This window comes from Phragmites australis, chromosome 15, assembly GCF_958298935.1.
Source record: "Phragmites australis chromosome 15, lpPhrAust1.1, whole genome shotgun sequence".
Classification (NCBI taxonomy): Eukaryota; Viridiplantae; Streptophyta; class Magnoliopsida; order Poales; family Poaceae; genus Phragmites; species Phragmites australis.
Genome location: NC_084935.1, coordinates 7,076,615 through 7,148,703, shown reverse-complemented (window position 1 = coordinate 7,148,703; position 72,089 = coordinate 7,076,615). Strand labels below are relative to the sequence as shown.

At 46.3% G+C, this 72,089-nt stretch overlaps 3 protein-coding genes and 1 non-coding gene across 4 annotated transcripts; all 4 read right to left on the bottom strand.

Moving 5' to 3' along the window:
* Positions 1-4,971: 4,971 nt before the first annotated feature.
* Positions 4,972-6,802, bottom strand: LOC133892805 (uncharacterized). Its single transcript, XM_062333759.1, has 2 exons — positions 6,207-6,802; positions 4,972-5,521 (listed from the first exon to the last, which is right to left on the bottom strand). Exons 1-2 carry the CDS (start codon positions 6,633-6,635, stop codon positions 5,156-5,158), a joined length of 795 nt encoding a protein of 264 aa, XP_062189743.1. The 5' UTR covers positions 6,636-6,802; the 3' UTR covers positions 4,972-5,155.
* A 30,689-nt stretch (positions 6,803-37,491) lies between these two features.
* LOC133892574 (sugar transport protein MST6) lies at positions 37,492-40,007 on the bottom strand. Its single transcript, XM_062333429.1, has 2 exons — positions 39,670-40,007; positions 37,492-39,211 (listed from the first exon to the last, which is right to left on the bottom strand). Exons 1-2 carry the CDS (start codon positions 39,800-39,802, stop codon positions 37,761-37,763), a joined length of 1,584 nt encoding a protein of 527 aa, XP_062189413.1. The 5' UTR covers positions 39,803-40,007; the 3' UTR covers positions 37,492-37,760.
* A 12,574-nt stretch (positions 40,008-52,581) lies between these two features.
* On the bottom strand, positions 52,582-52,653 carry TRNAG-UCC (transfer RNA glycine (anticodon UCC)). The gene has a single exon. It is a non-coding gene; the product is annotated as a tRNA-Gly (tRNA).
* Positions 52,654-56,096: 3,443 nt separating this feature from the next.
* Positions 56,097-58,693, bottom strand: LOC133893502 (vacuolar protein 8-like). The gene is made up of 2 exons (XM_062334530.1): positions 56,533-58,693; positions 56,097-56,441 (listed from the first exon to the last, which is right to left on the bottom strand). Exons 1-2 carry the CDS (start codon positions 58,170-58,172, stop codon positions 56,333-56,335), a joined length of 1,749 nt encoding a protein of 582 aa, XP_062190514.1. The 5' UTR covers positions 58,173-58,693; the 3' UTR covers positions 56,097-56,332.
* Positions 58,694-72,089: the final 13,396 nt, after the last annotated feature.

Here is a 72,089-nt window from a genome sequence, read left to right as displayed (position 1 = left end):
ACCCGGTTTGCTGGGAAGATTGGGTTCAGTAATCAGTAGTTAGGATAGAGTTAGATGTTGTTTTCAGTTTCGTTAGTTAGTTGGTCAGCATCTGTTAGAAGCGACCGCAAGACCTAGGCTCTGTTTGTTTGTTCTTATATCGTGGATTCTGGATTGTGAATTCTGTAAACAAACAGTCAGATTCTATAAGTGTATTATACAAATATATGTTTGGATTATGACACAATTCATAATACACTCAAGGTGAACTTCTATAATTCACAATTCAGAATTCAGGGGGGAAACAAACAGGGCCCTAGGCGTGGGATAGCATGTTCGGGTGTGCAGCTAGATTGTCGTGCAGCTAGTCATGTAATTCATGTTCCATTTTGCCTATTTAATAAGTAGAGAAAACGATGCTAAAGATTGAATCAGCCAACACATAAACACCCGAGTTCTGAACTCCTGTCGGAATTTTGTAGCACACCTAGTAATTTGCTGTTTTTTCTTTAGAGCGCGATTGTGAGCGTTCTTGCATGGCGCCAGCAGATCGAGTTGATTCTTAGCTGCTATAACAATTGGCATCAGAGCCAGATACCACATTTGGTGTCGTGATAAGCCATGTCAAGTTCGTTTGAGACTCCGCATCAACGCTCGTTGTCACCACCTCGTCCCAGGACTCGATTAGGCAGCATCATCGCATGTAGCACTGCGGGACACAAGCTGGTGGTACATCGTGTGGTGAGAGAGGTCGGCGGATCAGCATCGACAACGCGCAGCTTCTGCTGGCTAAGGTGACTCGCGCACGAAACCGGTTGTACACGGTTGGACTGAACATCACCGAGCATGTGTGTCTTCTCACAAAGGCCGACGACACGGCGTGGAGATGGCATACACGTTTCAGCCACCTTCATTTCCGCATGCTCCATCTCACTGCAAAGGGGCTGGTCGAGGGCATGCTGGACATTGAGTGTGTGGAACAATCATGTAAAAGGTGTGTGATCGCCAAGCAGCATCAAGTGCCATTTCCCTGGGCATCAACGTATAGTGCGGAGCATGCACTAGAGCTGACACACAGGGATCTCCGTAGGACAATCACCCTTGCGATGTTGACCGGTAACAAATATTTCCTTCTGATCGTCGATGACCATAGCAGGTTATGTGGGTGGAGCTGCTTTGCACGAAGGACCAAGCTTTCAAGTTCTTTTGCAAGATCAAGGCCCTCGTGGAGAATGAGTCTGGACTGAGGTTAAAGGTATTCCGCACCGATCATGGAGGTGAATTCAACTCAGCCGAGGTCGTGGATTGATGCGATGAACATGGCGCCAAACAGTGTACCATGACACCGTACTCTTCTCGACAAAACGGGGTGGTCAAGCGTTGTAATTAGACCGATGTCGAAATGGCATGCAGGCTGCTCAAAACCATGATGGTGCCGACGAGGTTTTAGGCCGAGGCGATCAAGACAGTGGTACACATCCTAAACAAATCACCGACTAAGAGCCTGAAGAACAAGACTCCCTATGAAGCTTGGCACGGGCGACAACTGAATGGGTCTTATTTCAAGATGTTCAGCTGCATCGCATTCGTGAAGAAATTAGGGCTAGACATCACCTAGCTCTCTAATCGATTGACTCTGGGCGTGTTCATCGGCTACGAAGATGGTGCAAAGGCGTATCGAGTCTATGATCCCTTAACACACAAGCTTTATGTCACACGAGATGTCATGTTCCAGGAGGACAAGGTGTGGGAGTGGGGTGCACTGGCATCACAGCAAGGCTATGACAACCCATGAAGCTTCACCGTCGAATACACTGCCAACAAGGGAACTTCGGCGTTCTAGTGTACACTGGAGGTGTTGCTCCAGCTGAAGGCGGCGCAGGAGATCAGGAACATGATGAATCATGGCGTGCTAATAAAGGTGCAGCACCATAGATGGCGTTGGCGACGAACACCGAGATAATTGGCGCCTACCGTCTGAGGATGTGACTTGGGTCACTCCTCCGACGGATGTGTCACACGACACTGAAGGCGTGCCCGTGCAACATCGCACAATTCAAGATGTCCTTGCCACGATGAAGCCATATGATCTAGAGTTGAGTAATCAATATGTGCTTGCTCACGGCCGATGAACCTGCCGGTGTCGATTAGGCACTCAAAGAGCCAAGCTAGAGGCACGCGATGGAAGAAGAGATGAAAGCCATTGTTAGCAATGAGACATGGGAACCAGCTATTCTTTCGGCTAGGCACCACACCATTGGCTTGAAATGGGTTTTCAAGGTGAAGAGAGATGCTCAAGGGAATGTCGTCAAGCATAAGGCCCGGCTAGTGGCGAAAGGCTATGCACAAAGATAAGGTATTGATTTTTATGAGGTATTTGCACCTGTGGCGAGGATGGAGACTGTCCGGACATTGTTGGCTCTAGCTGCTCATATGACCTGGAGCGTTCACCATATTGATGTCAAATCCGCTTTTCTGAACGGGAACCTGATTGAGGAAGTATATGTCCAGCAGCCACCCGACTTCATCAACAATGATCAAGAGTCTCCGATGTTGAAGCTAAAGAAAGCCTTGTATAGTCTTCACCAAGCTCCTCAGGCATGGAATGTGAAGCTTGACGATACATTGTAGTCTCTCAGGTTTGAGAGACATCTCTTGCCGAGAAGAATGATGTTTGTTGGAGGGAGAAGAATGGGGAAATCTTGCTTGTGGGAGTATATGCGGACAACTTGGTCATCACAGGCTCTACCAGTGCTACAATCACTGAGTTCAAGCAACAAATGAAGAGTATGTTCAGTATGAGTGACCTTGGACTGCTGTCATACTACCTTGGAATTGAGATTTGCCAGGGAGTTGAAGGTATTTCTTTGTGCCAAAAGAGGTATGCACTGAAGATAGTTGAAATGGAGGCTTGATAGTTTGTAATCCTTGTGCTACACATATGGAGAGCAGGTTGAAGCTGTCGAGGATGGTAGTGAGAGTGTGGATCCTATAAAGTATCGGAGTATTGTCGGGAGCCTGCAATATTTGGTGAACATGCGACCTGACATAGCCTTTGTTGTGGGTGTAGTGAGCAGGTACATGGAGACTCCTACCAAATATCATATGGCTTCAGTAAAGCATATATTGAGGTATGTGGCTAGGACAGCCAGCTATGGATGACATGTACTAGAGGCAAGAGATGTCTGAATTTAGGGTAATGGGATACTCTAACAGTGATTTTGCAGGCGACACCGATGATAGAAGGAGCACCTTAGGCATGGTGTTTTACATTGGTGGAAATCTGGTGGCATGGAGCTAACAAAAGCAGAGAATTATCACTCTATCATCTTGTGAGGCTGAATATGTTGCAGCAGCATCTGCAGCTTGTCAGGCCATTTGGCTTAGCAATCTGACTGCAAGTTTGTTGGGAGAAGAGGAGAAGAAAGTGAAGTTGGCTGATGGACAACAAGTCTTCAATTGCTTTGGATAAGAATCCAGTGCACCATGATCAAACATATTGACACTTGGTTTCACTATATTCGAGAGCGTATGGACACTGATAGGATCGAGTAGAGTCATGTTCGATTGAAAATCAAGTTGCTGACATCCTGACAAAGGCACTCGGGCGTCTGAAATTTGCTGAGCTGCAGAGCAGGCTTGGCGTGGTGGAGATGAAAAATGGATGCCATGATTAGGGGCTAATTTGTTGGAATGAATAATCATGTCATTTTCTTTTCTGGAATAAATGTATTAGTTGCCCAGTTTGCTAAGAAAACTGGGTTCAGTAGTTAAGATAGAGTTAGACGCTGTTTTCAGTTTCGCCAGTTAGTTGATCAGCATCTGTTAGAAGTGGCCGCAAGACCTGGGCGTGGGATGGCACGTTCAATAGAGAAAACGATGCTGAAGATTGAATCAGCCAGCACAAAAACACCCTAGTTCTGAACTCTAGTCAGAATACTGTAGCACACCCAACAATTTGCTGTTTTTCTTCAAAGCGCGATTTCGAGCGTTCCTGCACGGGCGCCAGCATATCGAGCTGACTCCCAGCTACGATAACAACTTTAGGGAGAACCCCTAGAGATCCAGAAGATACAAACCTCTGTAGCATTTGAAAACCTGGATGATTCAAACCTCTAGGGTGTTAGAAGACCCTAGAAGGAAGTTAGCCGAAAAACATCAGGACACGCATGACATGGGCCCATGCAACAGGCGACAAAGTGAAATAAGCAGATGACTATGACATTGTATTTGTTGTACTAGACCGAAAGGACAATATCATCTTTTGTACATAGCCATGTCCACATGCTATATATCTCCATGTAATCCGTTCATGAAGGCAACTTAACTCATATTCAATTATAATACAACACATTCATAAGCACGAACCCCAGAGAGCTCTCCCATCAAGGAGACCCGGGGGCTCACTGACCGGATGTAGGGTGACTCTCGATTTTGAATCAGTGTAAATCTCATATATTACTTTTGACTCTGGACGTGGGGCCCGTAAAACAGCCAAACGTCTCGTGTTAATGTTTATGTGACTTCGTGACATGTCTCGTCATATTTGTTTACAACAACAAACTCCATACAGACCGTCCCGTGGTGCAGATTGTTGGGTAAAGAAGAGTGAACCAGAGAAGTTAGCTTGATATATGCCTCGAAACTGATGTTGCATCGATTGGAGCCTTCCTAGCTGGGAAACATTCTAATCTGTGGGAGTTAGCGAGTCTTGAATCAGGAAGGAACCTTCCAATCTCATGCACTGAACGATCGAGAGTACTCTCACTTAAAAAGCACAAGTAGCCCACGTCCATTCAGAACACCATACTCCCTAATCCCCGCATATCCATTGGGCTTCTGAAACGCAAAACCGATCCAAAGCTAACGAGCGAAATCACCGGCGCATCTCTTGCCAGCCACGGCCCACGCCAAGGCATGGCGCACGTAGACACACACTTGGTACGATTAAACCAGGCTCAGCGTAAAAGCAGAGTATCATACGCACCATCGTACAAAAAAACAGAGTACCCATACCATTGTGCAGAAAAGTGAAGGAGATGTTCAGTTTTCCGTGTACCCTAACCCCTCCAGCAATCTCCTACTGCAGTACACACGGCAATCAAACGCTACGTACAAAGAATATCACACGCACCACCACACCTCCGGGAGCGCAACGCGCAGCGCCCAGTGACGCTCACACGTTGTCGGGCAGGTCAAAGTGCTGGACGCCGAGCACCTGCAGCGCGGCGTTCTGGACGAAGAGCACGAGGCCGCACTTGGTGGCGCGGAACCCGTCCCAGAGCGGGAACTGCACGGTCCCTGAGACGGCCTTCCTCGCCGAGGCGCCCTCCCGCACGGCCGCCACCTTCTCCAGCCGCCGCACCACGTGGTCGTTCAGCAGTGGCTTGCCCTTGTTCTCGCCGCGTCCGCAGTCGGTCACCAGCCCGTTCTCGTACAGCGCCACCAGCACGCTCGCGCCGCCGGCTCCCTCCACGCGGCTGCGCAGCGCCCCCGTGAAGGACGCCTGCAGCGTCGTCGGGTTCGGCCGCTGGAACGTCACCTGCGGATCAGATCAGACATCGATCAATCATGAGCTGGTGACGTGGTAACTTTGCATGCACGATTGTTTCACGGGCACGTTACTCCGGCCGTGACACTGACACCCCATCTACAGAATCGAAATGAGTTAATAGGGTTTCTAGCTAGATAGTTAATTGCTATCTATTATTTTTTTCACGTCATATATAGACAGTGCATAAACTTATCTTTATAATGGTTAGTCTGTAACACAATTAAAGTTTTAATTAATCCAACCACCCATATTCTCTCTCAACCAATCACATATATCTTTTTGTCTTATATTTAATATCTTATGCATTGTAGTGTATCTACATATTAAAAGCTAGTTTTTCTTTTTTTTCACCTCTCTTCTCCACTAAACAAACAAAAATATGATATGGACAATCTTATAGCTAGCTAATATATACTATTGGAGACCCTCTAAGTTGTGACCCGCAGCGAGTTAGTTGATTGGTTAATTTTGTTTAGCTTCTGAACGGTGCGGCGAATTTCTACTCTGCTGAACACGATGTCACGTACTACCTGCCTAGTGGTAGATCTGAATCGATCTTTGATAAGTTTCCGAAGCACTTCGCTGAATATTTTACATCGATCGATCGATTGATCTATAATTGTGCGCATGGCAAGCTGGAAACAAGATCGAATCCAAGACGTGGTGTGCGCACCTTCATGGCGGGGGCGGGGTACCGCGGCGCGTCGCGGACGGCCTGCGCGAGCGCGTCCTGCTCGGTGCCGACGCAGTGAGCGCGGCCCTGCACGACGATCTGCGGCGTGAAGAGCGTGTCGAGGCTGAGCGCCTCCACGTAGGCTTTCTGGCGCACGGTCCAGGCGCTGGACGCGAAGGGGTCCTTCCACCCGCGGTAGTCCCAGTAGTCGACGTGGAACCCCAGCACCACCACCGAGCCCTCGCCGGAGTCCTGCGCCAGCCGCGCAGCCACCGCGTCCGCCTCGGGCGACGCCGCGCAGCCCTGCGACGAGAACAGCTCCACCAACACCGGGCCCGGGGCGACCTGCTGCTGGTCCTCTGCTTCATCGGGCGCCGAGGCCGTCGCGCCGCCCCTGCGGCCGAAGCACGCCAGCAGCCGCGGCGCCATTGCAAGGTAGCTAGATAGCTCCTACAGCCGAGGTGCACTCGTGCGGTGGCGCAGCTTGTTTGTTAGCAACGTGGTGGCGAAGGGAAGGGGTCATCAAGTGAGGCGCGCGCGGGTCGGCGTGTGGAGCGCAAGTTAAGTAGGTAGGGTGGCGCGGTAGGACCCGGATCCTTGCAGTATAGAAGGTAATGTATTTACTGTAGTAACTTGTTGGAATCGAGCTCCCCAACAAGGAAAGCCTTCGGCTCAAAGGAAAGTCGAAGTCTCCTGGGTGTGACACATGTTTAGAGGTGAATATTCTTAATTCATCTGTCGTCTCAGATCTAGTATGACCCTATTTATAGTCCGTATTTAACCACTCCACGCTAGGATTTACAATTTCACTCCTCAACTGCCACATTCTCGATATATTCGGGGGTATTATGGTACAATCAAGTACATTTGCATAATTACAATTGTACCCTGAGCGGCTATGTGGGCTTCGACGTCCATCGGGCGCCTTCGGCTAGTCTGATGACTGCGCCGCAGTTCTCTCTCCGGCCTCTAACCGAAGGTTCGCCATGACCTTCGCTCCTGCTCTCCGGCACCATGGGTCGACCTTCGGCCTCCGACCGAAGGCACGCCAGAGCTTTCGCCTGCATGGGTGGGCGAAGTCGCTGATCAACCTTTGGCCTTCGACCGAAAGTGCGCCATAGCCTTCGCCTACACGGGCGGGGGAAGTCACAGATCAACCTTCGGCCTTCGAACGAAGGTCGGCCATAGCCTTCGCCTGCATTTCCTGAAACACAACTGCAACATCCATCAGTGCTCAGCCACCGATAGACTTTGATTTGCCATTCGAAGGGGTACGGTAGATCATCCCCAACAATAGTCCCCTATAGGTATGGTTCATCTTCGAGGGGCCGAGCCTGTAAATCGGAAGATGTAGCTCAACGATGTCCCCTTCGGCCCGTCGAAGGCTTGCGGGGGCTAGGTTAACTTTTTTGCAGATTGCCCCCTCAACTGTTAATTTGTACTAAATTAATTTTTTTAATGCTGGTATGACCATCCTGCCCCTATACAACCATCGTATCAAGGACGTTAAATGTTTTTGTTGCTTACTAAAACATCTTTTAAGGCTGTGGTTCAACTTCCGACACGTCTCGTTATAACCGCCGCTGCCCCCTTTTCACCGATATAAATACGCGTCGCGCGGTAGTTCATTTTTTACCGCGTGAAATCGCTTAAGCCATAGCTCTCGTACGAAGTGTCTCACGTTCTCTTCGCTTCCGAAGTCTCTCGCCATCTCTTAGCTTCCTCAACTCAGTGCGATGGCGCCGAAGGTCAGGTCAAACCGTCCGAAGACTTACTGGATTGGACAGTCCAAGGTAGATGACGAGGTGTTAGTCGGGCTCATAAAGGAAGACTTGATCAACGATGTGTCAAAGGTTAGGCTCCCAGGGAGCCATGAGATGCCAGAGCTCGCAGATGACGAAGCTATCGTCTTCGTCGATTACTTCCGTGCGGGTCTCCGCTTTCCCTGCGACGAGATGGTCACTAAGGTTTTGAAACTGTTTGAAGTCTACATACATCAGCTCATGCCCAATGAAATTGTGCAGCTTGGTCTGTTCGCTTGGGCTGCCCGATCTGAAGGAGCGAAGGCGTTGGCCAGGGCCTTCGCCGCCGCCCACCGGCTCCACCACCAGCCGAAGCTAGTATTCGCCCGTAGTGTGCAGAGCGAAGCCCATTATGGATGTTTAAACTTTAAAAATAAGTGGCCGAAGGATTGGACACAATGGTGGTTTTACCACAAGGTGGACCAACAAGATTTTCTTGTTTACAAATGTGAAGAAGTGAAGGGGAACCGCGCCCTAGATGTGTAGTTGAAGGCCTCTCAATGGCCGGCACTTGAAGCCTTCTCCAGGTGTGCGAAGTACCTGCCCACTCGAGATCTTGTAGAATAATTCATTGCAGTGGGAGTGTGGCCCCTTAGCCAGGACTGGAGCATCCCGGAGTTGCTTACCATTCTTGATCTTTGCCAGACCTAACGGTGGCCGAAGTCGAGGCCAGGGCCATGATGCTGCTTGGGAAGTTCACGCAGGGTGAAGCCCAACTATGCACTGAGCAGGGTCTTGGGCGAAGGCTCAACCGAATTTTGGAGTTCAAGGGTCTTTCCTACAGAGACAGGCCAAAGGCAAACGCACCCTTGCTGGGTCAAGGTGGAGAGGGCTCCCCGGTCGCCAACATCGGCGGAGAACCCCCCGCTGGTGGCCAGAGGAAATGAAGACATCCGGACCCTTTGCCTCAAGGAGGCAGGAAGAAGAAAGCCCTCGCCCTCAGGAAGAGGCCTCACGAGGTGGCCTTCGACGACGTTTGTGAAGAAGTGACTCCCGATGGTTCAGTAGCCCTCCAGGCTATACCCCTCTAACAAGAGCCACCGGAGGGCACGCAGGGGCTTCTCTACTCGCCAAAATCATCCTTTTGCACGCACGTGGATCTTCCCACGCTAATCCTTAGCAACGACGAGGAGGAGCCGTCGGAGCCGCGTACAACCGCTGAGCCAGCGGCAGGGGACGCTGAGGTCGAAGGGGCCGAGAATATTGAGGCGATAGCCGACTCGTCATCCTCCTCTTCGTCCTCGAGCTTGTCCTCTGACAAGTCGTCCGGTGGCCACAAAGCCATGGAGACGGAGGAGGAGTCTACGCCACCCATGCCCAGCCATGGTGAGAAGGGACTCATGAGTCACGTGGTTTAATCGACGTGAAGGCTATCGAAGCCGAGGCGTTTAAGATATCATCATTTGAACCAAGCTCGGGGGAGGTTAGCGATGCCAAGAAAATTTTCAGCACCTTCGTCCTACCCGGGCTTGAGATATCCCTCGCGGGGAAGCCCGTCGCCGAACTCATCGATGCTTCGAACGTGGCCATTGTGAAGGTATCTGCATATGTTTTATTATGTTTATTTGTTACCTTGCTGCATTGTTTATTTTGTTACTCGTTCTCATACTCGTGCGCTGTCGCAGGCCATGCTTATTTCGCGCGCTCAGCGCAAATAGGGGGAAAATTTTGAAGCCCGCGCAAGGAATGCGGAGACGCAGAGGGACATGCTCCGGGCCCGGGCGGAAAAAGGTGAACCCAAAAACATGAATTCGCGCACCGAGCGAGGGAAGCTGTGGCGCGCTTGTAATAGCTTGAAAAGGAAATGATCTCCCTCCGCTCAGGCAAACAGAGCGCCGAGGAAGAGGTCAAGTACCTCCGGCAAAATCTACAGGCATCCGAAGCGCAACTTTCCGAGCTACAAGCACTCTGCACCGCTGAAATAACTAAAGCATAGTGGCTGCATGAAGAACTAGGAGAGGCGAAGGCGTTATCCGAAGATGCCCTTAATTTGCTTGGAGAGCTAGAGCTGAAGGCCGTCGCAGCCTGCGAAGCCATTAGCAATACATTTGAAGGGATTGGTGCTTCGGCTGTGCCTCCAACGCTTGATATTGTCGGGCTGGGTGGGCTTATAGGATGAATTAACGAAACCAGCGGAAGCCTTCTGCCCGCGGCTCAGTTATACAGCGACTTCTGTGCCATGGTCTTAGCCCGAAGTATAGTACAGTCAATTGAAATGACCGGCTATGACCATCATGTTGCACTTCAAAAAACACACCTTCCGCTATTCGACGGATATGTCTACTTCGGCCATGTCGAGGGCGTCGAAGGCCATCGCGCGGTCGTTTACCACTAATTACTGGTGTAGACATGGCCGCAAGCTCACCCTCCGGGAGGCGGAGATCAACCGCCAGCGAGTCCTTTTTTGTATAATTAATTTTCTCAGACGTCTGCACATTGATCGAACCTTTCTATTGCAGGCGAAGGCGAGGGATGACCCTTTGTCTAAAGCGACGACCGCAGCGACCGAAGAGACAGGGAAGGTGTGACGAAAAAGTGCGAAGCGTCGCATTTGGCCTTGAAATTTTGTTATTGACTGAGGCACTGTAATATATATATTATTTTTGTTTTTTGTTAAATGTTTTTGACTATCTTCGCTCCCTGCGCAGGTCCTCTCCTCGGACATTGCACAGGTAGTCGAAGACGCTGTTCCCATTACAATGATGCGGGACAATTTTTTCATGTCTTGGTCTTGTTGGGACTCCTTCCGCTGACGCCATCCAGATATCGATTTCGAGAGGTATTGGAGGGCGAAGTGTAGGGCCTATGATGCTATGAATGCCAGATCCAAAGCATTTTGGAAATCTTTTAGCCCTTCGGTTTTAGGTACCCATAGAGTTGAGCGCGATTCCCATTGGATTGCGCGTAGAGACTTCGAACCTCTGCATATTCTCATCGACCCGAAGCCCGAGCCAGAGGATGACAGCGGCGGGCTCCTGCCTCACCAGTTTCAATTTTGTTACCGCCGGGGACCCTCTTCGCAAATAGTGTGACATACCGAAGGTAGGAGCACTCCGCATGTATCTTCGTCCACTTCATCTTCTTACGTTGGATCCCCATTGGACAAAACATTGCCTTTTCATGCTAGTCAAGGCATAGCCTTTCAATTTGGCTTTAGCTGATGGTATAAGGATTTTGTTGATCCTGATATTGATGATTTTGCGGATAAAAGATGTTTGAGACAATTACTATGTTATTATACTTGTGCTTATCGAGTTGTGTCTTTGGCGGCACCGCGCACAAAGTGTGATCTCAACAACACCGTCTCGCCCTACTATAAAGCTTTAGGGACGCTTGACAACAACGCAAGCAAAGCATCGCTCGGGAAACGCCGTCCACCCCCCCCTCCCCCGACTTTAGGGCCGTAGGGACTTTCGGCAGCGACGCAAGCGAAGCATTATTTTGAGAACGCTGTCCCCCCCCCCCCCGACTTTTTAGCCGTAGGGACCTTCGGCAGCAGTGCAAGCGAAGCATTATTTTGAGAGCGCCATCCCCCCTCACTTTTTAGCCGTAGGGACCTTCGGCAGCAATGCAAGCGAAGCATTATTCTGAGAACGCCGTCCCCCCTAACTTTAGAGCCGTAGGGACCTTCGGCAGAGGGAACTTTACTCTTAACGGCCCGGTAGTACGTGACTTGATCTCGCGTTGTAATTTCTATTTTTTTTATTCCGAAGGTTTGTTTCTCCTTCGGTGAGAAGGCAGGTACTCTTAGCCCCCGACTTTGCCAAGAGGTGCGTCGCCTGATTTTAGGTCGAGCAGCACTTCGGTTTTTTTTTCCGAAGGTTTGTTTCTCCTTTGGTGCGGGGGTAGGCACTCTTAGCCCCCGACTTTGCCGAGAGGTGCGCCACCTGATTTTAGGTCGAGCAGCACTTCGGCTTTTTTTTTTCTCCGAAGGTTTGTTTCTCCTTCGGTGCGGGGGCGGGCACTCTTAGCCCTCGACTTTGCCGAGAGGTGTGCCGCTTGATTTTAGGTCGAGCAGCACTTCAGCTCTTTTTTTTAGGTCGAAGGGTAAGGTTTCTTTCTTTGACACTTTGCACCTCAAGTTTTACAGCGGGTTCTCGGCCCACTTCTCGTCGATTGGTGTGCCCCCTTGTTTTGAAGGGCTGTCACACTTCGACGACGAGTTATGCATACTCAAACCAAAGTACATGCTTTCTTGGGGGTATTTCCATATATATTAATGTTTACAAAGGTCGCTGCCTCATTAAAAACCTCACGCCCTAACGAAGGGTTCCCCCTGTGAGGAAAAGAGTACAGCTCCCGTACATTTTTTATTACATGAAAGGAAAACAAAATTACATAAGTGTTCACTGGTTTGAGTGCCTCGCCCAGTGATGCAAAGACTTCCTCTACTACTACACATAGAACTTGCAAAGGTTGTCCCCATTCCAAGTATGCGGGAGGTCATCACCCTCTAAAGTAGCCAAGTGATAAGAACCAGGCCTTAACGACCTCTTCACCAAAAAGGGGTCGTCCCACTTGCTTTGCAGTTTTCCCATGGATGAAGCATTGTTGAGTCTTTGTAGTACCAAATCCCCAGGGGCGAAGTCCTTTAAGGATACTTTCTTGTCTCTCCACCTTCTAGTCTCCTCCTGATATTTAGTCAAGTTTCGGCGACCTGTAGTCTCATTTCCTCAAGCGCATCTTTTGATGTCAATTCTTCGCTTGCGCCGATTCATTTGTGACCCTAAATGATCTATTTTTACACTCTTCTGGAGTCATCGCCTCTTTGCTGAAGAGCAGACGAAATGGTGTGAAACCGGTCGGTCTTGTTACTGTTGTTCTTACAGACCATAAGACCTTCGGTAACTCTTCCACCCATTTTCCTTTCGGCAGGCCTTGCAGACGCCTCGCGACACCAGCAAAAATGATGTCGTTTGCCCTTTCCACGACTCCATTCGACTGTGGGTGATACATAGATGTGAAGTGGACTTTGATTCCTAGGCCTTCGCAGAAATGCTTGAATCTTTCACTATCAAATTGCGTGCCATTATCCATGGTAACTTCGTGTGGGACTCCGAAGCTGCAGATGATGTTCTGCCACAAGAATTTTTGGATATTTCTTGACGTTATATTCACCAGCGGCATTGCCTCCACCCACTTGGAGAAGTACTCTACTGCAACAACATCGTAATGCAAGTTTCTTGGGGTGGCTGGCAGCTGGCCGACAATGTCCAATTCCCCACCGCGTTAATGGCCAGATTGGTGGAATGAGCTGTGTCTTCGTCGAAGGCCTGTTTGATCCCTTTGCCAAGTACTGGCACTGCGTACAACTTCGGACTATATAGTCCGCATCACTGACCGCCTTTGACCAAAAGAATCCTTGCTTGTATACTTTTCCAACTAGGGCTCGCGTGCCTACGTGCGAGCCACACAGTCCTCCACGTATTTCTCTCAGCAAATTTTGCCCTTCTGCCAGGGATATGCATTGCAGCATAGGTGCACAGACTCTAATCTTGTACAAGTCGTCTCCCACAATTTTGTAGTTCCAGTCTCTCTGAGCCATGCGCTTCGCTTCAACATTATCTTCGGGCTCATAGCAGCTACAAAGATAAGCCATTATGAGAGAGCGCCAATCTTTGTTTTCAATTATAGCAATTGAGCGTGCCTTCTGCGAAGAGTCCTCTACAGCTGGCACACTCAATTTCTGGTAGAATACATCTGGCGGTATTGGCAGATTTTGTGCTGCGGCCTTCGCGAGGTCATCTGCTTCGAAGTTATCATTTCATGATATACCCTTGACTGTGAATCCTAGGAAGTGCTTTTACATGCTTCGAACCACTGCCATGTATCTAACAAGCTCTGGTTCTTTTGTCTGAAATGTCTTGTCAATTTGGCTTGCTATTACTTTAGAGTCTGTCTTAATCAACACCCTTCGGGAACCCAAAGCTTTCGCCTTGCGAAGGCAAAGGAGGACGGCTTCATACTCTGTGACATTGTTTGTTGATCAAAATTCGAGTCTGGCAGCATATCTCGGCTTTACTCCCGAAGGCGAAGATAGTACCGCCGCCGCACCCGCTCCTGAAGCCACCCAGGCCCCGTCACAATATGCGATCCAGATTGGGTCTGACGGTTCTTCTGCTGAGGCTTCGGCCTACGGCGTCCACTCAGCTACGAAGTCCGCTAATGCCTGGGACTTCATTGCTTTTCTTGCAATGAAAACAATCATGAGTGGAGCGCTCTCTTCTGCCCATTTTGCCATCCTCCCTATAGCTTCTCGATTTTCAAACATGTCATGAAGGGGTAGGGAAGTGGGCACTGTAATCTTGTGAGCCGTAAAGTAATGGCGAAGCTTGCGCGATGCCATCACCAGTGCGTAGGCCACCTTTTCCATTTTGGTGTAGAACCTCTTCGGGCCCGCCAGGGCCTCTGACACGTAATATATTGGAAATTGTTGCAACTTTTATTTTCTTGCCTCTTCTGCACAAGTATGGCACTTACTGCCGAAGGGAATGCTGCTATGTATAGCAACAAATCAGCCTCGGGATCGGGGCTGGACAAGGCAGTGAGCTTCGTTAGATAATTCTTCAGTTCATCGAAGGCTTCTTGCTGCTCCGTGCCCTATTTGAATGGGTCGAAGCCTTTTAGCGTTTTGAAGAAATGTAGGCTTCGCTCTGCCGATTTTGCGATGAACCGATTTAGCGCTGCCAACCTACCTACCAGGCACTGTGCTTGTTTCCTTCTCTACGGAGGTCTCATGTCAATTATTGCCTGAATTTTTTGGGGTTCTGCTTCGATGCCCCTCTTCGAGACCAAGAAGCCCAACAGCCTTCGAGACTGTACCCCAATGGCGCATTTTTCGAGGTTTAGCTTTAGGCCTGCGCTTCGCAAGTTTTTGAAAGTTCCCCAGAGATCTTTGAGGTGCTGGTCCTTCCTGGCACTGTTGACCACTATGTCATCGACATATGCCAAAACATTTCGCCCTAGTTGTGAATTCAACACTGTTTGCACCAACCTGGTGAACGTAGCGCCAACATTTCGAAGGCCAAAGGGCATCCTTACAAAGCAGTATATGCCGAAGGAGGTTCTGAAACTTGTTTTTTCCTCATCCTCCTTCGCCATCCAAACCTGGTGGTACCCAGAGTACGCATCTAGGAAACTCAACATTTCACAGCCAGCAGCAGAGTCTACCAATTGATCAATTCTTGGTAGTGGGAAGTCATCCTTCGAACAGGCTTTGTTTAGGTCTGTGAAGTATACGCACATTCTCCACTTGCCATTACTTTTCTTAACTAGCACCGGGTTTGCTAGCTACTCCGAATGTAATACTTCGCATACCACGCCAGCATGAAGCAGCTTCTTTACTTCAACCATAGCTGCTTCTTCCCTCTCTTTCGAAGCCTTCCGAAGCTTTTGCTTCTTTGGCTTCGCATTTGGGTCTAAATTTAAAGTGTGTTGAATGATTTCCCTACTGACTCCTTGCAGATCCTTCGGAGACCAGGCAAAGATATCTTCGTTGCTGCGAAGGAACATTATCAATTTTCGCTGATCTCCTTCTGTGACCTCTGCCCCGATAATGATTTTTTGTCTGGCTTGTTAGGACACAATGACACTTTCTTGGTCTGCCCTTCCGGTACAGCCTTTGCCACCTTGTTTACCTTAGGTTGGTCTTCACATTCTCCAAGATCCATCGAAGCTCCCGCCACTACATGGACATTTCTCCTACCTGGAGTGATTCCCACTTCAATCCTACGGGCCACTTGTTGATCTCCGAGCACCGTTATGACGCCTCCGGGACTGGGCATCTTCATACACAGATATGCATGGTGCGGTATTGCTCCGAATGTATTCAGTACTCCTTGTCCGAATATTGCATTATATGGGTATCTGATATCGACCACATCGAAGGTAATGTCCTCCATCTAGAAGTTTGACCCTTCGCCAAATGACACCGGGATTGCTATCTTCCCCAAAGCAATGATTGCGTTTCCGCCAAAGCCTAGTAGTGGAGACCCAGCCTGGTTAAGGTCACTTCGCCGCAAACCCATTTGTCAAAGGCATCGGCAAAGATGATATCCGCCGAGCTTCCGCCATCTATCAGAATTCTATGCACTTCATTTCCTGCAATGTTTGCCGTAACCACAAAGGCGTCCGTGTGCAGGTAATCTAGAACCCTCATGTCCTCCCATGAGAATGTAATGGGCACATTGGACCATCTTGAGTGAACATAAGTTGGCCCTACACCAACGTGGTTAACCCTTCGCACATATTCTTTTCGCTGCCTCTTCGATTCTGTTTCCTGATTGGATCCTCCTGAGATTACCAACACTATGTTGTATCCACGATTCACTGTGCTCATCGACCTGCTGGTCTCTAGGGGGGGCTTCGATCGCTGGTCTTGGTGGAGACGGAGGTAGCTCTCTTTGGAAAGCCAACTGTCCAGCCGTCTGATCTGGCTAGGCCGAAGTTATGGGAATATATTGTTGTGCTGGCGCAACCATTGGTCGCCAATGGTTAGCGAACGTTGTGCCTGGGTTGTGGTTCTGATTGTTTTCCCATACTTTGCCATGCCTGAACTGTGTGGTGTGATGCACAATTATTGCATGATCGAAGGATTGCTTCGCTAAGCTTTCTTTCATGTCCATGACTGTGGGCACTGCTTAGTCCTATGACCAGCGCCTTCGCCATGTAACTCACAATAGAATGTGACCGGGTCCTGTGGAGCCCGTCCACCTCGGCCTCCTCGGCCTCGGCCTCTGCCACTCCGGCCTCATCAAGTAGCCCCACCTTGCCCTTTGCTTACCGCCTGGGTGACTTTGATTGGTCCGGAGTCTATCTCATTGACATCTTTTTGCTTCATTGTGTACTCGGATGCTTCAGCTTTTCTAACATGCTTCGATCGGTCTCTTGAGTGTCCAGTGCATGCTTCCCTGGCTGACGTATTTGTTTTTAGTGCTTTCGAGGCTACCATTTCATTCTTCCTCCGAAGGTGATCGAGCTTGGACCTTGCATACTCTTTCATCTTATTGAGGAGCTCTTGTACGCTCCCTGGCCTCTTTCGTGTAAGCTTTCCTACCAGAAGCCCTCCTCTGATGCCCTGTATGGCGGCATCGATGATTGTGTCTTCGCTCAGGCCTTTCGCCTGACAGCGAATGTGTACGAAGCGACGCATATAGCTCTGCAATGTCTCTGTTGGCTGCTGCTTCAATGCGAAGAGGTCACTTATAGTAATCTTGTCCGCCTGATTTCCTCGGAAATTGTTGTATAGGGCGTTGCGCAACTACTCCCATGAATAAATGGATCCTGGAGGCAACACGGAGTACCACGACCTTGCTATCCCTTTCACGGCCAATACAAAGGCCTTCGCCAGAGTCGCGTCGTCTCCTCCAGCGGATTCGACTGCCGCCTCGAAACTCATTACAAATTCTCTCAGATCTGACTCTCCGTCAAACATTACCACTCTAGGCATCTTGAAGCCCAAAGGGCACGGCTGGTTCTGCAAGCCAATGGAGAGCGAAGACTCTGGATCGCCTGCGCACGACTGTCGCCGAAGGTCTTGCCGCCAAGCAATCCAGCATGCACTTTTTCGGTGCAATCTGCCTCTCCAATTCTTCGGCTTTCAGCCTGGCTGTTCTTTCCTCTTGTGTCTCATCTTTGTCTTCATATTCTGCGAAGTCACCTAGGTCATCCCACTCTTCAACATGCGCCTTCCTTTGCTCTTCTGCCGAAGCCTCGAAGCGGGCGCGAGCATTGGCTTCTATGACCCGCACTGCTGCTGCGTTTTCCTGGACGGCTGCTTTGTGGCTGTCTCCGTTATCACCTGGGGGCACGACATCAACACCATCATGTTGTTTGCGCTCACCAAAGGCTCCTCCAGTCGAAGTGTTGCTTGGGCCTGGCACCACCGAAGGGGGCCTTTCAGCCGAAGCCCCGGCTACAGCCGAAGGCTCTGGTAATGTCTCCGATGTACCAAGTGGCTTCGTCTTCTTTTTGGGTGGCATAGCTTCAGTCTGTTCGATCCCCGTGGACGGCGCCAATTGTTGGAATCAAGATCCCAAACAAGGAAAGCTTTCAGCCCGAGAGAAAGCCGAAGGCTCCTGGGTGTGACACGTGTTTAGAGGTGAATAATCTTAATTCCTCTGTCGTCTCAGGTCCAGTATGGCCCTATTTATAGCCCGTACTCAACCACTCCACGCTAGGATTTATAGTTTCACCCCCTCAACTACCACATTCTCGGCATATTCGGGGGTATTATGGTACAATCAAGTACATTATTATAATTACAACTGTACCCTGAGCGGCTATGTGGGCTTCGACGTCCATTGGGCGCCTTCGGCCAGTCTCATGACTGCGCCGCGGATCTCTTTCCAGCCTCCAACCGAAGGTTCACCACGACCTTCGCTCCTGCTCTCTAGTGTCGTGGGTCGACCTTCGGCCTCCGACCGAAGGCACGCCAAAGCCTTCGCCTGCACGGGTGGGCGAAGTCGCTGATCAACCTTCGGCCTTCTACCGAAGGCCCACCATAGCCTTTGCCTACACGGGTGGGGGAAGTGGATCAACCTTCGGCCTCCGACCGAAGGTCCACCATAGCCTTCGCCTGCATTTCCTGAAATACAACTGCAACATGCATCGATGCTCAGCCACCAGTAGACTTCGACTAGCCATCCGAAAGGGTACGGGAGATCATCCCCAACAAAGCTGAAACAGTAAAATATAAGTAGGTGAACAATAATTTTACAGTGGCACTGCAGCAACAGTATTTTGTTATGCTGTAGCGACGACTCCTATTGTTCATCAGTTGTAGCATCTGATCTGATCCGTTGGTTTTTATCTGACGGTTGAGGATATCTATTAGTTTTTATTTGACGGTTGAAGATACATCTTAATATATTTTACTGTAGTCCTCTATAGTTACTTAGTTATAATTGCAGAGGTTCCCGATTGAACACGGTAGCGGTTGGGTGGGTGGAAGGGGTCGAAAGGAGGGGAGGCGATGTGTAACGGAACGTGGCGGTGGCGAAGGAAAGGCGACAGGACACCACATACGACGCCAGCCTGGGACAGCTTCGGTCTTCACCGGCCACGTTGCGATCTGTCCGCCTTCCCCTTCCTGCCCAAGTGCCCATGTTGTGCATGCTTTGCCTAACCTCCATTTACCTTACACTGATAACTTTACATTTCTTTATCAGGGTTCATTCGGTCAGTTCGATCTGTATGCCGCATGTAAACGCATCATTAATTTTGCGGTCATATTCTTTGGCGAAGGAAATGGAATGCTAAAGAGAAAGAGAAAGAGAAAGAGAAAGAGAAAGAAGGCACTTCTGGTCTTCTGCTTTCATGGTCGATGCTTTCCTTCGCTTGGTATGTTTCGTGAGTGGCTGGATCCGCGTGCGGGCGCAGGGGCCGGGCGCGCATTTGCTTGGGACACAACATGCAGGCCACGTTGCGTCGATCATTAGCTGCTAATCATGTCACCAGATTATACTAGTGCGCCACGCGGTGGTGTGTATACAGTAGTTCATCTCCACGATCAGATTCAGACACCATGGCTGAGCGAGAAATGCAAACAGCTGCGCGAGCTGGGAGACAGAGGTCGTTTGGTTGGCGTGCGGTGCAGCGGTGGTGAGTGCGGCCGTGCACCTGATGCTACATGGACGCCCTACCTGATCACTGTCGGTCTAGCCTTGATGAGGAGACTGTCGGTCTTCCTGACAAGCACTGTAGTAATACCACCGTAGCACCGTGACTTGTATGGGCTGGTGACAGTGTGCCACCGTCCATCCCGCCTTCAAATGGGCCTGGACCGATATGCGTAGGTGGACTGGGCAATGAGCATATTTAAACCCAGTCCAACAACGGCTTGGGTACGTCAGTACGTGGTAGGCCAATCTGGATCAGGCCTTTTTTAAAATGGAAGAAGAAGGGCTCATTGAGTACAGAATTGCTAAATCTAAATAAGGCCGATCAGGGCATGAGAAGAATAGAGTCCAAATGTAGGTTACGCCCATCTTAACTATGATACTCTTAATCTTTATCATCTTGATATGATATTAAGAGGCGGTAAATCTTCCTTTATCGAAAGTCCAAATGAATGGGCCCATAAGATGAGTCCAAATTATTTAAGTCCTACCGGTAGGAAGATAGACCCGGTTGGTTAGAGCATCGTTATCATCTCTCCCTAAAATTCATCCTCTATATTCCCATATAGGGGTCTTTTTTAAAAGATTCCTCTCATATATCTCTTCACTCTCCAATAGATTCTTTAAATCTCAGCTCATATATCTTATTTTCCTTTATTTATTGATATCTTGTAAAGGAATGGCTCACACAACAGTGGAGGTATGACTGGATAAGGGATGGAAGAAGTCCCTTATATTTGGTTGGAGGATGGGTAGGCTAGTTTTTGATACACTCAAAAATAAGAGATGGGTTAGGGGAGTTACTAGAGAGGATTTTTAGGGTCAAATTTTCTATATTTAACTATAGAGGATGAGTTAGGGAAGCTGCTGGTGATGCTCTGGTCTGCCATACTCGGTGAGGGCCATCAGGTCCAATCAAACGTGTTGGGCCCAAGCAACAGAACAAGATACGTTATCCGGACTGAATGGGTCCAATTGATTCCGACACGAGCCCAAAAGTTTACATTCCTAAACTGGAACGTGCAATCCTTTGTCGATGCTATAGCAGCCAACTGTGTTGGTGCTAGTTTTTTTTTTTTTACGAAAAGCAGTAGAACGATTTATACATTTATTAGAAGGAGAAAAAAAAGATAAGGCACAAGGACCTGGAAAAGAAAACGAAGAAACAAAGGAAAAAACTATACTGTACTGTGCAAATTGTACAGCAAACGGATCAATCTATCTCGCACCAACGAGCACCCAAACGTTAAACTCGTCCTTGATGAGAAAGCAGAGTGTGTTCAGCGAGTTATGCTTTTCCTCAAAGATTCGTTGTTTCTGCTTATTCCACGAATTCCAGACTGTGTGTAGCACTAGCTCATTAGCTTGTGACGTGCCGCTGGTGGCGCGGTTATAACGCACTTATGCCAACAGCAAGAGAGAGGGTGACCCGTTGATGAAAGGGCTGGCAAATTTGACAAAACTTGAGTCGCTTAAGGACATTCGCAGAATAAGTGGTCAATAATCTCTAGGTTGCGCATATACAGAGAGCAAAAATATAAATTCGGTCAGCCTCGACGTGGTAGATGATCTGCCGTGTAGATGCGGCACCGGATGAGGAGCCAGGCGAAAAAATTTATTCGCAGGGGTGCCCACAGTTCCCAAATGAGTGGGACAAAATCAACTGAGGTACCTCCATCGAACTGACAGAGATATGTTGATCTTGCAGAATAGCAACATGAGGTCATTGAAAGGATCGGTGACGTTTCAAGAGAGGGCTAAATTATGACACTTAAAATTAATAGGCTCTAAAAACTTTACAAGATAAACATATATCAATTTCAATCTAAATGTGTTATAGGTTCATCTAGTGTGTCTATTCTACTATTCAAAAGGTTTGCAACCTATAGCCAACTACTTTAGGAAGGTAAACAAGTAAGGATAAATTGCAAGTATGTAAATATGAAAACGTAAAGAAGGTAGAGAGAGCAAACTCGACACAAAAGATTTATATCCCATGGCATCGACGGCATAAACGTCACCCCTCATCCATGTTAGAATATCTACCTACGCTATAGCTCCCGGACGACACCCGGTCACGGACCTTGAGCCACCTTGGCCTCAAGAAGATTGAGCCACCAAGCCACCAATACAAGGCCTCACACAAATCTCTCTTCCAGTCAGTTATCATCGTCTTCACTTCGGAGCTTGAGCCACCAAGGTAAGGATCTCCATGTCCCTGTACAAGAGTCTTGCCGCCGCTCCACACCATATCGGAGGATTAACAAGCTTAAGCCACCAAGGTCCAAGGTGCTGACGAATCACCAAGACTCCAAGGTGGCAGCGTACCACTTGCTACAATGTAGGATCACTCGTTGATCCCCTCTCTAGACAGCAACACTTAGCAATAACTCTCTCTAGAACTATTAACACTAATCACACCTAATCTTATGTTTAATTATCTTAGATGATCACTTTTAGCACTTTGATGGCTTGTATATCTTCTCAAGTATTTATGGATTCCTTGGACTCTAGCACACTCAAATGGCCGAAAGAAGGAGTATTTATAACCTCAAACCTGTGCACTAGTCGTTGCTCGAATGGTCACAAAAGACACTGAACACCGGATAATCCGATATTAACACCAGTACAAACACCGAATCATCTGATGCATAGAGCAGTTGAAAACTAGTTGTTAGAAACCCACGCATAACCATTGTGAACACTAGATATTTTGGTGTAACCTTGAACTTCATTACTGGACTATCTAGTGTGTATACTTAAGCCGATCGAGCCACATATCACTGTGCATTAGTCTGGTGTGTACAACATTCTGATCACCAAACTTCCTCTCTTCACTGGAAAATACTCCGATGAAACCTCCGGTGTATACTCCTCTTCATCGTCAGACCATTTGCTATGTACAACTCCCCTGCTATACCTCGTGGAAAATGCTACAGTGTGTACATCACTTCAACACTGGACCATCTGGTGTGTTCTTTAATTTTTTCTTCTGCGTCAAAACACTCTGGTGCGTACACTTCTCCATAACACAGACCATCCGTTGTGTTGAACTGTAGAACCACTTCAGATACAAAATGCTCTGGTGTGTGAACTATGCTGAACACCGGACCATCCGGTGAGGTCCTATTTCCTGGGATTTCTCTAATTTAATCAATCTTTATCCCGACTACGATGGCTTCTTCATGTATTGCATACATAAGACCTATTAAAGCATATACTTGACAAATATGTTAGTCCTATTGACTATATTATCATTAATCACCAAAATCACATACATTCCCTAAAATGACCATGTTCACTACAATCTCCCCCTTTTTAGTGATCGATGACAACACAACCAAAGCAAGAGATAAATACTAAAATATACCAATTGAAAACAAAATGTAAATGGCACAAGGCCTTACCTAGTTGCTTGGATGCATTGTAAGAATAAAAAATGATAGCAATTGTAAGGGAAAGATCAAATTTTATCATACCTTATTCTTACCTTTATTTTGTCCCCCTTTTATTGTGGTCGTCATAGAGACAATTCTCCCCTATCACCACTATCTCTCTTGATCGATCCATGCAAGAGCTCCTTACTATGTGCTCTTGATACCACTTGTATTCTTTATAACACTTGTGGATGTCTTGAAATCCTTCCGCACTTCTTGCATCTTCTTATTCCCATTTGTCAACTTTGGCATCCCTAGATATTTTGCTTTCTTTTTTGTTCTTTCCCTAGGCATGTCATCTTGCTTTGGTCGCTAAAATGCTCTCCCTTTGTTAACAATCTCAAAAATGCTACAAACACATGTTGACTTCAAGAGAAAAAAATTAGAGAAAATGGGAGAGAGTTTCATAAATTATTATCCAATAAGATAATATCACTTGTAGGAATGGATATAAATCACAATTTATGAAATTCATATAATATGGTCTAAACTCCCCCAATGTATGTGCATATGATTAGACCCACTTATGATGAACCATATGTAGGTATGTGACAATACTTGCACACTAAACAATATATCAAAATAGGAAGATTAAAATATATTATGCATGGGGGTAGCTAAAATGTAAAAATGATTTGATAATAATATCAATTAAAGCCTTTAAGCATTACATACCTCCAGAGACTTGTAGATTATTTCATGAGACTATAAAAGATATGACTTATAACATATGTTAGTCTCAAAATTATAACCCATAAGATATACCCCTCCCCCCCCCCTTTAACTTTAGGAAGGGAGATTTGGGTATATGATAATCAAGGTTTTCATAAATGCGCACAATCTTGTATACTTGACTTTTTTGCTTGAACATTCACCTCATCTTGTGAGTCAAGTCTCCAAATCCCTTGAGCTGACCCGTGGATTTCAAGTCTTCTTTAGAACCTAAACTGATTGAGACCCTTTTATATTGGTGATGACTTCCTTGGGCACACAAATATGTTTGTTACATCTACAATCCTTTCTCCCAACCACATGTTCAACCACTTTGTTATTCTCCTTCTTCTTGTGCTTGTACTGGTTGCTCTTAGTCTTGATCTTGTAGTTAGGCTTGGTGTTGATGTTGGAGGTCTTGTTTGAGAGATTCATCACCTTTTTCTTCTACTTAGCCACCTTTTGATTTATTTGCATTGGAAGGATTTATGACCTTCTTGATGACACTTGAAGCATGTCACGGGACCCTTCCGCAAGCTTATTTACCATGTTATCATGTTTATCTTGAGGAGATTGGACATGATTCTTGCCCTTCAATCTTGCTACATCCTTTTTCAGTTTCTCCACTTCTTGCTTGAGCTCATCATTCTCTTATGCAATGAGATCATTATATGATTCTACAATAACATTCTCAACATATGTCTCATTGTAAAGTTGTAAGATAGATCAATAAAATCATCACAAAAAGTGAAATCGTCTATCTTAGGATTAAAATCAAAGAGAGAGATAGATTGTTCCAAAGCGATCTTAGGTTGAGATTCAATACCCTCAAGTTTTATTGTAAGCTCTTCATTCTCCTTGTTTAGCAATTCGAATTTGATCAATAATTATTTATAATTGGAAACAAAAGAAGCATGAAGGGCATTGCATTTCTTAAATTCTTTAGTTTGTTTCTTTAAGGTACTTTATTGCTCATTGATCAATTCAAGAAGTTCTTCTTGAGAGGGTGAATCATCATCGGATTCATGATCACTTATATCGCTTTTCATACATTTAGCTATAAGGCACTTCTGTGATGACGATTTTGAGGAAGAGCTACTCTTGAAGAAGTGGATGGTGAAGCTCTCATCACTTGAGCTTGAATCTTCATCTTCACTTACCCATCTTCATATACTTACAAATATTTTTCCTCTTCCCTTTGTCTCCCTCTTGTTATTGGTCTTCTTCTCCTTCTTGATATGATCAATTGTGTTGACCAAGTCTTTCATGGAGATTAGATGATTAACCTTGGCGTTGTTCTCTTGATGTCCTTCTCCAATCTTGGGATGGCTTTACAATCTTGGGATATATTTCTTTATCACTTGAGGTGCTTTGCTCGTCATCTTTATCACTCTCTTAATCTTCATCACCATCATCTTCGCTTAGCTTGACTCTTACTCTTTCCTTCTCATATTCTCTTTCATGTGTCGCCAAGGAGCTTTCTTACTTGTGAGGGCAAAGTTCTTGACATCAGATAAGGATGAGCCTTCAAACTTCATGTTCATGATCATCTCATGACCATGAGATGATCTTGCCCAGAACTTGATTTAGAGTCATCTTTGTAATATTGTTGTTGTCATAGATGATAGAGACTATCAACTTATACTTTGAAAAAAGATCTTGAAGTATTCTTCTTACCATTTAATCATCTCTAATTGGTGTCAACCCTAGCTCATTGATCTCATTGACAAGAATATTCAAATGTAAGTACATGTCATTACCACTTTCATAGGGAAGTTGTTTCTATTGAGTTGAAAGACTAGAATATAATATTTCTCATTGCGCAAATTCTTTGTGCCTTCATGTATTTCAATGAGGCTAGTCCAAATGTCATGAGCATTAGTGAGAGAATATACTCAATTAAATGTATAAATGCTTAGAGATGATAAAATGATACTCTTCGCTAAAGCGTCGACTTGTCTTCTTATTTGTGACATGTTGCTTCATCCCCTCTTTAATGACTCTCTAAACATCAAAATACTCGGCTTACAAATAACAAGTCATTAGAATTTTCCAATCGGAAAGTGAGCATCATCAAAATGTGGAGCGCTACTGGTATCCATCCCAACCCCGAACGTCTCAACTCACTAAGCGATCAAGCCTAACCGATCAACATGAGAATACGACTCAAATGTCACTTCAATTGGTGTATCCTTGTGAAAGGTGTGAGCCTCAGCTCTGATACCAATTGAAAAGATTGGTGACGTCATAAAAGATATGGGTGAATTAGGACACTTAAAACTAATCAGTTCTAAAAATTTGATAAGATAATTCTATATCAATTTCTATCCAAATATAATCTAGGTTCATCTAGTATGTCTACTCTACCATTTGAAAGGTTTGCAACATATAGCCAGCCCTAGCAAACTACTCTAGAAAGGTAAACAAGCAAGGTTAGATTGCAAGTATGTAAATATAGAAATGTAAAGAAGGTAGAGAGAGAAAACTCGGCATAAGGAATTTAAATCGCATGGTATCGATGACATAAATGTCACCCCTAGTCCATGTTGAAGCAGTCACATAGGCTATAGCTTCAGGATGGCACCCGATCATGGCCCTTGAGCCATCTAGACCTCAAGTAGGTTCAGCCATCAAGCCAATAAGACAAGGCCTCACCACAAATATCTCTTCCGGTCACTTGCCGTTATCTTCACTTCGGAGCTTGAGCCACCAAGATAACGGTCTCCGCATCCCTGTACAAGAGTCGTGCCACCGCTCTACACCATGTTGGAGGGTCAACAAGCTTAAGCCACCAAGACCCAAGGTACCGGCGAGTTACCAAGACTACAAGGTGACAACGTACCACTTATTACAATGTAGGATCACTCCTTGATTCTCTCTCTAGGCAACAACACCTAGCAACAAATCTCTAGACCTATTAGTACTAATCTTATGCTTAATTACCTTGGATGATTACTTTTAGCATTTTGGTGGCTTGGATGTCTTCTCAAGTGTCTATTGGCTTCCCTGGATTTCAGCACACTCAAATAGCCGAGTGGGGGTATTTATAACCTCAAACCTGCGTACTAGCCGTTGCGCTAATGGTCACAAAAGACAGTAAACACTGGATGATCCGATGTTAACACCAATACAAACACCGAGCCATCCGGTGTGTACAACAATAGAAAACTAGCCGTTGAAAACCCACTCATAACCATTGTGAACACCGGATATTCTGGTGTAACCTTGAACTCCATCACCAAACTATTCAGTGTGTATACTTGAGCCGATTGAGCCACATCTCCCTATGCATTAGTCCAGTGTGTACAACCTTCTGATTACCAAACCATCCGGTGTGAACAACTCCTATCTTCACTAAAAACCTTTTGAAAAATTCTCTGGTGAAACCTCCGGTGTACACTCCTCTTCATCGTTGGATCATCTAGTGTGTACAACTCCTTTAATATACCTCCTGAAAAATGCTCCGATGTGTACATCACTTAAACACCAGACCATTCGGTGTGTTCTTCAACGTTTTCTTCTATGTCAAAACACTTCGGTATGTACACTTCTCCTTAACACCGGACCATCCGGTGTGTTGAGTTGTAGAACCACTTTAGATACAAAATGCTCCAATGTGTGCACTATACTGAACACCGGACCATCCGATGAGGTCATATTTCTTAGAACTTCTCCAATTCAATCAATCTTTGTCTCGCCTGTGGTGGCTTCTTCATGTATTGCATCTATAAGATCTACTAAAGCATATACTTGATAAACATGTTAGTCCCATTGACTATGTTGTTATTAATTACTAAAACCACATACATACCCTAAAAGGGTCATGTTCGCTACAGCCGTCCGTCACCAAATGATGGAGTCTGGCTCCTCGGTCAGGGTGATTCGCCTCCAGAGCACAACATAGTCCGGCAACAAGGTTGTTGTGATGTCGTTCCATATGTCATCAATCCATTTATCGTTGCTCAGTGCTTCCCTCACCGTGTGTGGGCGAGGGCGAAGCTCCACATACAGGGACGGTGCAATTAACTGCGACGCAGTGCCGAACAACCAGTTGTTGTTCCATAAGTCTGTCGTATACATGTTCCCCATAGTGACTGTTGTGAGCGAATTGAAGAGGGCGCGGTTCATGTCATCACAAGGAAGCTCAAGGCCGACCCATGGCTTGTCCAGTGTAGTCCAGGAGAACCACAGCCCACGCAGTCGGAGCACAAGACCAAATTTTTCTAGGTTTAGGATTCCGAGACCACCAAGCACTACTACAAAACAGCCATTCACTGCCGGTTCCAAACTGGCTTTCGTTGCCGGTTTTGGAACCGGGGTACGCAACGAGTAGTGATAGTCTGATTACTGCCACTATCGGTTGTTATCCACCGGCAGTAGGGTTGAAAACGGTAACGGAAATTTCCGATTTACCGGGGGTCGTTTTCGAAAACTACCGACCGTATTTTTCGAAATCGGTAATTTTCGGAATCGGTATCGGTATAGGTAAAATGTCTCGGAAACGGCAACGGAATCGGTTTGAGACACTTCCGACCGTTTAGTCGGTTTTCTGATTTTTTTCGAAAAAAATCGAAAAGGCTTTCGGTATTTACCGAAATTTATCAGCCCACTACTGCACTGCACTTGGGCCTTCGTTTATTGGATCCGGCGTGTACTAATGGGCTCACGGCCGAACCCTAATGCGGTCACGCCACGCGCACGCACAGCCCACAGGTACTCCTCAGTCCTCAGGGCTCAGTCCGCACGGCACCGGCGCCGCAACTCCTCAGTCTCCGCACCGGCGCCGCACTCCGTTCGCAGCTCTGAGCCGCCGCCGTCACGCTCACGCAGAAAGCCAACGCGAGCCGCCGCTTTGCCGACTAGCTCCGCACCGCCCGGCTCCTGGCGCATCCGCACGCCCGGGACATCCGCTCGCCCGGAGCATCCGCTCGCCCGGCGCATCCGCACGCCCGGGGCATCGGCCAGCCCGGCGCATCTGGCTGCTCCGGCCGCCCGACGCATCAGGCTGCTCCGGCCGCCCGGCGCTTCTTCTCCATCCAGCCGATCCGCCCGCCCGGCGCATCTTCTGCCTCTCCATCTGGCTGCTCTGCTCGCCCAAGTCGGCTGCTCTGCCTGCCCGAGTCGGCCCGAGTCTCCCGACGCATTTCTCCATCCGGCTGCTCTGCGGCTCTGCCTGCCCGGCGCGGCGCATTCGGTTGCTGCCTCTTCTCCACTCGGTGTTTGCCCCGGGCCAGTGCATCTCCTCCACCCGTGGTGAGGTACTGAACTACTGACTACTGAGTACTTGTCACTGGTGTGGTCATGTTGCTCGGTTTGGCGGTGTGGGCGTGTGGCAGTCTCCAATGTCCATCACAGACGCATAGTGGATTCTTCATAGATGATTTTGCTATGATTTTGCTGTAAAGAGTATAGTTAGTTAGTTGCTGAGATATAAGATGCAGGAGGAACTGAGGAAGTATTGAATTTGATCGGAAATGGTGATTAGATCATAGGCTTAAATAGATCTTTTATTCTACTTTTTTTAGATCATAGGCTAATAGTAGCTGTGTTCATGGAAACATACTATGAGTGTTGATCTGATCCTATAGTTATTGTTTCTTCCCCATATTATAACTTGAATATTTGTATAGTCTGAAATGCGCTATGCATAATTTAGTGATCATGTTGTTCATGGAAACATACTCAGAACAAAGTGGTGTCAGCTACAAGTGCAAGTGCGAGTACAAGTGTAGTGGGTGCAAGTGCCGATAATATCATTGATGTGGACCATGAGGATGATGGACAACCTCCTTTAAAACAGCAAAAGAAGAGCACATCAGATGTATGGCAGTATTTCACCAAGTACACAGTGACAGTGGAGGAGAATGGCAAGCAGGTTGATCAGTTGTGGGCACAATGTAAGTTCAAAGGGTGTAATAACAAAACCAGCAAAGGTAGAGCTGAGAGTAATCGAGGAACCACAGGGTTTTGGAGTCATCTAAAGCATTATCACAGTATTGTTAAAGGCCAGCAACTACTCAAATCAGAAACTGATCATGAGAAAGGTATGACAGTTATTGAACCATACAAGTATGATCAAGAAGTTAGTTTGAGGAAGTTATATATTGCAATAATCATGCATGAGTATCCTTTTAACATAGTTGAACATGAATATTTTGTTGAGTTTATAAAATCCATGCGTCCTAACTTTCCTATCAAGTATCGTATCACTGTTAGGAAGGATATAATGGACCTCTATTTGCAAGAAAAGGATAAGATGTATGCTTATTTTAAAACCCTTCAATGCCGCTTGAGTGCAACTATGGATATGTGGACATCAAATCGGAACAAGGGGTATATGTGTGTGACTGTCCATTGGGTAGATGATGATTGGCGTATTCAGAAGAGGATTATCAATTTCTTCCATGTGCCAGGACGACATACTGGTGAGAATATGTCTCATACCTTAAGTTCATGTATGTTGAAATGGAACATCGAGAAGAAAATATTTTCTTTGACTCTGGACAATGCTGCTGCAAATGAAGTTGCTGTTAAGGATGTCATCTTAGGACTCAAGAAGTATTGTCCATTAATCTGTGATGGTCTCTTTTTTCATGTCAGATGTGCTAATCACATTCTTAATTTGGTTGCTAAAGATGGTATGAGTGCGATTGTATCTTCAATTCAGAATATTAGAGCATTTGTGGTGGCTGTGAAGGGTTCTCCATTGCAGTGGGAGGAGTTCCTAAAGTGTGCTACTGAGTGTGGATTGGACACAAAGTCGGGCCTCTCACTTGATGTTTCTACTAGGTGGAATTCAACGTATACCATGTTGAGGGATGCTTTATATTACAGGGCTGCTTTTGAGAGGCTCATGTCTTGTGAACGTGACAGGTATGAGAAAATTGATCCTTCTTCTACAGAATGGAAAAAGGCAAAATCTCTTTTACCATGCTTGAAAAAGTTCTTTGATCTCACTGAGTTATTTTCTGGTACACTATATCCAACTGCAAACTTATTTTTCAAAGGCTTCTGTGAGATTAAGTTCTTGCTAATTGATTGGTGTCATAGTGATGATCCTACTATTAGTAGCATGGCAACTTCTATGAGTTTTAAATTTGAGAAGTATTGGAAGAAGTCCAATGTTGCTCTTGCTATTGCAAGTGTTCTTGACCCTAGGTTCAAGAGGAAAATTGTAGAATTTTACTTGAGGAGGGTGTACAAAAATTCCTATCAAGATGAACTTAACAAATTTAATTGTGTTATGAGGAGCATGTATGAATGCTATGCTGCTAGTAATCCTTCATCTTTAAAGAGTAAAGCACCTGCACCTTCAACAGAGTCAAATTTGTTTATGGACATGGTAGATGAGGAACTTGATAGCTACCTATATGACACACATGACCTGGATGATGATGCAAACGACTTGGATAAGTACTTGGCAGAACCACCATTAAAGGTTACCAAAGCCAATTATTATACATTTGATATTTTAGCATGGTGGAAGGGTCAGAGGGATGAGTATCCTATTCTATGGCTGCTTGCTCGTGATGTGCTTGCCATGCAAGTGTCAACGGTAGCTTCTGAATCAGCTTTTAGTGCTGGTGGCCGTGTTGTTGATCCATATCGTTCTCGTCTTGATCCTGAGATGGTACAAGCACTGATTTGCACTAAAGATTGGATAGCTGCAGCAAAAAAAGGTGACAATTTAAACTTCTACTCATGTAAAGTCTTCACATTTTTACTAATGTACATGCCTTGACATTTCAGGTTCTAAGAATGTTTCGTCATTGGTCGTTGATCTTGATATTCTTGAGGCTGTTGCTAATAATCTGATGTTTGAGGTATAAAATATAAATTGTACAACTACTTCTATTTTCTGTTCTCATTTGTGCAAAAAGACTTGCTGGAGATTAATTGAATAATTTTCCTACAAAACAACAGGACGAAGACTTAGCAAGTGATGATGATGAGATTGAGGTTGAGCTGTAGGCCGCCAAAAAAGTGAAGAAAGAGGAAGTTTAAAAGTGATGAGTTTGTGTTGTACTGTTGTGCTTGGTCAAATAATATTTGTATGGACAAAACTTGTATGGAGACTTAGTGTTGCGCTTGTATAGAGACTTTAATCCTTGTGACGAGGTTGTGTTGTGCTTGACTAGTTGTATGGAAACTTAAATTCTTGCGCTAAATATTTGCGCTTATATGGAGATTTTTATCCTTTTGCTTGTCAATTAACAATTGTCTTATCATAAAAGATGTATCGATATATCATATACTCATGTCGATTATAGTCATGTCATGTATGACTTCATTAAATTTGTCGCATGTGATGTATAACTTGTGAGCATGTGATGTATAAATTTGTCGCATTGGTGTTTCCGTTCAGAATTATCGATCCCCGATCGAAATCGACATATTATCGATCCGATAATATCGTTTTCGATTTTTTGATACACCCGATACCGTATTCGTTTTCGGCATTACCGCTACCGATTCCGTTTCCGAGAAAAAATACGGAAATGAAAACGGTTTTAGCGTATTCCGACCGTTTCCGACCGTTTTCAACCCTAACCGGCAGTGTTGCCATTTTCCAAAAACAAAAAAAATAAAAAAATCTCGCTCGCCGCTCGACCCCCCGCGCCAGCTCTGCCAGCCACGCATCCTGCAACCACCACAGTGCCACCACCGCCGGTTTCATTCATGAGTGCAGCAAGATCAAACATTCACATCATCGAGCTCAGTGGCATCAAACATTCACATTCACGTACATCAAACATTCACATCCACAGAGAAAGATTCACATCCACACGCGGAGAAAGAAATCAACAACCTGCAAACATTCACATCTACATAGAAAGATTCACATCACAGATCTGGATGGACGCCAAAGATGGAGTGTCGTGGCAATTGTTGTTGCGTGGCACACCAGTCGAGCGCGCTATGGCCCTGCTGTTCATAGATGTCGCCGAAGTCAGAGGAAGCAACCTCTATGCGTTTGGCAGAGTAGTCAAGGTAGAAGCGTCCCAGCGAGTAGTAGAGTGTAGCAGCGTCGCGGTCAGTGAGGGAGACCTTCGCCTGGAAGCCATTCCTTGATGCCATGAGGAGATCGATTGAGATACGAGATAGAGGAGAGATTGAGAGTTAACTGGATTGAGAGAGAGGAGATCGATTGAGATACCAAAGAGAGGAGAGATTGAGAGAGACTTAACTAGATTGAGAGAGAGAGAGGAGATTGATTGAGATACGAGAGAGAGGAGAGATTGAGAGAGACTTAACCGGATGAGCGAACGCGAGACTTAACTGGATTGAACTTAAAATTTGGGTCCAGCCCTAGAATCATTGTCGGTCCATGGCTTTAAACCGGCAGTGATGAAGGATTTGGACATCACTGTCGGCCGATAGCTTGAGCTGACAGTGATGCCCCTTATCGATTCATAAGCCACGATGACAGATTCTTTACGTGCGGCTTACGAACCGGCAGTAATACCTCATCCCTGCCGATCCATTGGAAACTGACAATGATAGGTTAGCATATAAACTGATTATGTAGTAGTGAATTTCCTTCGACCGGCATACCCGATCCCATGTCACCCTGCATTTTGTACCACTGGCTTCCTCAATGCCCACCCATATCCATGCCCACATGATTTTCTCCAGTCGCTTACGAACGTATATTGGTAGTTGATGTGTAGTCATGATATAGATGGGTAGAGTCGTGAGGACAGACTTGGCCAAGGTCACCTGACTGACTAGGTTGAAGAAGTGTCCTTTCCACCCTGTCACTCGACTTGTTGCTCGGTCGATCAAGGGTTGAAGCTTCACCCTGCGAAGCTTACATAACGAGAGCGGCATCCCGAGATATTTAAAGGGGAGGCCGACATAAGAAACCTGTAGCGGTGTAAGTATCTCTTGTAAATCTAACTCATCACATCGAATGGCCGCAATTGAGCTTTTGGAGAGGTTGGCTCGCAGTCTGTTGACTTGGCTGAAGAGTTCAAGGATTTGGCCAATAAGTTTCATATCCTCTTTAACCGGTGCTAAAAAGATTAGAATATCGTCAGCATATAGAAACAGTCTTATCCTGACCGTGCGGTGATGTATGAGCGACAGGAGGCCGACGGTAGTAGCCATCTCAAAAAGGCGTTGGAGGGGATCTATAGCTATGATGAAAAAAAAAGGCCATAGAGGATCGTCCTGCGATAGGCCTCGATGCTGGTGCTATTACCTAATGCTATGCTGTATGGAGTGCAGATGACTTGTCATTTGTGTAGTTTCGGATTCTTCTTAGGCCCTTATTGGGACGGAGAATTTATTAATCTTGCCAAATCTCTGTGCTACACAACAGCTTGATGATATGGACGTCCACACGCACAATCTTGTGTTCCATGCCTTCTGAGTGGGAGCCGCTGGCTCGCCGCCGCTGACGCTTGCGTATCTGCAGAGGACAGGACCTGGTCTGGGCACCGGGCTCCGACGCTCCACTTCCGCCGCTGCCTGCGTGGTCGACTCCAGGTCAAGAAAACCAGCCACCGCACTGAACACCGCTACACCGGCGAGCGCCTGCCAGCCCCACACACGGCACCGTACCGGCCCCCAGCGTCGAGCACTTGCCTCGTCCGTAATGCTGATGCGTGTGCAAAGCGACGTCCTCAAGTCAAGCAGCGGGGCAGCCGCCAACGCAACCGGCTGAGCACTTAACCCGATCGCCGCCGACGAAGTGCGAACCCCCGCCCGTATCTATTCCAAGTGCAGGGTGACTCATCAGGTCATTGACTTCCTGGGCTCCAAAAACACGGCGGGCCTCTCCGGCTTCAAAGTTCAAACTATGCCCAGTTGCCCACGCCGTTCCCGGCAAGCCAACTTTTTCGTCTGATCAAGCTGGAGGTCGGTGCCCTTCCGCCGTACGCTGCCACGCCTGTAGGCTCACACGTTGCAGATGACCTACTTAATTAATCGGCACCGGCCTTTCTCTTGAAGCTGAGGTTGGTCCGCTGGTGACACCCATGAGTACATGCACTGTTGCTATCCTCTACGTTGCAGGAGAGCTCAAGCTCTGAGGCGATCTTCAATATATATTTAAAAATATATTCTCTATAACACTATTACAGTATCATCTAACACTATTACAGTATCTCTTATTTTTTTCATCTTCAATCGCTACTCTATTTCCTGCCTACCATTACTTTCTATCTCTCCTCGAGCCCACAATCATATGCAGCTACAGTAATACGGAATCCTTTTTCCTTCGGCAAAGTTACTGACGTCGGCATCCATCTGTATTCCTATAGCACTGGATGGAGACTCTATTGGAGAGCTCCGATCGACAAAAGTGGTTGGCAAAAGCGCTATAAGGATGGAGAAAGTGATCAGTACAGTGAATTGCCTCTTCTGTTGGAGATAGTCTAACCTTGCAACGCACGCGGACAGATACGGATCCACTTGTATCTATAAATTTTTATTTTTTAATGATCTATCATACGTAGTAATATACTCCCTCTGGTTGCAAATATAGGTCATTTTATCCTCAACTATTCTTTAAATATAAGTTATTCTCGAGTTTCTATATATTTTTTTCTCTTTTATTCCTGTTTTACCCTTGTTTAATAAATACTACTACTCTCACAAATGAATGAGTTATCTTTTCCAATGCAGAATAAATGAAGAGCAACAAGATTATTTGATCTATTTTCTTAATCTTTATACATAAATTTAAAATGATCTACATTTACGATCGGAGTGAATATGTAACACCTCTAGCTTAATAAATAAATCATCTACATTTTTAGCTGACTAGCTCGAAACAACCGATTATCTTTTTCTAGATCTGTCAGTGAGGCCCGGTAGGGAAAAGAAGAGTTGATTTTTACCTAGGATGCCAAATGTCCTCGCTCCGTTGGAACTTGGAAACCAGCATGCACCGGATCAAATGTGTGGATATAGTAGTGCTACGCTGACAAGAATACTCCTCGCGTGGCTTGTGAATGATGAACGCGGCTTTGTGGATAACAGCCAAGATCGCGGAGTCCACGCGGCGGAACGGGCGCGGCTCCGAATCGGCTCCCGTCACGTGTAGCTTCGAAACTTCCCAGGTCAAAAACGCTTCCACCGATCCAGCAGTGGTGGTGGTAGCTGGGCAGCTGGCCGCCCCGGGAGCTCGCTCGCTTTCCACGTCCGCCGAGAGAAAACAAACGAGGGTTATCCACAAGTTTATCCGAAATCGCATCGCGTAATCCGCAGCAACGAGCCAACAACCACCTTTCAGCCTAGGCGTTGATTAAGTTATGCGACCGCAGATTCGCAGGTGGAAAAGGGGGGTCGTCACGCACGGCACTTTTCGACCCGCGTGGGCGCAATTAATCGGCGCTAATCTAATCCGGATCGACGAACTCGTGATGAGTCAAATCGTCATGTGATCTCGCAGGCCTAGCTCCAGCCGGGTCTGGACGCCGCTCCGGTTGTAATCGCTTTTGGTGCGTAATCGTTTTGGGCTTCTTTTGCTCTCGCTTTCCCCTTCCCGGATCCGGCCGGAACACGTGACGGAACAAGCCCTGCCGGATGGGACCGAATGAGTAGGGGTAGGCATGGAGCGATTTTATATATACACTCCAGTTTAATTTAGCTAATTAACTTCTCAATATACCTATTGATGCTGCATCTGCATCAATCAGGATCTGTTAAGGATAAGGCAATATAGTAGCGCTAGTCTTCTACTCCGGTAGGTGCTGAGCAACATGCATGCTCCTTGTGGCGGAAAAGGAGGGCGTCTTCACAGGAGTCCTCGCGCGGCACTGCTGTTGTAACGTTGCGTGGTGGATCATGTGGATCGATCGTACGTCGAGCTGGTGGCTCGATTCGCTTGCTTTTTGGTAATTATTTCGAACACGCGCTTCCTGTTTCTGATTCTGTGATCGATGCGGCCATACTCTACTTCTGTTGTGGATAAGACGGAGGTGTTCATTTTTAGTATGCGCGCGCTCCAAAGAAAATGGTGGAAAAGGTTTTGTTTGGTGTTTTTGTCTCAAAGATACTCTCTCTATTTAGAAATAATAAAAGTATTTTTTAAAAGAAATTAAATTTTTTATATACTTCGATTAATATTTAATTAAATTATAATCATATCTAAGTGTATAAAACTATATAACTAAATTTATAATTTAAAATAATTTCACACTATATAGATTTTATAGCTATAAATAATATATTTTTTAAGAAAATCTAAGTCAAAATGTAACTTTGAAGACCTAACTAAAAAATTGTATCTACTATTTTTAAACGGAATGAGTAGATTATGAACTTATAGCATAGATTGAACATGGTTCGACCTATTTACCAGGGGATAAGCGTTGACTACTGCATAAGGATGGTTGTCAGATATATATATACATCACGTTTCATTGAAAACTTCGTAGGTTATATTGCTTCTTTGACAGTAAATAACTATATGCGTTGAAGTAACCATCGTCTTAGTTTACAATTTGTGTTTTCGCCAAATGAGAGTTCTTTGTTGTTTTCTGAGAGAGTGCAAGGTACACCTGTGCGGCTGTGCCATTCTCCTAGCAAATCAGCCTTGCAGTCGTAACAAGAAACCCATATACGTATCTATGGAATTGTTCGCAGATCGAGTAGATTTTGCAAAATGTTGCGATTTTCCTGTAGTCTCAATGAACTAAAAAGTCGTGCTAAGTTACTGAGGATCTAAAAGTCAATAGTAAGTCACCAAGAATCCATGCACACGAAGAAGGCATAAATTTTGCAACTTGTATTCATATTCATATTTGATCCAAACCATATCCCACATTGAGTATCCGACACAAAGGAAACAAAAACACAAATTTTGCAAAAAGAAGAATACCATTTGACTTTTCGTCATCACCCAGTCATCCTAGCTAATGAGACAATTATAATACAGAGAATCCTTAACATTTTTAAATTTCCCGCTAAACCAGAATAATGATATGACTAAATTATTGCCGAACACCGTCAGCGAAGTTCGGAACGTCACGGCTACTACATGGCGAGCTTGGCGGCGTCGAGTTTGCCGTTGGACTTGGGCATCTCGACGTCGGCGCCGACGTGCACGTCCTCGTCGCGGATGAACCTGCCCCAGTACCAGTGCGCCTTCCAGACGAGCACCATCTCCTCGATAGGCACGTTCTTGGTCTCGGGGAGGAATAGCGCGACGAAGATGGTCATGACGACGACCCAGGCGCCGAAGAAGAAGAAGAGGATGAACTTGAAGCGGCAGAGCATGGGCAGGAACGCCTGCGCGATGATGAAGGTGCAGAGCATGTTCACCGACACGTTGATGCTCTGCCCCGCCGACCTAATCTCCAGCGGGAAGATCTCGCTGGGCACCAGCCACCCCAGCGGTCCCCACGACCACGCGAACCCGGCCACGTACGCGCAGATGAAGAGCACCACAATGGCGGCGTACGCCTTGGGGATCTCGGCCACGCCGGAGAACCCGAACTTGGCGCCGATCAGGCTGCCGACCACGATCTGGCAGGCCAGCATCTGGGTGCCGCCCTGCAGGAACAACTTGCGGCGGCCGAGGCGGTCCACGGTCACGATGGAGACGAAGGTGGCGAAGACGTTGACGAGGCCCGTGATCACGGCGGACATGAGGGACGCGTCGTCCGCGAACCCGAGCGTCTTGAAGAGCACCGGCGCGTAGAACATGATGACGTTGATGCCGGTCAGCTGCTGGAACATCGGGATGACGATGGCCATGGTGAGCTGCGGGCGGTACCGCGGCTGCAGGATGTTGCGCCAAGGGTGGGCCACGAGCTTGGACTCCTCGCTGGCGACCACCAGGTCGTTGTACTCCTCATCCACGTCGTCCGTGCCGCGCACGCGCTTCAGCATGCGCTTGGCAGCGTTGGTGTAGCCGCGGTCGATGAGGGAGTTGGGGGTGTCGGGCAGGAAGAGCGCGCCCACGGAGATGATGGCCGCCGGCACAGCCGCCAGCGCGAGGCTCACGCGCCAGCCCCACCCGCCCTTGATCTTGGCAGTCCCGTAGTTGATCAGGTTCGCGCACAGGATGCCGATCGTGATCATCAGCTGGAAGCCGATGTTGAGCATCCCGCGCAGCCGCGCCGGCGCCATCTCCGACAGGTACACAGGGACCGACTGGTTGGCGAAGCCGACGCCGATGCCGAGGAGGACGCGGCCGAGGATGAGCATGACCACGTCCTTGGCGGCGCCGTTGAGCGCGGCGCCGACGAGGAAGGTGACGCCGCCGCCGAACATGGACCACTTGCGCCCGGCCAAACGCGTGACGGTGGCGGCGAAGAAGGAGGCGACGAGCGCGGCGAGGTAGAGCGAGGAGGTGAACATGGTGAGCAGCTGGCTGTCGAACTTGCAGTACTGGTTACTCTGGTTCCGCTCCGCCTCCTGCTCCTTCCGGTACACCGACGGGAAGAACTTCATCAGGAACGGGTTCATCGACGTCACACCACCTGATCAAACACAGCATTGCACAAAATCAGTTTCTTTCTTCTTCTTCTTTGCTTCTGATTGTGCTTCAAAGATTATTGTAGTTTTTTAGGAATGATCTGAGCTGATTTTCTCATTAAAGAACGAGTAGTTGAAAAGTAAGAAAATAGTTAAATGGAAAGATGGCCAGGTGATACATGGAAAGATTCTTCTTGGCTCTTGAAAGAATCTAATAAAGAAATGGAAGGGAATATCGCAGTTTTGTTTGTATGTGTAGAAGCTCAAATCATGCGTCGAGTCTCCCGACAAGACGGTAGGTGAACTATACCCGAGAAAATCCCCTGAATCGCAAGAGCAAAGCATGCCAGATGCAAACAAAGACTGTTTTTTATCTTTCTAAATCATAATCATGAAAATGAAAAGATCATGAACAAAGAACAGCCATAAGAATTTGCCAGAAACAACGAGCTGCGTGACTCACCGGAGATGCCGATGTCATATCCGAAGATGAGGCCGCCGGTGGCGGCGACGATGCAGGCGAGGAGCACGAACATAGTGAGCTTGCCGGGGTAGTCCTTCCCCCCTCCGGTGTTCGCCACCACGCCGCCGGCCATTGCTGACAACCACCACTACAACTGCACCGCCTCGGGATGCTAATCAAACGACGATGGGCAGCCCAAACCTTCCACAAACACAAGCTTTCACCTTGCAGAATCGCAGGCTACCCTAAACCAAAGAGAAGCAGAGGGATCGATGTGCTCGCGAGTGCCTCGGGAGCGTTTGCGAGTGCAGAAGCGGATGGGAGTGGAGGAATGGGGGAGGAGCGGGCGGGCTTTATAGGCGGGAGAGGGGCGTGGGGCGCCGTGTGAAAGGGAGACGAACCGGAGGGTTGGACCGCAAAATCGACCGGCCCAACTTTCCGGCGGTTCCTTCTTGTTTTGCCGGTTTTTTCTAGTTTCTTCCTGCATATTAATTGTGGCCGTGGATATATCTTTATCCAGTTACTCTGCTTCCTCGAAAGAACCGGCAGCCATTAATGTGAACACGGCTGCTTTTCTCAGGCTGTCGATGTTATCTGGTACGTTGGAAATGTAAATGCAATGGATTAGGGTTCGGTCATATGAAACTTAGTTTCCAAAGGACCATGTGAACACGTTGGTGTCGGAGAGTTCAGGGGAGAGGGTTAGAGTTCGGGATTTATTGGTGGTCTCGGGGGTTAGAGGAGGGTTAGGTGATGGTCGGGCCAATGGGTAGGCTGTGGTGTGGTGGTGCAGCGAGGTGTCGGTATCAGTGTTGTCGGTCGCAAGCGGATAGAGATGATGAAAATGGAGCGGTTAGCGCGACAGTGGATAGTGAATGTGGATCCGTGGTAGGGATGCTGCTAGAGACGAGAGGAGATGGGTGACACAGGGAGTGAGGTTCGTCGATGCCGTGGAGAAGACGGTGTGCTTTGGTACGAAGGAAGAAGAAACAATCTCAGTGTGTGATTCTGACCCGACGGTTGAGCTGCACCGACTTTAACACAGCGACGTTTTCAGGTGCTGAGATTTAGCATCTCCCTAGCAGCATAGGGTGGCGCTGTACTATAATGAGTGGGATCATTATGTGCTGATGACTCGGCGACAGATCATGCGCATCAGGATTCAGGATTAATGGGGGATCTGGTTATTGATGATCGAGTTTTTCTGGATGACAGTGTGTACATGTCGCTGGAGCTACTGGCCGATCTGGCAGTATCATCTTCAGTTGCGAAAAAATCACCAACTCTTAGCAACGGCCACATCCTTGTGAACAAATCACGTAATGCCTTCCATCACGCAATCTTGTCTGGCTTTGCCGTTTGCACCAGTCTTAAGAACGAATCACAGCACCACACCAATTCGGCCCGCTGACAACGTGGGCCCACCTGCCGGCGACGGCTTGTTCCCGCCGAGGAGGCAAATGGCCGTGCCATGTCTTATCGTCCTCTCTCTCTCTCTCTCTCTCTCTCTCTCTCTCTCTCTCTCTCTCTCTCTCTCTCAATGAATATAGATTCTGGGGACCCTTGGTCACGTTGACCCACACGATCAAGAGTCCAACTTTGCATCACCGAACCAGCAGCACCCACGAAAGCAGTTCAGTTGCACGTATGGGCCATATGGCCCATGCATTTGACAGAAGCGAGTACTCCACACATCATGGTCGATCGAGCAGTGTGTGAGATTGGCTTGGCCGGTCGGCTGCCCATCGGATCGGACAGCTAGCTTTGCGTACTCCACGTCTACTTGCGCGCATCTGTGCCAGTCGGCACGCGCTGGAGCCCGTCCGCCCGTCACTCTCTCGCGTCTAGCAACGCAGCTCGGGGAACGATAAGTTTCTCGAAGGATATTTCTCGCATCGGCCGGTGCTGTTGCGTCGCTGACTCGCTACTGTTGAGACGCGTCAGTACTTGACAGCGCACAGAGAAGCGAAACGGAAGTGCCATAGAGCCGCGACGACGTCGTGTTGCAATATTACAACACTGTCGCTGTATCCCGGCCCGGGAAAGGAAAAAGGCGTCGTAGGCCGGACCGCCGGAGTCAAAGCAGACGTGCGGCCGAGCCAGGCGCGTGCGCAAGCGCAGCTCGCCGTCGACGTCGTCGCTGCATCGCGAGGCGTGATCGCCGGAGCGAGGAGGACATCCCTGGTTTCTACTGACACCGTTGCCGTTTGGGAGAGTAGGGCCAAACGCCGGTCGCCGTCCTTGGCCTACCTAATTGCTGCGTATAGGAAGCTAGCTCGGGCCTCAGCGGCACCAATTGGTTGCTAGTTTGGTCCATGGAATAGCTACGCTGCCGTGTTCGTCTCTTGATTTCGGGAAGTAGATGCTGCAGTTGCACTTATCCGCAGCGGGGTTGCATCTACATGGCTACATCGATCGATCGATCGATCTACGCTAGAGTGGGGCACGGTTGTCTTCCAAGTGCCCAGGCCGGTGCCAATAGGAGCCGAGGCAAATACCTGTAAATGGTTATGTGTTAAAAAAAATGGTGCCTTTTGATCTTTTTATAGTACGTGCATGCAATTACAAACACTTCTTCAATACGTACTACTGTACTACTAGTATATACTCAAGCCTACAAAGCACATGGCATGGCATTGTCCAGAGCTTGTTTCTACAAAAATAGAAGGCAGCTAGCCAGCCGGTCAAAGTAGTAAGTCGGCCAGGGCCTTGTACTTCTGGTCCGGTCCCCAGATAGGACGCGACGGGCATGCATGAAATGCAGTTCAAACTACGGATACTCTCTCGATCCGTGTTTCAAGTCAACGATCGGTTGATACGCGACGAGATATAGTTGCTACAAGGAGCAAGATGACAGAGATACTATCAGAGATGCACGCATGCGTCACCGCGACGACGAGAACCGGCAGACGGATCCGGCTGAGGTCAAGCCGCGTGTGTGTGTGTACTCAACAACGCATGTGCTAGCTGCCTGTTCTCGCGTGGTGAGTCAACACGTGCAAGTCGGCTGGCAAGAACAAGAGGAAAATGTGTGCGGACTGTGGTCCGTGTGGGGGCGATTGACCTTTTGGGGAAAGTGGGCCCGATCGTGGATTCCCTGGGCCCCACAAGCAGTCCGGTTTTGAAAAGTCTCTGCACTGGATTATGGGCCTACGGTCCACAGATCAACATCACAGTCCAAAAAATATTCAAACGAATAGTACAGAGAGCCGCAACTTGTGTATGGTGCATCCCCCTGCTTGCCCGCAGTGCACTTCGCCTCCTGCAGTCCTGCATGCGCCTACGGTGTAACTATGTACTGCTACTTTGCACCGATCGAAGTCCAAAACAATCTGCTGAGTGATAGTACCAAAGCAGTCCTAAAAAAATTGGCATACTCAAAAGCAAATAGCAGATGAACAGTGTGACGGTAAGCCCGGGCGTGTCCTAAAACACCGAGTGTTAGCCAACATAATTGTGTACGTTGTATGTTTGCCCTATGTTTTGTCATCAATAAAATTATAGGTGCTAAGTGTTAACTGTGATCTATTATCTATAAGCGTTTTATATATACTGAGAGTAAAATATAAATGACGGATAACTTCTTCACCTGTTACTTATGTCTTTCACCTATATGTAGAAAGAGGATATAAGTGACGTGTAACCTCTTCACCTATTATTTATATCCTAATATAAGTGATAGGTAACTAAATTACTCGTCACTTATATTTTTCACTCATATGATGAGGAGAAGTCATAAGTGATAGGTAATTTTGTTACCCGTCACTTATATGAACATTTAAGTGACGTTACCTGTCACTTATGTGTATTTTACCATGTATGGTTGTATTGTTTCCTACTGCATTTTGGAGCATAGCCAGAATTTGGTAGCCGTCTTCTCCCTTTAAACAACAACAACACATCCAAATCCATATCGATAAACACACTTAAATAAAAACTCACTTTATCACAGAATTGCAAAGTTACAAAGTTTTCATCAATTTATTATTGAATCATAAATGTTACAAAGTTCCAATCAACTCATATTACATAAGACCTCTAGAGTTTCTATAGTGCAACTCGCCATGTAGGTTGATGACTTCAGACCTCGTGAACTTGGCGATCTGTTATCGAATCCTGTGGAGTGCACCATCGTCGAGAAAACAAGCTGAAAAATCCTATATAATTTTACATGTAACCAATATCATGTTATTAAGGAATTAAACTAATTAATGAAATTAACATTGAATAATTTTGTATTGAACTAACATCGGTAGATTTGATATCCTTTGATTGGAGCGTGAGGAGAATGTTCCACGCAACATAGAATCTGCAGCGTTACCCGGTAGTTGGTGGCACTGTGGAAAAAATTTACGTTTAGATGAAAAGAAAAAAAGCTGGAAGGTACATCTGCTTAGTAGTACTTACCGGAAACCCAATCTTGTGTGTCAGTCTGTAACTGTCTATCGCATTGTAGTCAGGATCAGCTCGAATGTACTTTTCAAAAGCCCAGTATAAAGAAGGATCTGTTAGGGAACATTTAAATGTTAGAAAAGTTAAATATATAAACTAAACCAGATAGAACTTACGCGTCGAGGAGTCCTTTTACAGTACTGTAATCACACTATCTATGTTTGCCTTTTAGTCTTACTAGTCTTGATGAATTGAGGTACCACACCAAGTTTCACTTGAGGCAAATAACCAGTAAATCCAATGACCACTAGTGTTGTGGGTGCCTAACAGGTAGTCCATTGTGGAATTGTTGCATTACATTGGCCACATAGTCCACAATGTAGTCAGGATGAAGTTGGATAACCGAGATTGTAATGGCCTCAGGGTCAAGAAATTCGAAGGGCTTCTTGTTCTTCCTCACTTTGATCAAGTGCCTATATATAGGAATATAGTTAGATTCAAGAATTAGTTGTACTAATTAATGAATGTCTAGTTTCAAGGGACTTACAATATAAAGATCTGTCATAACGATACATCCATAGCATCAAGGTTAACAAGGTCATATAAATCATTAAAACCCACAAGGAAGTAGCCGTCATCTTTTAAGAAGTTTTATCGTTTATACTGTATGACTATAGCTTGAGCATTTGTGTCTTTAAAAATTTGCATGTAGTAATTATGCGGATCGGCACATGCTTGTCCCGCTCTTGTTAGGTCATCTACCGTCAACAGGGGTTTCCCATATTTGAATTTCGTGTGGGCACTAGTCAACGCTGCTCCAATGTCCATAGACTTCTTCGCCAGTACAATGGCCTTCGACCTCTTAAGTATGTGCTTCTTAGAGCTTTTTTTCGGCCTCCTTTTCGTTCTTTTTTGGGCTCTTTGGGGGAGATGGTATTAGAGCTGGAAGCGAGGTTTCTATATGTGGAGGAGAAAGCAGTGAAGCTGGCTTCTCTAGAGGAGGAGAAAGCAGTGAAGCTATCTTCTCTGGAAGTGAGGGGTGCAGCAGTGGTGCACTTGAAGTTTGTCCAGACTAGGATGTACTGGAGACCACAATATTGCCCATCTTCCACTGGATCCTTTGATGTAGAGCTCCACCAAGAGTTGTGACTTTGTCATTGGGGGAATCTCTAACATATGATCGGTGGCATTGCTATATACCATGTTCACTGTAACCACGGCATAGTCAGGATGTATCAAGACCGTATGTAAGATACTGGTGTTTGGAAGCACCTAACCCCTTGCGACCTCGAGAGATACTCGCCAGGCTTGATTACAAGGCTGCATGGTGTGGATCCTTCTAACAGGTCAATAGTGTTTAGTTCAGCCACAGTAGCAGCTACTTGTTGATCATCCTCCTTGGAGGCACAACTACTCTTCCCTACAGTTCTAGGGCTTACTTCCACTGGGATGGTAATTTCTATTCTCTGTGCTGCAAGCGTTTGCATGATATTTGCGTAAACTTTCCGGGTGATGTCATGTGTCAATGCATCCACGTCCACTGCACCCAACCTCTTTCTCTTGTACATTCTGAGGTCTTTAGGAAAGCCATATTTCTAGCCATGGGAACTTGATACACCTCGCACTCGACTTGGGTACTCTAGGTTTCCCAGCGCCGCTGAGAGAACATCATGTTCCCTGACCCCGGCGAAAGAACCTGGGCTAGCTTCGGCTGCCTTTTCTTTTATTTTTTCTGTGACTGACTGGGTTTCACTATCTCTAAATGTGATTTCTCCGCTTTCAGACAGCTAACCCCTTGCTCACAAATATGACCGTGATCATCCCGAGAATTGCAATCAAGGATTCTCGCAGTCTTCTTTGGCTAACATTTCATCCTCTACCTACCATTTTGCTCTTTTCCCCACATAACTGGTTGCGCCGGTCCTATGGTTGTGCTTGTTCCTAGCTCAAAGCTGCTTCTTCTCTCCACTCTCCTTTTTGAACTATTCTGAGTTCTTCATCTCCACAAAAATATCTTAATCTTCCTCTTTCAAGTGCTTGTAACTCTCGAACTATGCCACCCCTTTAGCTAAGAACCGATTAACAAGCTTGCTCTTAAAGCTTCAGTGAAGTTTTGTGGTCACGTTCATTACTGCATTGACCGCTATGATCGTTTGACACTCACTCATGTTCTCAGGGTACTCCAGATACTTCTTGATGACTTTATCGAACAAGTTCCTCTTAGCTTTATCATTGAGGTCATCGAATTTAGTCGTTATTGACACCCTCTCCCAAGCAATGAGCCATGAGACCCTCTGAAATCTATTCATGGCCTTTTTCATCCGTAGGTAGCCCGTCAGCATCAATTCTTGTGACGATAACCTTGTTTATCAGCCACTGTGTTTGTGACCTTAGCTTTCGGGCTTGTGCATCACTATCAGTTATCTGACTTGGAGAGTGTGCTTCCCCATCTAGAGAGAAAACAAAAGGAGCTAACATAAATAAAAAATATTCCTGTATTCAAAAAGTATAAAATGCATTGACTCGTATCAATACCTTTTCGGCGGGATTGTAATCTTCGCTATTTGCCCGACGTCGGCTCTCCCGCTTGCACATAATAGGACTTGAGCTGTGATACTAGCTTTCGCTATTATTGGAGGAGGACAGCGGTTGTGGGCTTAGGCTCCTATCCGTCCCATCTTGTGCCGGGGCGGCCTCTAGTGTTAGCATCCTCTGTGCTTGTGGTTTTTTAGGAGTGACAGTCCGCTTTTACCCTATGAAAATCAAGTATAGTATATTTTATTCTCAATAGAGGAAAGAAAAAGATTCATAGTTAAAAATAGGGTAGCATCAGTCTAACTACAAGAGGTGTAGAACCGTGTCCCATGCAAAACCAAGGGTGGTTTCCACCTCATGATGTGGCTGTGTGGGTTCCTGTAAGGTAGCCCTTGCAATGCTCTTAAAATATGCTCATAATTTCATTAACTTCAATCTAAACAATGCATATGAGAAATCACATAGTAGCTATATATATTACTCATATGAACAATAGCTATATGACAGCGAAGTGGCACGTGACGTCCTCCCTCAGGGATTATCTCCCCGAGGTCTGAGCAGTCCAAGTTCCAGGAGAGGGTGCTCGGGGCCATGAACAGTGGTCCCCGAATACCTGAGTTCCCCGAGGACCCGAGCAGACACAGTTCCGGGAGAGGACGCTCTGGGCCATGAATAGTGGTCCCCGAGTACCCGAGTTCCTCGAGGACAGAGAAAAGGCATATCTGGGAGAAAGTGCTCGTGGCTATGAACAGTAGTCCCCGAGCACCTAGAGTTCCCGGAGGACTTGAGAAGCCCCTTGCCGGTGGACCCAACAAGGGCTCATCGGTGAGGTGTCAATTGGTGAGAGGCCCGATGCTGCATTTAAGAGGGAGCGTGGCCTGTCACTTCCAACCACTCCCCCCATGCCTACTGTCAGTCCCTACCACTGCCTAGCAGGGAGGCGTGGGGACATTTAATGCGGCGTGTCCCATCGCGCGTCATCCGACGCGCCTCGGGATATCGTCGCTGGGCTCGAGGCATATCACCTGCCGCCCTGCTGTGTCAGGTTTGCTCTGACCGGGTGGGCACGCGGGGTTGCTTGGTGGCTACCCGGTGGGCCCTCCCTGCTGCACCCGCTGAAAAGCGGCATGATAACGACAGGACAGGACGGGGGCGCGTTTTCAACCCCCCCTGTAACGTCAAGCTGCAGCCCATGATGGTTGCTTTCCATTTATAGCACCTTGGGACTCACGCCATCCTTTCTAGGCACGTCAGGCCGCCCCAATGGGATATAAGACGGGTGGGCACCCCGGAGAAGGACAGGTTCTGGAAGTCGACCAAGTCTCACGAGTTGAAGAATACCGAGACAAGCTAACGAAGAACAAGACACACGAAGCTCTAGACTTAGATAGAAATCCTTGTAACACAAGAGATCCTCAGATAGGTATTTTCAGAGCATTTATAGCATACACACAGGAGTAGAGTATTACGCTTCGTGCGGCCCGAACCTATCTAAAATTCCTTGAGCATTTATTTCCTCTAGCATCCGATCATCCATCTCGCCTGCATCTCATTTACTTCCATTTAATTCGCGTACGAGGTAGATTCAGAATCATCCATCGGCCAAATCTCAAGGGCTACAAATCCTACGACTTGTCCACTAGACGGGTTCTCATCTCTCGTCACGTCTACTTTGACTAGCATTTCTTTCCCTTCACCCATGGTGCATCTCCTCCACAGCTCGAGCGTTCGGCAACAACCACCTCATGTGATGCTCTGGCCAACCTCCAAACCCGTACGACTCAGTCTCCACCGTAGGGCTGACCCGATACACGAATGCTCCACGGGCCAAGCTCTATGTCACGCGCCACCAACGCCATACTCCGCATAGAGCGCACATGGTACGGTGCACCCATCTCTGCATCGCGCGCTCGCAACGCTCCCCATTTCAAAGTGGGAAGCTTGGTGTTTTTTATCGCCATTTCATCGTTCTAGGTGTAAAGGATAGCGAGCTCCACTAAAAGGTGTTTTTTTAAATAAAAGGAATTTAATTTTATTAAACTAATAAAAATATCTCAACCTCTGCATCTTGCATTGCATGTGGCTTTTTCTTTTGAGACTTCAACACTGTCCTTTTGAACCTATGCACTGTATTGTACGGCTCTATGTACCCATCACACCAATTAATTGGGAGAGATATTTACATACAGTTTACTTCATTTCTGGCAGTCACTATATCAACTGTGCCGCTCAAGACCAGACCTACTCGGGAACGTAAATTTTCTTCCTTGAGGAGATTTTCAAGGTCAATACGGACTGAGTCACCGGATAGACTGATAATTTAGTGGTAAAACTCTATAGTTGGAGAGAATTGACGGAAGTTCAATTCCTTTTTCACATCTTAAAATATTAGACCACGCAGTGAGAAAGCCCGATAAAAAAATACGGACTCAGTCACCGGTAGGTCTAAAGAGCTACCTCAACAGTTAAGGCTGTCATCTTTCACAGTCGCATTCGTCCAGCTGGTAAAGCAGGTTCAGCTTGCACGAATATTCACCGTCAGAGAGCATATTGTACATGGATTGCGTGCGTGCGTGCGTGCGTCTCTCTTTCACTCACGTCGCTGCAGCAAAGGCCTAACGCGCGTGTGGCTGAGCCGTCGGCCAACATACAAGTCAAGCAGATTCGTTTCTCATCAAATCAAAGAGCGGCCCCGCCAGTAATATATAGTGTGAGGTTAACGCGCTGCAGACAAGAAGAATATACTATTCTTTTATCGTTAACTATCCAATCAACCATCTGGAAAACGAGTAACGACACGAGTAAACATTTCGTCGTTCTTAGCAGACTACACCTATCTATTATATTACGGTCAACAAAGGAAGCATCTTCCTTCCCTCTCAAAGTCTAAAAATTACTACATTAATTAGAGAGAAAAATAAAGCAAAGTGACTTTATACATATTTATAAATTATTCATAATTATTATTAAAAAATAAACTTAAAATATCCCTATATCTACTTATCTATTACCTATCTCTGCCATTATTAAAAAAATAAAGCCAAATATCAGTAAAAACAATAACTGTCAAGTGTTAATCCCTAACGATGATTCTAGGTATGCTGTATAGTGGACGTATGATCTACGTTCTAGGTGTACCCGAGGAATGTGTGTATATGTTGCTCAAAGACACCAGAGATATCCAAGCTCAAGCCCCTGTAGGGTAATAGTCTTACATCCCATGTGTTCTTCTCAAGGAGTCTGTCCTCTCTTTCAAAAGATATCCCCAGAGGGTTAGGAGTCCTACAAATATGGGCCTAACAACAAAAAGACACATACCTGCCTAGATGATCAATATAGGCTATCATTATTGGATACGCATGTGTTGTGCCTGCCTTGGAGCACTGCGATGCCCCTCTCATCCATCAGCCGCCTCCCCACTTGTCGTGCCCGGATCGTCCGGCCTGTCCTGTCCCACCGTTGGTTTCCCACGTATGCCTGCCATGCCCCCTGTTGCGTCTGTGAGCTCGTCCCGTAACAATTAATGTTGCGGGATGAGAAACAGTAACTCTGCGCCGACCATATCGCCTTAGCTGTAGTGAACCGCCTGGGAATTAAAAATAGCATGAGTAGCGGCATTAAATGAAATTTGACTGGCTATATGAGTACCTGCCCCGTGAGCAGCAAGGGCTGGTCGCGGGGAGTCCCCCGAAGGTCAGGGTCTGGTCGTGCTGGCGCCGACTGATCGCGCGATGGCCTAGACCAGACAAATAAAACTGATACTGCCAAAACTGACCGTTACGGACCATCCTAGCGGGGACCCCTATATTATTTATATCAACAATAACATAATTTGATTAATATATATGTTTGTTACACCCTCCATACGTTTAAGAGTTCAAAGTTTCGATTCAAATGATCTATTTATGTGATAAGTATAAAAAACAAAATAATCTGTGCGCTATAATTTGTGGTTGAGTCCTAGCTACCTAATGGTAATAATGCCATCCTAGCCATACACAATCATATGCAAATTCTGGTCTGCATTCTTTTGAGAATGACAAGCATTTGTAATGCTAAAGTGAATTTGAAGATTTTGAGGTCACGAAGGATGTCTGCTCTGCTTGGTCAGCTATCATCATGGCACCATTTCATTTGTGGTCTCCGGGTGGTTTGGAATCCCAAGTTACGTCGCTTGCAAATCTTGCCCATATATGCATTGCCTCCATGAGGGACACGCGGTTAATGAAATACGTGCATGTACCTTCTCGGAAAAGAAGTGTAAGACCGTCTCTAACTATATTTCTTGTATTTAATTTTTTTTCTGATTTTCCTTCATATTTCTATTCTCTTTATTTTTACCATATCTTCAACAACTTCGCTTTGAGAGAATTTGAGAAGGAAAGGAGAGAATCTTCGGATAAAGGTGATGGAGGTGGGAATCCCTTCATAACGTGAATCACGAAGAAAAATTATTAGAGCACTGAAGGGAATAAGAATCCCTTCGCGAAGTGAATGGGAACTGTGAAAGAATTCAGTTGGAGATGACCTAAGCAAAGCTATTGAAATGACTGGCACCTCGCAAATGGACACCCCCTCCCCCCATTTTGATGGAGAGAGTTTATCTGACATTATGTTACACTGTGACATGGTCAGTGGAGTCCACTAAGATCTGGCTTACATATCAGCGATAAAGTCATAGTGACTTAACGTTAGAGAATCTCATTTCCATTTTTATCAGATGAATCAAAGTTGGCCGAGCGATATTCTGAGAGGATCCTTTGTATGGCAGGAGAGCAATTGATGAACCGATAAAGAAAGAAATATAATAGCACGCTTCCTAGAGTTTAGTGCTAAAAACTCGAAAGTATTCAGTGTGAACGTGTTGGCACCTGTGAGTTAATAGGAAGGGGATGATGTTGGTGGGGGTTTGAAGGGCTTCATTTATCGTCAGGTTTAGAAGAGTTTCTGGAGGAAAGAGATCCATCGCGGATGATGGAGGACTGCCGGATGTATCAATGCTGGGGTAAGGAGCTTCAAAACAGAGAGGTTAGTGCAGCGGGATGACGGGCGTGGATCCAGTAGCGAGGGCACTGCCAGAGGTAGCCATAGCCGGGCGGGAGGTGAGGGAGCGAGCCGGTGTTGGGATCCGTTGGAGGTTGAAGAAGACTCGCGGCGTGCTGCCTGCAATGAATGCTATTTTCAGGAATTTGAAAAGTAGCATCACCCATATAATACGGAAGTGAATTTAAATCTGGAATGGCAGAAGTAAAGCTCACAGCTGTGAAACTCTGCAGTTTGCTCGTGGTAGACAGTAGCAAACAGTGGGCTAGTGACTATAGATTCCCTCTCTCCGCTAGAAAGACCACAGCAGTGGGTTCAGGTGGTCGCAACTAATCCTGCTAGTGGTTTGTGCTGAAACAGTTTTGTTGGTTTGGGTTTTGTTTTGGGCTCGCAACGGACAGTTTTAGTCCACCGATGTGCTGGTACCATGCAAACGTGAAGGCCCAAAGATAGGCAATGCCTCCTGGGCTTTGTCCTCCGAACTGTGAAGCCCAGCAGAGAGTCACGGTTCCACGGAGCTGAGCGGGGCCCGGACAAGGCCATCAGGCCTGCAAACCATGCACTATCTGCTCCGGTAGCCGGCCCAAGGCTCCCCCTTTCTTCGAAAGCCCCACGCGAAAGGGATCTGGCCGACGGCGTGCGTGCGTGCGTGCGCCCCATCTCAGAACGCAGAGAAATTTCCTGCGCGCGTTCACGGCCGCGTGCGGTAATGCAGGTAGGAAGCCGTGGAGCGCGCGCCGCCCGGAGGCGCGGCTAGCCACGTGCCCACGGCGGCCATCGGGGGGTGGCAGGGCCGACTGGCCGGTCGGCCGTTGATGACCGGCGATGGGAGGGACGAAGAAGAGAGCCGCGCCGTGCGACGAGATGACAGATGACGCGCGCACCGCGACAGCTGAACCGCAGGAAGGGCATGGCGAGGCACAAAAATTAAAAAAATAAATATGCGTCTGCCGGGAGTCGAACCCGGGTCTATTGCTTGGAAGGCAATTATCCTAACCGTTGGACTACAAACGCTTTGTTGCGTTTACGTGCCTCAAAATTAAACGTATCTTATATAATAATTCTGTCGCCAGAACTGTAAGTCCTGGTAAGGAGGTGAACAAACCATGATCAATCACAAAGCGAAGAGGTAAAGCATATGCGTGACCTCGGATAGTTCTGTTTCCGTACATTTTGCGATATGACGACAGTGTTCACGCACTACACTACACAGGTGGTCAGGTCAACTCTAGGAGACGAAAAAAGGTAGGCACGAAAACAACACCAGACGAATATAATCTCAGGAGGATGCAGTAGCCAACCTAACCCAACAATCACCTCACGGTCCTCCAGAAATCCGGAACATCTTTTATTGTCACCACGTACGAAGCTTCCCTCCTGCACTGACAAACTTTCCAAACAAACAAAAAGCTTTTCTTGCTTGCTGGCTGCAGAAAGGCGCCTCCCTCAACTGCCCTGGACCCGGAGACACCTTGCGCATCACAAGGGCCAATGCCACTACGCGGCTGTTCAACCTGGAAGTGAGGAAGTCCAATAGAGAGAATCACTTGGTGTACGCTCGTTGTCATGTGTTCACTCCTCGGTTATGGCTGCCGGAAAAGGCAGCTCGGCTGACCGGTCACCAAGGAACAGGCTACTGAACGAGGCTACGGAAAAGAAACCAGTCTCGTTTGAATAAATGATGTCGTTCGTGTTTGCCCTTGGTCTTGAACCTTTATTCACACAAGCAGTGCGAATAGGAAATCGAACTTCTCTGCAACTTCTATCTCTGCTCATGCTATGAAATCATGCTGATCGCTGAACCATCTTGTCTGAAACTTGAGGCAAATAGATTTATTAATATTATATTGAGCTGCATGCACCATATTAAGCCGTGGCGTGGCATGGGACTGTTCGCGACCTGCAGCCGGGCGACACGCCTGTTGGTGCGGGTTGGCTTGCTGGTAGCCATGGTCGGCGTGTGGGGCCATGTGCGCTGCACGGCCTCGTCATTACGCCGCCATGGTCACCGCCGGAGAGCGGCCCTGCTCCCACATCCTTCGACCTCCCGCGTATCCGTCTTCATGTCCTCATCCTGCTCCCGTCATCACTACGTTCACACGAACCGTCGACCGGAGCTCCTGTCGTCACCCTAGTGGTTTTGTGTGCTCGTGCCTTCGTGTACGATCTGCAGTGGAGTGGCGACGCACGTTGCTCCGTGCAGGCTCCGTCCGGTAGCCTAGTCTCTGGTTGGGCTCCGTTGCGTTGTGATGCGCTTGGTTTTCTTTCTCTTACGTCGGGCCAACTGCGATGATTTAGGGGTTTCTTCAGGATGGAGGAGAGGGTGAGTTGTTGTGGGGATGTGGCCTTGACGTCCGATTCAGGCTAGGCGTGGCCTCGACGAGGGTCGCATAGCCTGTACCACCTTTTGTGTAAGTTTTCGGGGCAGGGAGCCGCAAGCGAAAGTTGTGCTCAACTTGCTAGTGCTATTGTTGTCGATGCACTTAGGTGCCATTCCGTCATTAGAGGAGACATTATTACGTCTTCCCGTCCTAGATGCTTCTTCGGGTGAAAACCCTATCCAGGTGTCCGGAGGGGTGATGACGGTATTGATGTCGTTACCTTCGTGAAGGTGTCGCTTTGACAAGCCCCTACTTTTTTCGTTTTGTACCACTGATTTTTCTGTATGTTTATCCCTACATCCTTGATTCACGACGGCTCTAAATTTTGGATTGGCACTTCACGACAGCGATTTGGTCGAATACACGTTTCTTCGAAGCAACACGCTGCTGACTTGTATGACAGAGAGGTGCGGCATGGGAGCAAAGCTCCACCGATCAAGTTGTAAGAGAGACAGTTATTTAGTTAGCTAGCGTGTTAGTTAAGTTGAGTTTGACTTGTCTGTTGTCTGATTGTGCTATTTGATGTGAGCGTCATTCTGTTTGAGTTGAGATTGTATTGTCGTTTTGAGATTGGTTGTCGATTTTTTTCTATCGTGTATTTGTTAAAGTTTTTAGATTCAATTTTACTTGTAAACTAGATTAATTTTCTTCTTTTTTAAATATATGATCGTCTGAAACTCTAACTTACCGTGATCTTTCGAAAAAAAGTCACTCAAAAAGCCTGAACTGATAGTAAATGATATGCAATTCACTTATATTTTAATAGGATTATCCTCGAACAGTAATTGAGTTGACTTGCTCGGCTCCGAGGGGACAGAAAACAAGAAACGCAGCGATCATTCTAATGACAAGGCCGGTTAGCGTGGGTTACTCAGTCTTCAGGCTCTCGACACCGAAGTGTGTGCAACGAAACAACCTGAAAAGGGTTAGGTTTCTGGGCAGCAGAAGCACCAGATCCTGCGGAAGGAAAGCAAACACTTGGCTGATGCAAATTTCAGATTTCAGTCATCCCTTACTGGATCCAACTATTAGCGTACAACATAAAAATTTATCCTCCGTAACACTATTATAATATCTATTAATATTAGTATATTATTTTTTATTTTTTTCATCTTCAATAAATACCTTATTATATATTTTTTATTACTTTTCTCGTACTTTTAGATCCACAGATATTCACTATAAACGATATTATGGACAACCAAACCCGGCCACAAATTTACCATCCGTCTGCTACTACAATAACACGTCTACATCACTGTAGCGCGCTCTGCTCGAGCGCGGTACGGTCAGCAACATCGGCAAAAGCAGCGGCACATTGATACGTCTTCCTTTTGCCGGTAGCTGCTGGACCTGCCCTAGAACTGGCCGTGCTGATTCTACATCGATACTACAGATTTACAGTATTGAGAGAGTACATCTCAATACTGGCCGTGACTGATTCTCCATCAGTCAGAGAATTTCACTGCCCTGCTTTGACTAGAGAGAGTACATCTTCAGTACAACACCTGCAAGGCTGCAGCACGCGGGATAAACGCACAGTTACATGCTTACTGTCTAGAAATGGAGTGAGCCAGAGAAGAAGACCGGATGCCGATAGATCCACAGCTCTGTGTGCAATAAGTATCCACATGGACAGAGGTAAAGATGACGGCGACTTATTATGGCCATCACCAGAGCTTCAGCCCATCACGACTCGTCGCCTGCACTGTACCAACCGGTAACGGAAGGATCATAACGCAAAGGCAACCCTACAGTGCAATTGCGAAAGCTCGGATCGATTTGCCATTCTGCTCCTCAGTGTTCTCCATCACTCAAGAGTCATGACCCACGCTGCCCTCCTCATCAAAGAACAATATGCCTAGGAAATCATCCCACGCACAGGGGAAAGTGTGTGGTTTCTGATGCAACAAAGATTCCACCATTTACAGGTATGTTGAAAAGCTTAAATAAACTCTCCTTTGGATCTATCTTACTTACTGTTGATCTTATTGGGGCTTTAACCATGCCATCTGATAGTCCTTGGGTATTGAGTCGGATGGTTGGGAAAGAGCACTCACTGTGTGGGTGGATTCATTCTTGAATGTACTTGAACTTTTATTTGACAGAAATGAGTAATATACACATGGTGGAGCTGGGGATGAGTTCTCTCAGTCTCAGGAGTGACAAATCACTGAGTATTGCTACAACAATACATTGGAGTGACCCATTCTTTCATTCCTTCACAGTAACAAAACATGAAAGGAACATACCATGTGTTAGCTAGAGGTGCAGTATAGTAAGTAGTAACAGCTAGTGCTCGTCTCCAAGGATTACAGGCTCCAGATGCCATGGAAAATGCTCCTGAGCTTGCTCCGGCTAAGCTTCTTCACGATCCGTTTGGCTTCCGGGACATTGGTCTCTGCAAGCTTCGTAAGATTCCTGCCATTAGAACAGAGGCAGAAGGTTGTGAGAATTGTAGTGAGAGGTGATGAACACATGGTGATTAGTTATTGATCGGTGTTGTTTGTACCTGATATGCTCCGAGGACAGTATCTTTCTTCGGCCGGAGCTGCTGTCTGCTAGGTGCATCAGCGTCGACAGCAAGAACCGCTTCGCCCCTGGTGAGGGCTTCTCCTCATCGGAGCTCAGCAACTGCAGCACCTGCGCCACGTCGCGGTCCTCCTGGACGAAGCGCTTCCGGTTGCGGTGCACGGATACCATGGCGCAGAGCGCCTCCGCGGCCATCTCCCGCGCCTCGGGGGACTTGGCCTGAAGGACGCTCACGAGCTCCGGCATGAACCCGGCGTCGCCCATCGCCTTATTGGTCTCCTCTGACACGTGGCACAGGCGGTGCGCCGCCTTGAGGGCGCAGTGCTGCAGCGTGCTGTCGCCGTTGCGGAGGAGGAAGAGGACGCGGTCGAGGAACCCGGCGGTAACGAGCCGGTCTGTGGAGCCTGGGCACGAGAAGCAGAGCGCGTCGATGGCGCGGAGGGCGACCTCGCGCGCCTTTGAGGAGCGCGGGGAGCACGGGTCGAGCGCGCGGACGAGAGACTCGACAGCGCCTCCTTGGATCACGGCCTCCTGGACGGAGCTATCGCCCGTGGCAATGGCGGCGAGGAGCTCTATCGCTTGGATTTGCGCCGCGTCGTCCGTGGCGCTCTGCGAGAGCGACACGAGCACCGGCACGGCCCCGGCGTCGGCCACCATGTACTTCCTGATCTCGTCGACGCCCGCGAGGCTCCTCAGCACCCGGCAAGCCGTGCAGACGAGCTCGCCGCCGCTCGCCCGGTGGTCCGTGCAGACGTTGAGCAATGCCTTGACGCCGCCGTGCGCGGCGACCGCCCACGCGTTGTCCGAGTTCTCGGTGAGCTTGCAGAGCACCCGAGCAGCCCGCTCCTTGGTCGCCGGGCCGGCGCCCGTGTCGAGTATCCGGACCACGGGCGCGATGACGCCGCCGACGACCAGGCCGCCTCTGTGCGCGTCGAACCCGGCGATCACCGAGACCGCCTCCAGGGCCTCTTTCTGGACGCACGCGTCGGGGCACTCGAGCAGCGCGATGAGGACCCCGACGCCGTCGGCGACGTCGGACGCGACGATCCGGACGCACTTCTCGTCGTCACGCAGCACCTCGCTTAGCGCGGCCGCGGCCTCCCTCCGCATCTTGGTGCTGCCCACCCTGAGCCTGGCGAAGACGTCGCGCACGTAGAACCGCATGTCGTCGCGGCTGGCGCCGGCCGCTGGCCGCGGCACCACCAGCGCCCGCGCCCGCATCAGCTCTCCCGACGCGTACACCTCGTCTAGCCGCGCCACGTGCGAGTCGAGCGCGGAGGCGAGGACGTCGAGGTCGCTGCGCAGCCGCAGCTTGCCGCCGCCGTAGTGTCTCCCCTGGCTCCGCGGCACCAGCTCCTGCGCCTCCCTGGCGGTCTCCGCGACATCCCGGAGGAGGTCGGCGAACGCGTCGCACCTGTCCTCGCCGTTTTCGTCCTCGGAAACGGTGATGTCGGCGAGGCCGGCGTGGAGCCGGTTGAGCCTGTCCCTGATGAGTTGCCACTTGAGCGGGAACAACGAAGTGTCCAAGGAAGCAGAGACCAGCGAACTGATGGCGTCCAGGGCCGCCGCGAGCCTCCCTTGCTCATCCAGCTCCGCCGCTTCCTCCCATGCTCCTCCCATCCTCCAGAGTTCACAGCCTCAGCAGCATCGACCAGCTCTTCTCTGAACAAGGGTCACATGCGCTGCGATTCTTGCTGCCCTGGCATTGAGCTGAGCAGGGAGGGAGGAGGAGGAGAAGAGAGGCGGAAGCAGCGGTGCTGGGAGTGTGATAACTGTAACTGCAAGGTGGTGCTGAACTGGCGACGGGCAGCTTTGGCGTCTTCAAGGTAGTTAATGGAGGTGGAGGCGGGTGGGCCCGGTAGTGGGCGGTGGGTCCACCAGCCGTGGCGCAGCACGAGCGCGCGACTGTTGATGCATGCGCTCGGCTCTCTCTGTCCTCTGGGAACGCGACGGCGAGGCCCTGCCCTGGGGATCGGCGGGGGAGAAGAAGCGCACCGCGCACGACGAGGGAGGGGAATGGAATAGCGGCACAAGTGCGCAAGCCTGCCGGGCTAGGATCGCGTGACATGCCCAAAACGCTAGGCGTACGGGTGAATTCCCCGCCGGCCTTGTGCCAGCGCAAAAACCGTGTGTTTAGAAGCGGGTTTGGTTGATCACTGTTCTGGACGGAGGCACAAGGACCGTACTCTCTCTCTTTGAGAAACACCGGCAGATTGAAGATTAATAAAGTCATAAAAAACATTTTGTTATAGACGAGTACATTATCTCTTACAATATTTTTTTTAACCTTAGTAAAACACATAAGAATAAATCTAGAGTTTAATTCTTGATAGGCAATAGGTATAACCATTCAAGCTAAACCAGCTTTAGCTTGGTTTCTCACAATATACGTGTACCGTGGGACTTCACGCAAACTTTCTTTGAGTTGTTTATTCAAGTGTGGTTATGCTATAATTTGAATGTCAAATGAAGTAATGATACTATATGAGCTCTCTCCATCCTATGACGCATCAAGATTATCGAGATTCCTTGACATACACATCACTAACTTGTCCTTTTGCTTTCTTAAAAACCTTGGCATCATCAGATTTTACACCTAGCTTAATTAGTCATTTGCATTAAATTCTCCAACTAAAGTTTGTACCAACAAGCAACAACATAAAAGTGACAACCTGAATGCCTCATTTAACAAGTATTGTTGTTGCTCTGCCAAGGTAAATAATAGATTCTGTCTGATTTTAACTTTTGTTGTTTTTAGATCTTACATATAGAACAAATGAATAGTGAATGCTCTGATATTCCAAATGGGTCATATGACATAACATGTCATCTCTAAACAAACAAATGAAATATTAGTAAAATCAAAGCCAACTTTTAATTCTTTGTCCAATTTGGATTGAGCTTATTACGTGAAAAATAGACAAGTAGACACTACATAAGTGACGGGTCGTCAGAACGCGTCACTTGTGTAGCCTCAGGTCGTGACTGACCATGTGTCATAAGTGACCGGTTATAAAGTTACCCGTCACTGATGACATTAGTGACGGGTGAAATTATAACTCGTCACTAATGACCAACTCATGAGTGACAGATCATCATAAGCTAGTCATAAGTGACTGGTCACGTTACGACCTATTATTTATGACTTGCCATCAGTGACGAGTCTCCCTAGGTAGTCATAAGTGATGTCTGGTGTTACAGCCCGTCACTGATGACTCATCTTTGTTATTAGAGCTGTCATAATTTTTCTATTAGTTTTCTATGTTATTAGAGCTGGCACAGTGTAGGGTATGACGACGTAGTAGGTACAATTTTTTATTTTTCTGTTATTTTTTCTCACATCAGCAGCACTAGAATACGAATCATGATATATTTCTGCTCAAGTTTGATATAAGAGATGGAGCTACGACACAAACACGTGTTCCAAAAATGGTATATAAACTTTAGCGGGTGAGAACTCAAATTTTCATGTCAAATTTGGCCTCGAAAATTTTGCCAAACCCAATGAAGTAAGGGAGAAATATATGTAACTTTTTCTGTAGATATGCATAGTGTCAAAAAGCGTCGAAATCAGAGTCTGTATGCAAAAGTTATATCTATTTTATCGACACTTCGGGTCTATCAAATTGCAATAGTTGGCATAAGGTATTCTGAAATTCATAAAATATTTGTACAATTTTGGATGAAGAAAAAATTTATTTGTAAATCAACCATTCAGTAATCAATAATTCACTGAATTAAGTATCAAACAATTCAATTATTAATAATTTAACAAAAATAATCATTAGGGATGAGTCATAATTGTAGCACGTCACTTATAACTTTCATAAGTGACGAGTCACAGTTATGACTCTTCACTGATGACCATCAGTAAAAAAGGTTAAAAGCATAAAATATCTGACTTCCTTCAGAATGCACTCGACAGTGAGGTGGTAAGTTGGCTACACACATGAGGATATGTAGCGGGCTCTATCCCCACGGAACACACACTATAAAACAGTGTAAAAAATAGCAAATGACATGTGGTGATGATCCTTGTGCTGGGATGGCTCAGATGAAAAAAATATATGTTTTGATTTTTTCTGTGTCAAAAAATGTGAAAATAATTCGTCAGTAACAAGTCATAAATGACGGGTCAAGATTACGACCTGTCTTTTACGATAAGTTATTAATGACGGTCATAGTTATGATCTATTACTTGTGATCTTATTGGTGATGGATCCTAACCCGTCAATTATGATATCAGTGACACGTTCAGGATGATAAGTGTGAGACCCGTCACCCATAATGATTATCATTTATCACTTATGGCTTTTTTCAAGTAGTGGCTTGAGGGAGAATATACCCAAAAGAATCACCGTTACGAGGCTATCTCCTCTCAATACAAATTTTATTGAAATATCTCTACTACTTAAAAAATACGTAGTATTTTCCACACCAGGCATGACGTCCTACCTCCACGTCTTGCAGACTACCCCTAAATTTCGCAGAAATTACCCATTCCATGTCACTCGATAAATACTCGATTTTCTTCACTCTTCACCTATTTGGCCTCTCCCCAATCGGGCATCGCCCTTCTCCCCACTCCGACCTCGCTCTTGCGATTCTCTCTTGCCGTATCGCCTTGAGCTCGAGCGCTTGAGGGGAGCTGGGAACGTTCACGAAGCATCACACCAATGTCTCCCACCGTGCGTCGACCATCTCCAACTCACACGCGCTGCCTCAAATCGACCACCAAGAGCCACGCAACCCTCAAAACCTAGCCTCTGCCACAAGGGGCAAATACACAAGGAATTCATGCACAAGAGCAGCATGAGGCCGAGAGGACAAGGAGAGCGAGATGGGGATGCCAGAATCGCGCAACTGTTCGCCAGAAAGGATGCTCACGGCGCGGGGAGAAGAGGTGGATGAGATAGAGTTGTGGGTCAAGTTCTATGCGAATCGGAGGGGGAGAGTACTTGAGACCTCCAAATTAGAGAGGAGGAAGGAGAGGAGAGCCGCAGCAGCCCTCGAGCCCACGTCCTTCTGCCACACGACGTGCGAGCATGCGAGGAACTCGAGCGGCCATGGCGTATGCTGCCACCCCTCTGTCTTACCGTAAGAAAACCCTCACACGAGAGAATCCAGGGATAAGACCAGCAATCCAGGCCTACGTGGCTACTCGGCTCATGGCCTTGAGCAGTGTTCTACAGGAGAAAAAAAATGATGTGGGAGCAGAGCTAAACCGTGCATTACGGCACGTGCAATTTATTAGTATAGTAAAAAGTAGTTCACTTGTCACGAGAATCGGGAAAAAAAAAAATCTTGCGTTAGGCACCTTACATAGTATCCTCCGTATAACTTGCGTAGTAACAACAACAAAAGAAAACTTACCTAAACCTAGCTAATTACTCTATTTTTCGAATCATGAGCATGAGCACATAATCCACAAGGAAATAGAGCATCATCCCGTTCGGACGCACAATTCAGATCACGAGATGCAACATCCAGTACTCAACAATCACCATCGACCGATGACATCATGGCAAAGCGATCATAGCCTCTGTCAAGTCACTCCAGGCATCTAGCAGCCCAGCCCCCGCCTGCAGCTAGCCGATCGAGAATCATCAAGCGCTGACACTGAAGCATCCACTCGGCGCCGAAGAACGCGCGCGACCGAGACAGTGCATGCACGGGTGCACTCCCTGTGCTCCTGCGTCCGCGAGCCATACTGGTACAGATGCTGCGATGCATGTAAATTATTCTAGAACCACCAACCTCATTGCCTAGGAAAGAGTCCATTTCAGCTAGCACTTTGTCCACTGGCGCCTCCTCCATGTGAGGGATTTGGCTGCACCTCCCAATCTCCCATGGGCAATGGCTATGGCTGTGCTGTCGCTCACGGGAGAGGCTAGCTTTTGCTGGTGTGGATGTGAAGGACCAGAGAGAGAGAGAGATGAATAAAGATCTGCATGGCAAAGATCAACGGGAGGCTTGCCCTGATGACAAGAAAAGGGCACTCGCTTTACCTTCCTCTTTCTGGATGGCTGTATGCATCCCATGATGCAATAAGCCGGATGATTTTATCCATTTTCTAAAAAACCTTCCTCTTTCTGGAGATCTGCAGAATGCTTGGCCATGTGAGGGTGAGGCAAACCAGCTGCTGGGTAGCTACGACGGTTTGTTACTGTGATATCTGTAGCTGTAACAGAAAGAATGCACAGGCCGGAAGTATTTTTCCATTGTCTGAAAAAAGGAGAGAGGTACACAGAATGGCAACATGTGAATTGTATACTTACTGACTGGTTACTGAAGGATCTGGACCCATGATTGCTCTTCAAGATCATCATGGATAGTGGCTCACAAAGTACTCCTAGAGTTTTGGTCCCATGCCAAGTGGTTGTGGGTAACAAAGCACCTGTGCTACCAAGTAAACTATAACCCATAGGATGTAGCTAATAGTAGAAGTTTCCCCAATCCCCATGGACAGGAAAGGCTCCACTTTCTTGAGAAGAAAAATGTTTGTGAGCCAACTATCTTTTGCTGCAATGTTTATGCATTGACTCAAACCAAAGCAGGAAATTTGGCCTCTCATTGTCAAACCTAGGGCCTAATTCTGTAGGTGCTTTGAGTGGCTCAATGCTTTTGTCTTGTGAAATGTTTCTAGATGCAATTAGTGCAGTTAATGCTGAAATAGACATGATTAGTATGGACAAATCAAAATTGACAGTTAGTGGCACATAGATGATTAGGCTGGGTCATTTGAAGAGTAAGTGAGTAATTAAGAGTACTAATCGTAAGTAGGCGTAGCACATAGATGTACTACCGATCTGATTCTTGCTTTGCTTTACCATCCAAGATCTTGTAGTGGAGTGGTTGCTTTTCTTTCATTGAAGAGGCAAGACAAGCGATAGAGAACAGTTGGTGGCTAGTGTACTGCTGAACGTTATTGGAAACCTTGTGGAGAGCGTTTGCTAGCTACATTTAGCCAATTGAAAGTTCCTTGGGCTCCCTCCCAAGCCGGCGACCTGGATTCGATCCCAACACTGGCACGGATTCGATCCCAACGCTGGCACCGGGAGGCCCCTATGTAGCCTCCTGTACTGAAAAAATAGCCAATTCAAAGCAAAACACTCTTTTGTCATTAACTTCATGATGCAATGAACCCAAGAAAATGAAGAGAAAGGGCATGACGACTGTAAAAAGAAGAGGCCCAGGAGTAATGACAATCTGGGGAATAAATCAAGTTCATCATTCAATGGACAACTTACCGTAGACAATGATATGCAGGAAGAGTTGCCTAAACATGAGGCTCTGAATGTGGAAATTCATTCCATGGCTAACAATATATTGGACAAGGTTGTGGATGAGCTTCTCGTAACCATAGCTGATAAGGTGATTGCCGAGATGCAGAGATCACACACAATGAAACGTGCAACTTAGCACTTGTCAAAGAGATCAATGGCAAGTTGTTGGAGGAGGCTGCAACATGTACAGATCTTGCCATGAGTTTTGTGGCACAAGCCAGTATGTTCTAGGAGCAGGGGGTCTCCTTGGTGCCGATAGAAGGTGTGGGCGGTGAACTGCCGAGCTCACAGTTGGTAGTGCTATCGCTCGTGTTGGTGTCAGAGGGGCCACACATTGAGGTGCTTCTTGGTGAAGGGGCTGGACAGCGTGGCGCACTGTCGATCGTTCAATCACCCCGTGCGGAAGCTTGCTAGCCGTCCGAGGTGCTGTGGGCAATTCTTGACTACAACATAGCACATGGCCACGTTGCTGTTGTTGAGGATGGTGGGCAGCCTAGTGCGGGTTTGGCCGCGCTATTGCCTCGTGTGGAAGGCCACTGTCCATCGGAGGTGCTATGAGTTTCATGACCACAATGTTGCAGGTGGTTGTGCTACTGATGATGTGGTGGGTGAGTGGCTTGGCGTTGGACTGATGGCTATTGAATCGTCCTCGACGATGATGGAGTCATGTGCTGCCCGCTAGCCCCTTGTGCTACTGCTAGAAATTTGTAACTACTGGGAGGACTGTGGGGTGGCTTCTGCAGGACCATTGGTAAACCCGCAGTTGTGCCAGGATGCCTCATTGCAGCCAGGCATGGCTGTCAACGGCCTCGACTAGTGCAAGCTGGCTACAGAGGCGACAAACATAATGCCGTCTCTTTTTCTCATGGAAGGTGTTGGGTTAGAGGGGGCTAAGAACCTGTTAGTTGTAGCATCATCATTGATGGTGGAGGATGAGGCCTCATTATCCATGGCTTTAGAGTTGCTATGTAAGGCAGCAACTGCAAGTTCAGCCATGGAGTTGAAGGCACATGGAAACTCTCTTGGCACCGAGCTTCTCATTTCTCCAAGGTAGCAGGGGATCACTGATGAGGCCTTGCTGAACGAGGTTGATGATTAGTCTAACAAAGCACATGTCTCAAGTGATTTTCAAGGGCTTCCTTGACATGTTTTACATGCTCTTTCCAAACAAAATGGTATACGAGCCAATATGACCAATTTGGCAATGGAGGAGGTGAATGTACATGATGTCACATAGAGGGGGAGGGTGAATAGGCGTTTCCTGAAAATTAAAACTTTATAGCGGATTATAGAATCCATATACTCCAGGTCAAACCGGAGACTCCGGGGTTCGAAGGTTCCGGGCTCAACCTGGATAGTCCAGCTGGAACAGGAAAAATAAAATTATGAAAAACCTAAGCAAGTCTAGTTGAATCTAGGGTTACCACGAGTTCCTAAGGATGTACGAAAGCTTTTCAACAGAACACCTGCAGCTAGAAATGCAAAATCACGTAGTTCAGGGCAAATTGCCCAAAATCAACTAGAACAACAAAGTAAGCAAAAGAAGACACAAATTTGTTTTCTGAAGTTCGCATCTAACGATCCTACGTCTCCATTGAGGTGCTCACAAAGAGCCGGATTTCTTTCAACCCTTATCCTCACTGAACGATCAAGAGGGTCAAGCTCGGGGCTTACTAGACTTTCTTCTTTCCTTGCGGAGGCAAGGATGACCTTCACAAATTTCCTGGGGTACTCCACAAGCTTGGGTGCTCTCCAGGTGACATATAACCGTCTAGGAGCTCGAAGCTCCAAGAGTAATAAACGTGAATCGATGGCTTGATGACGAACTCAAGTGCTCAAATGATGAATTTATCCTCACTAGCACTTGATCTCACTTTTTCAACCTAACTCTCAAATCCTTACAAGATTTAATGCACTAGAGGAGTGGAAGGGCTCTAAAGAGGCTTTGAATGCTTTTGTCATGAGTTGGTTTAGCAGCAAATGAAGAGGGAGTGAGGGGGTATTTAAACCCAACCCCTAAAAACTAGTTGTTACAGTACCTTTTGTACCGACCCAGAGTATCCAGATTCAAACTGAAGACTCCGGGTTGGCACTTGAACGTGAAACCGAAAGCCTCGGTCAGAACCCCAGTCGGAGAGTCTAGACAGAACACCAGATTCTGAAGTATCTGGGTCAATCCGGAGACTCCAAGCAAAACATTTTAACTCTAACCGATCACCCTTCGCTGGAGCTAAGTCCGAAGACTCTGACAACCCAGAGTATCTAGGTTAACTCAGAACCTCCTGGTTGGACATCAACACCAAACCGAGCACCCTAGCCTGGAGCTAAACTCAGAGACTTCGGCAACCCGGAGTATCCGGGTCAGTCCGGAACATCTAGGTACAGACAGAGGCTTAGATTTTTCCGGTGTTCGTGGGGTAACTTGTATCTCATCTTTGGTCTAAATGGGTACCTTTGAGCACACCTATACTCAATTTACGTGCATCCCTCTTTATAGTACGGCACACCTATACTCAATTTAAAAAATAAAAATAATTTAAATTTGTTGGGTGACTACATGTTGCTTCTCTTTTCTTTGTGAGGGACACCAACGCCTTTTAACACTTCAATGGGACTAAAACCTGTTCATAACCTTAATAAACTCATTAGTCCCTTAATCGTTGATCATCAATTATCCAAAACCCACATAGGGAGCCTAGATGCACTTTCAGGAGGCGCTTCATGTGATTGACACTGTGGTGGGAATTGATAGGATATCTGTGATAAAGAATAAGACAAATGTGCAGAGTGTGTTTACCTTAGAGCTGGATAATATTACAAGCATTCCTAGGGGTGATAGATCAGGCAGAAGGACTAGCAAGAGGACAGTAGCACAGGGGATGATGATATGTTGGAAAAGGCAAAGATCTTGGCGGTAAAGAGGAACTTAGATGATGGTATGTCTAACAACTCCTTTGTTTCTGTGCCTTTTGACAATATTAGATCCAATATAACAAACCTAGGTGTATCTATGGGTACAAATAATAGTGGTATCATGGACTATGTTGTTTCTATTAAAAATATTGAAGTACATCGTCTTACTATTGCTGCTAAACAATCTAATTCTATAGGAAATAACCATAGCGCTAAGATTCCTTGCTCTGATAATTTTGAGAATGAGGATGATATGAATGGACTTGATGCGTACCTCAGTCACATATATCATGATTTAACTGAGGTCCTCAATGATGAGGGTTTAGATCAAATATATTATGATCTAAACGCAGTACCAAAGAAGAAAAAGTCCAATTCTATAAAGAACAAAGGAAAAATTGAACGCCCTCCTACAAAGCCAAACACCCCATCAAAATTAGTTATCTCATGAAACGAATCTTTTGGAATAGTAGAAGTCTAGGGAACTTGGCTAAACATAACTTTAATTCGAATACTGTAAAAGAACAACACCTTGATTCCTTGCCATTATGGAGAGAAGTAGATGTGCTTTTCATGATTGAACCCTTATACACTTATGTGGTAGGCTTGAGTTCCTATGGCATACTATGCCTCCGCGAGGTTGATCTGGTGGAATACTCATCGGAGTCAATACAACTATATTTGATATTGGCACTATCGTTGAAGGAGATTTTTATTCAAAGTTCTTTCTGGAAAACAAAGAGGATGGTTTACATGGGCTTTATATGCGGTCTATGGACCAGCCCAAGATGAGTTCAAATCTGAATTTTTAGCAGAAATGGCTCATGTATGTAGTGTTGAAACCCATCCAATATTGATTGGGGGGGGGGGGAGGGGGGTTCAACATTATGAGGAGACCGGAGGATAAGAACAATGATAACTTTGATCCACTTTGGCCCTATTTATTCAATGTTGTAATTGAAATAGTGGATTTACGGGAGATCGAGATGAAAGATCGCCAATATACATGGGCTAATGATCTTGATCGTCCAACATTCGAGAAACTTGATAGAGTACTAATGAGTACTGAGTGGGAAGCTAAATATCCGAAGGTCTACGTTGAGGTCATGGATAGGGCAAGATCAGACCATACTCCATTACTGCTCAATTCAAGAGCTCCCTTTCACTATGGAAAACAACCTCATTTCAAATTTGAATTGAGATGGTTAATTCGAGATGGTTGCTAATATTTGGCAAAAGGGACATCAGGGAAACAATGCCATTGAAGGATGGCAAAATAAAATTAGATCACTCGGACAATACTTGAGGGGTTGGGCCAAATATACTGTTGGGATCTTGAAGAAAGAGAATAAATAGATGTCTAATAAAATAGATGAGCTCGATAAGAAGGCGGAAACAATTTTCTTATCACCAAATGAGGTAGCATTCTAACATTATCTCAATGAGAGGATCACTCATCTGCTGAGAGAAGAAGAGCTCAAATGATACCAGCATGCCAAAGTGAAAGAGCTACTTGAGGGTTATAATAATACCAATTATTTCCAACTTGTAGCTAGTGGTAAGCACAGGAAACAACGGATATACAAATTAGAAGATGAGAATGGCTCCTATATTAGGGAAGCTGAACTCAAAAAGGATATCACCAAATATTACAAGGGTTTATTTGGCAAGCCGAAACTTAATAATTTTGTTTTAAATAAATCAATTACAAATGAAATACCTCAAGTGAGTGAGCAAGAAAATGCAATCCTCACTTCATCTTTTATTGAAGATGAGGTGCGACAAGCAAATTTCCAGATGGAGCATAACAAGGCTCCTGGCCCAGATGGCTTCCCTGCTGAATTCTATCAAGTCTTCTGGGAAATGATCAAGGGTGAACTCATGGATTTGTTCTCTGATTTCCATCAAGGGAGATTGGCTATATACATCCTTAATTTTGGCATCATAACACTCATCCCGAAAAAAAGAGAAGCGATGAAAATTCAAGAGTATCATCTCATTTGTCTGCTAAATGCCAGCTTTAAGATATTCACCAAAGTTGGCACTAATAGAATAGGTATAGTTGCAGAAAAAGCAAAAAGGTCCACACAGATCGCTTTTATGCCAGGTCGAAACATAATGGAGGGAGTAAAATTTTTACATTAAAGCATCCATGAATTGCACAGGAAGAAGCAAAATGGCATAATCTTGAAAATTGACTTTGAGAAAGCATATGATAAGGTTAAATGGTCCTTCATACAACAATCTTTACAAATGAAGTGTTTCTCGACACAATGGTGTGGGTGGATCCAAATCTTTGTTTTAGGAGGTTATGTAGGAATCAAGATAAATGATGAGGTTGGCTCTTACTTTCAAATGAATAAAGGACTGAGACAAGGAGACCCCATTTTCCCTATTCTTTTTAGTATTGCAGTAGATATGCTAGCAATATTAATATCAAGAGCTAAAGGTGATGGCAAAATAACAGGAGTGATTCCACATTTGGTAGATGAAGAACTGTCAATTCTGCAATACGCAGATGACACTATTATATTTATGGACCATAATATTGAACATGCAAAGAATATGAAACTTATTCTTTGTGTATTCGAACAACTCTCAGGGTTGAAAATAAACTTCCATAAAAGTGAGTTATTTTGTTATGGAGAAGCAAAGAAATGTGAAGAATAATATGTATAGTTATTTGGATGTGATATTGGTACACATCTATTTAAATATCTTGGTATTCCAATGCATTATAGAAAGTTACGTAATAGTGATTAGAAGGGGATTGAGGAAAGATTTGAGTGCAAATTGAGCAGTTGGAAAGGGAAGATGATGTTAGCTGAGGCACGGTTCAAAAATGCGACGGTTATCGAGCAATTATTGCAGTTACCGAGCTTACCGGTCCGCACCAATTTCATAATGCGAACGCTTTTCGAATTTGAATTCAAAAAAATCCTAAAAAAAACTAGATACAATTCTAAGACCTTCTGTGAAAAATAATTTCAAAAATAATGTCGTTTGCATCATATTCTATAGGGAGGAAGTGAAAAAAAGAAAAAATTGAAGCGTGCAACTCATTTATGAACTCATGTTAAGGAAAAGCTTAACATACAAATACATATTTTTCTTGTGTAGGTTGTATCTTAAGAGGATCTTTAAAATTGGTTTGACTACATTTTGAGTTTTATTAATTTCTCCATGATTTTTACAAAGTTCACAAGCATAAAGTGAATATGTTAAGAAACATCACTGTAATTAACTTTATCATATCTACCATTATATTTTCTACATAAATAATAGTATAAGTAAACTAATAAAAGTGGTTTCACTAATTTTGGAGGTGTGATGGGTAAGTTATGAATTAATCTAGGTGTAACACATTTACACAATCTTGCATGTTACAATAACTATTTCATGAATTCTTGTATTTTTAAAAGATATAGTATCATGTAAGAAGACTAAAAAAATTAGTTTCATGAGTTAACTATATATTTAACTATGTTTAGCAAATACATTTTCTCATAAAAAATATTAAACTTTTTTATGAGTATAAATACTTTTATCATATAGATCATGTTACACGGAAACCAAATGAATTAGTTATTGATTTTACAAGGTTGCACCATTTTTTGGTTTTTTGTTGAACTTCACTGAAATTCGAGAAAACAGCTTGATAAATCGGGAAACCCGAACGGTTACCGAAAAATGAGATCAATGCAGAAATGCAGAAAAACTAGTCGATAAATCGGTGAATTTGCTCAATTATCGGTGCAATTCGACTAGTTTCTGATTGTCAATTCGGTCGATTTATTCTCCGATTTTCAAATTTGATCGAGTTAATTTTGAACGAATTCTCACCAAATTTTGTGCGATTTTCACGATGACCGCGAATTTTTGGATACCGCCGGGGACTAGTTTTGGGGTCCAAACGATATTGTGAACCTTGAGCTGGGGGCAGATTAGTCCTCCTCAATTCTGTATTAAGTAGACTTCATGTGTTTATGATGTCTTTTAAAAAAAATCCCTCATGGTGTCCTAAAGAGATTGGATTATCTATGGTCTAGATTCTTTTGGCAAAGTGATAATCATAAGAAAAAAAATACAGATTAGCACGTTAGGATATTTTTTACCAACCAAATGACCTGAGTTGTTTGGGTATTACTAACCTCTCGGTCAATAATATATGCCTCCTCAGCAAATGGCTTTTCAAGCTTATTGACGAGGATGGGGTGTGGCAAAAACTGCTCAAAAACAAGTACCTAGGTTCCAAAGCCATCACACATGCACAAGGTGAATCAGATGATTCACATTTCTGGTCTGGTCTTATAAAGATCGAAAAAGAATTCCTCAAATAGGGTTCTTTTCAAGTACAGGATGGGAGGCAGACTAGATTCTAGAATGATACTTGATTGGGTAATAGTCCTTTAAGCATACAATTCCCATCTCTATATAATGTTGTGAGGCACAAGCTGGACACAGTCACAAAAGTAATGAGAAGCATAACTCTTAACTTATATTTCTGGCTACCAATTGTGGGTGATAAACTAATTGAATGGCAAAATTTAACCATGCAATTAGTTCACTCTAATGAGATAAATACGTTCAACTGGGTTCTAAATGGAAATGGATTATTTTTAGTCCAATCCATTTGTAAGCAAATGATGAATCAACCCATTACGAATTCCCACAAGTGGTTATGGCAACTGAAACTCCCTTTAAAGATAAATATATTCATATGGTATATAGGCCATGGGGTTATATCGAACAAAGATAATTTGGGCAAAAGAAATTGGAATGGTAGTCTAAAGTGTTGCTTTTTTTAATGTCCCCTAGCCAAGATCATATGATACATTGTCATAATAGCTTTGGGTATTAATAGACCTAGGAATATAGCTCATATTGTGGGAAATTGGTTACGGGAGGTAGAAACAAAGAAAAAGAAAAGAACCTTGGTTGGGGTAGCTGCCATTTTTGGGCTATCTAGTTTTGCCGTAATGATATTGTGTTTAATAAAAAAACAAATGTCTTTTAAACATGCAATTTTCAGGGAACCTATTCGCTAAGGTTTTGGAGACTATTACAAAAAGAGGATCAAAGGGAATGACGAGGGTTAGTTCCTGACAATGATTTTGGGGTGTACCAGTCGATGGGCGCGTGAACAATGCTTGCAGTGTGCGTGTGTTTGTGATGAACTCAAGAACACATGGATTATCCAAGTTCATGCCTCCTTCAAGATAACAGCCCTACGTCCTGTGTATTTTGTTATCAGAGTTTGTGTACTAGTTACAGGTAAGTTTTCCATCACCCCTCTTTCTTTGTCCTCTACAAACCGAGTCATGCTCTCTTTATATAC

Coding starts and splice junctions, on each gene's coding strand:
- LOC133893502 (XM_062334530.1), bottom strand. CDS start 58,172: ATGGGAGGAGCATGGGAGGAAGCGGCGGAGCTGGATGAGCAAGGGAGG. Junction 56,442..56,532: donor CTGTCCTCGGAGCATATCAG/GTACAAACAACA, acceptor TTCTAATGGCAG/GAATCTTACGAAGCTTGCAG.
- LOC133892805 (XM_062333759.1), bottom strand. CDS start 6,635: ATGGCGCCGCGGCTGCTGGCGTGCTTCGGCCGCAGGGGCGGCGCGACG. Junction 5,522..6,206: donor ACCCCGCCCCCGCCATGAAG/GTGCGCACACCA, acceptor TCTGATCCGCAG/GTGACGTTCCAGCGGCCGAA.
- LOC133892574 (XM_062333429.1), bottom strand. CDS start 39,802: ATGGCCGGCGGCGTGGTGGCGAACACCGGAGGGGGGAAGGACTACCCC. Junction 39,212..39,669: donor ATATGACATCGGCATCTCCG/GTGAGTCACGCA, acceptor GTGTTTGATCAG/GTGGTGTGACGTCGATGAAC.